Genomic DNA, 72,089 nt, shown 5'->3' with positions numbered 1-72,089 from the left:
TTCCGATGGTCTTAGGCTCTACAGCAGCGGTTCTCAACCTGTGGATCCCGACCTCGAGACCCCGCTAGCAGAGCAGCATTCGATGAATGTTAATCCCCAACCTGCAGTCTGGATTTCCTATCCCATTCTTTTCCAAACCTTTTCTTCCTTTAGTTTCGCTCAGGTGACTGCGTCATTGCTTGAACTTATGGTCTGTGCCTTTGATTTTTATATATATAGTCACTGACTTGTGAATTGTCTTCTATCATTATACCAAGAGCTCTTGTAGAGAGAATACACAAAAAATTGAAAGATTTATTTAACTTATTTCCCAGCACAAATGGAAATGTCTTTTGGGACAGGAACCTAACGTTCTGCTTCTTTCTGTGTTCCAGCCTCAATTCTGCAGTGAGACTCACAGAGCTGATTAAGCACTTTTAAGATCACAACAAGGGCAATCATTCAGATGGGTGGTGATGCTCCTGGAACATTCTGCGTCCCTCCAAGCAACCTCTGTTCAAATGTAGCGCATCCATGCATGGCTGACACGATGGACCTATTTACATTCTGGCCAGGTACTATACTGATGGAATAATATCTTTATGTGCTTTACCTTTTAACAGAATTCAAAGTATTATGAAAAGAGATATTATGCCGGGGCTGACCAGCAGCCTCTGAGCGACTGATGAATGATTACTCTGACACAACGTTTGCTGTGAAAGAGAGGGCTAAGGGACTGCCTGGCTAAAGGAACCAGACAGCCTCAATTGCCTGCCTCATTAGGCTTTTATTGTAACAGCAGTTTGAGATAAAGTTTACCTGTTAGGTACAATCAGTAGAGTAAGTAATATTGGGAGGACACATGTGTCTGCAGTGTCCTTTAAGCAAGGACACACAAAGATTAAGTATAAGGATTCCAGTAAACACCCAGGGGTCTGCATGTGCACAGACTTGTTTGGAAAGGTCAAGGAATAGTTAAGGGCACTGCCTTCAGCACTCCACTAAGTTGGAATTCCTATAAACAGGGCAGGCAGCCTTCCGCACACTTCCCTTTTCTCAGAATGTCCTCCTTACAAACTTTCCAACCAAGTCTTGTGTGCTCCCCAACAATATTATGCCTTTAAATTGTCATGCTATTGTTTGTGTTAAGTCAGTGGCCGAGAATAGAAATTTCCTCCTCCAGTCTAATCTCCCCAGTTTCTTTAAGTAACAGATCCCCAATTTTTGGTTGGTGCCTTGCAGTCCAGTTAACAGAGGACATTCCCTAGTTTCATGTGCAGATGACGTGGTCAGATGACTAAGTGCTTGCCATAGAGATGTGAGTGAGAGCATCGTGTGGCACTTCTGCAGGAGTGTCCTTATGAAGAAAGTGTTCTGTGCTAATTCTTCCTCTGGGCCTGAAACATGGCCGAGAAGGCTGGAGCACCAGTTGTCTTGTTAGGTGAGGAGTACAAGGGCTGTTAGAGATCGCAGAGTTGACAGCCAGTAGGAGATTGAGCCCTTAATGAATTTTGGGCTCCTTGCCACAACAACCCCCAAACTGCCTATTTATAAAACCCATTTGCAAGAGAAAGTAGTCAACAGTTATATGCAACCGACCTAATTTGGACTGGTACAAGGTATAGTCAAATTATGCTCCTTTCGTATTCAATTCATATGAATGAGGTTTAGTCACAGATAATTAATACACCGATTCCATGATGATAAAATAGTGTAAAGTCTACTAATTGTACTGAACTGCTGGCTTAATGTAGCATTTTTATTTATAGTACAAAATGAAAAATGTTAAGATGCTTCAGAGAGTGTAGTTGATCCAAAAGCCAATTTTAGACAGCAATAAATAGCTCTAAGCTCCTCGGGCCACCAAAGATTTCCCCTTAATGAAAAAAAAAAAAAAAAAAAGCACCACAATCTAGTTAAAATAGAAACATTGCTATTGGTTTTGTCGATTTACTAGCCACTTTTGTTTTAAGTTTTAAGTAGATTTTAAACACATTTATTGTGCTGAAGAATTTTCTTCTTCAGAGAGAAAGAAAGTCTCTGTTCTAGAAACACATACATGAAAAAATTTTAAATAACCAGAGTGGGAGCGAGACAGAGACTAAGGTAAAGGCAATACAATGGAAGATCATGATACTGGTCAGTAGGAAAACTGGGAAAAGCAGAACTTGGAGGAAAATGATGATGGTGGGTGTCCTATGTGCTGGCTGGGACATAGGGTAGTGATAATACCCACTGTAGTCATTTGCCGCATAACGACATTTCGGTCAACAACAGGCCGCGTATACAAGGGTGGTCCCACATAATTATAATGAAGCTGGAAATTCCCACTGTCTAGTGACATCATAACATCTTGGCTCAGCGCATTACTCACATGTTTGTGTTTGTGGTGATGCTGGTTTAAACAAACCTAATGCCCCACCGGTGGTATAAATGTATAGCGCATACAATTACAGTAGTCGGCTATGCCATCCATGCTTGAGTAAGTGCACTTTATGTCTGTACACGATGTAATAGCCTGATGCTGCATTTCTCGGAATGGCTCATGACTAAATTTGAATAATGGATTTCTATTTACAAAGCCCATGAATTAACTCACTCAGAGATAGGAACACTGGGAGGGTTGTGAGGGCTTATGGGTGAGGGAAGGGAAGACCATAAAGAAGACCTGCTTAGGAGACAGTTCTTCTGGATGACGGAAGAGTATAAAGTCTTTGCATTCCAGCCGTCCAAGATAGCCAAGGTTGGTCATAATGTTTGGTCGTGTCTATACATAGCAGGGAATGGTTCAGGTTTTGCATCTCTTATGCCGTTTTGGAGAACCTCTTTAAGAAAAATACAAAATTAAGTTCAGGGTCTTGAAAGAGACCTACGCAAGTGAGTTTCTAAGACTTGGTTAGTGCCACAGTGAATTCAATTCTGGTCATTCTTTATACCTTAAAAACAAACAAAACTGGCACCACAGTATACATACCCTTCTGTAAACTCTTCCCCTCAACTACATATCTTGGGCACCCTCCTCTGTCAACACATGATTTAGCTCATCTTTTAAAATAATTCTGTGGTCGTCCCTCATTGAATGGTATTTAAGATTTATCCCCACACTTTGATCTTCTCACTGGGGGTCGGGGAGTGCTTTACATAACAACTCAGCCTGGAATACGGTGAGTCCTAAATAAACATTTGTGAAGTTGGTATGCTGTTCTGAGCTGTACAGTCTCCAGGTCTGCCGGTTTCAAAGATGGTGATCCGTACTCTGACGCTGCCTTTGGCTGGAGTGGTGAGAGAGAGAACAAAACACCACTCTTCTGCCCTGGGAGCCTGTCCTTCCTCGGTATCTCCTTCCCCCCTCCCACTTCCTTAGGCTGTCAACACCCAGCCTGGATCATAGTGAGAGGAGGGAAACCTCACTGAACAGGTTTGGCCAGAACACAAGGCGGTGTTTCAGGAATATGCTCTAGATTTCAATGCACTTAAAAACAGACAAACAAACAAACCAAAAACCCACAACTTTTTATTGATTGATTTTAGAAAGAGAGAAACGTTGATTTGTGCAATTCCACTTATTTCTGCATGCATTAGTTGCTTCTTGTATGTGCCCTGATTGGGGATCAAACGCACAACCTTGGCATATCAGGACAATACTCTAACCAACTGAGCTACACAGCCAGAGCGATTTCAATGTACTTTTAACTTTAGAGGGAACGTTTTATGAACATTCTTTCCCCAGATCAATGACAGCCACGTTTAAAAATTAAAACTTGAAAAATAGTGCCAATCTGAACGTCTTGAGCAGTGCATTTAGCTGTTGTGAACCTGAAAAACAAAGTACATTAGAAATGAACAAAAATTTCATACAGAGTGCAGGGCTCTAGGAATTAATTTCGCCTTACATTTTATGTGATAAAGGGGACCAGGAATATGTCCACTTTAGCTGGGACAAAGGCATAAGTAATTCATTTGTGAGTAGAGACATTCTCTGGAAATAATAAGCAGACCAAAAATATCAGCAAAAGAAAGAAAAGCTTCTATCGTCCCAGAATAGTGGATAGAGTTTGATGTTTTTAATGAGAAAATTTACATGCCCATTTCCTAGAAGAAATCTCTACAGCAGTGGTTCTCAACCTTTCTAATGCCGCGACCCTTTAATACAGTTCCTCATGTTGTGGTGACCCCCAACCATAACATTATTCTCGTTGCTACTTCATAACTGTAATTTTGCTACTGTTAATGAATTGTAATGTAAATATCTGTGTTTTCCGATGGTCTTAGGCTCTATTTACATTACGATTCATTAACAGTAGCAAAATTACAGTTATGAAGTAGCAACGAAAATAATTTTATGGTTGGGGGTCACCACAACATGAGGAACTGTATTAAAGGGTCGCGGCATTAGAAAGGTTGAGAACCACTGCTCTACAGCTTGCTTAAGGCCACCTAGTCCTGAGGTGACTGTCCCCAGGTCTTGTCTGTCCCCTGATGACTAGACACAGGTTCTGAATCTACCAAGAACCTACCAGGTTCTGAACCATAAAGAAATACGCTTCCCAGTAGCTTCTGGGGGGTCATGCTACCCAGGCAGAAGAAAAGGTGACTCTCTCCTCTCTGCTGACTGCCAGAGGGGGATGGCAAGAAATAAACTCTTCAATCTCGGTTGGAATTCATATTGCCTTTTATAAAAATGCATCCTATTCCAGAGAGAAATCTTTCAGATTTGCTTGTTCATATTTTATTAACACTTATATAGACTTTGTAAATATATTACTGCTATTTGGCCCAGGTGACTGATGAAATATTGACAGTGCGTGATTTATATGCGCAGAATGGCACAGCAGGAAGGCTATTTGGCTGTAATTACTTAGGCTTTTATTACCTGCTCTGCTAAGACAAAGTGTGAAAGGCTGAAAGCACCAATTGTTCCCAATTACTTGAAGTATTTTCTGTAAATATCTAACCCCTTCCTGCATTTTTATTAGCCAAATTGAAAGGGAAATTATCAGATTATTTTATGGATTTTGTTATTGTACAAATACTGATAGTCGACATTAAAACATTTCCAATTCTGTATATATGACAGAAAAAATGTAGTTAAACACATAATAATGTATCTTCTGCCTCCTATACCACTGCTGTGCCTGCTGTTCTAATGCTTCCACCTCCCGCTCTGGGGCTCAGTGCCTGTCCTTAGCCTGGAGGAGCTCAGCCAGGGACACATCTACGCTGACGGCCTGGGCCTCCCTGAGATCTTGCTCTCAATCTGCAGTGTCCAGGAAAGCCTGGTCCTTATCAGAGGCCCCACTAAACCACAGCACTCCCCAGATGAAAAGAGCCCCCTGGTGATATGCCACCAGGGCATCAGGCTGAAGTGGGTCCCAGGCCAAAGGTAGGAAGTCCATTGAGAACTTGTACTGAGGTGGGCAGGGGTCCAGGGTGCTCTTGCTGTTGGCCAGTGCAGCCCTCTGTGGAGCGTGAAATCTAAGGTGGAGTCCAAGGGGGGAGATCTCTTCCCCAAATAATCTAATAACACAGTGGTTATTTGAGTAATCAAGGTGGCTTTCAAAAGAAAGAGGTCCTCCTAGAGGTTCAAAGAACCAATGTAAAAAGACGAATAGTTCATTCTATAAAAAATATTTTCAATTGAAAAAAAAAAAAAAGAAAAACAAAGATTTTAAATTGTAAATGATCACTGCAAAAGCCATGGTTTGTAAGGAGTGCTTTTTAAAAATATATATATTTTTATTGATTTCAGAGAGGAAGGGAGAAGGAGAGAGAGATAGAAACATCAACGATGAGAGAGAATCATTGATCAGCTACTTCCTGGAGCCCCCCTCTGGGGATGGAGCCTACAACCTGGGCATGTGCCCTTGACTGTAATCAAACCTGGGACGCTTCAGTCTGCAGGCCGACGCTTTATCCACAGAGCCAAACCAGCCAGGGCTGTAAGGAGTGCTTTTTGCGACTGGAACTTCTAGAAGGAAATGATAAACATTGGTTACCTTTTGAACCCCTACTATGGCTATTATTTCTCCTAATGGAGTTTAGGAACTTGTATTATTTCCTATTCCCGTTTTCCAAAAAAAATTGCAGATGTGCTTGGCAGGACATATATCTGAGGGAAGCGCCTAGGCCAGTGGTCGGCAAACCGCGGCTCATGAGCCACATTAGTCCACAGAGCCAAATATCAACAGTACAACAATTGAAATTTCTTTTGAGAGCCAAATTTTTTTAAATTTAAACTTCTTCTAACGCCACTTCTTCAAAATAGACTCGCCCAGGCCGTGGTATTTTGTGGAAGAGCCACACTCAAGGGGCCAAAGAGCCGCATGTGGCTCTCGAGCCGCAGTTTGCCGACCACGGGCCTAGGCTTTTCTAAAGTCTTTATGCTATTAGTACACAAACATATTAAAGGGTACCCCACTCCCCCAAAAAGAGTTTGTTCTGCTAGAGCTCTATGGGAAACCCTGGGTGGAACTTTGGTTACCAGGGAAAAGTCACTTCCTGGGGAAGAGGTGACATTACCAAGAATATAGTGAAAATGAGAGAATACAGGTAATGGCTGGTCTAAGAATTCACAGCTGGAGGTGAAATTAATTAAGCCCCCTCCAAACTCCCTACTGCTCAGGAGCGCTGCTCATCTAGTGTCGCTCCAGGGCCCGTGGAACTGGGTGACATTTGGGAGAAAAGTAACCAAAGGCTCTCTCGCATCAAAGAGGCCAAAAGGAGAATTTAAAGTAAGTGTTCCATTTGACTTTGTTTTCAAAAAGCACTTTCTTATAAACAAAAGCCAGACACCTTTTTTAAAATATATATATATATTTTTTATTGATTTTTTACAGAGAGGAAGGGAGAGGGAGAGAGAATTAGAAACATCGATGAGAGAGAAACATCGATCAGCTGCCTCCTGCACGCCCCCCACTGGGGATGTGCCCATAACCAGGGTACATGCCCTTGACCGGAATCGAACCTGGAACCCTTCAGTCCACAGGCCGATGCTCTATCCATTGAGCCAAACTGGTTAGGGCAAGCTGGACACCTTTTAAAATAAATTATTTACACACATATATTCCAGAATGTATACAGGTGGGGCAAAAGTAGGTTTACAGTTGTATGGAAAATAATGCAACCATTAATAAATAATACAAGGCCGAAACCGGTTTGGCTCAGTGGATAGAGCGTCGGCCTGCGGACTCAAGGATCCCAGGTTCGATTCCGGTCAAGGGCATGTACCTTGGTTGAGGGCACATCCCCAGTAAGGGGTGTGCAAGAGGCAGCTGATTGATGTTTCTCTCTCATCGATGTTTCTAACTCTCTATCCCTCTCTCTTCCTCTCTGTAAAAAATCAATAAAATATATTTTAAATAAATAAATAATACAAGAATAAACTGTTGCATGTACTCACAACTGTAAACCTACTTTTGCCCCACCTTGAAGTATAATTTTTTGGTACTAAAAGAAGATAATATTCGCATAGGCTCATTTATGAAGAGGAAGTAGCTAGTAGGATACATATAAAATGTCGAGTGGATACCTCTGGGGAGGGAATAGGGCTGGGGACTGGTGTGATTTTTACTTCTCATTTTATATGTTCCATATTTGAAGAAATGTTCACCTGAAGTGGGTATCATTTTTATAATAATTAAACTTGTGAAAACATTATGCCCTGTACCTGATCTGCATATGGAGAGAATGCGGAAGTGGGTAGACAATGTGGGAGTGACTGCAAAGTGCCCAGTGTGTTGGACGCAGAAAGTCTTAATAACCATGCTTGGTTAATAAACACTAGTATCAAGGTTATTTCTGATTTGTAATCTCTTATTTACAGATGCATCAAAAGGGCCAGTAACTAACTGCCAAAAATTGGAAGTAAGCAAGATACCCTTCCATAGGAGAATGGATAAACAAAGGATAGAACATCCATACAATATTTATTATTCAGTGATTAAAACAGAAAGACCTATCAAGCCATGAAAAGACATGGAGGAACCTTAAGTGTATAAGTGAAAGAAGCCAATCTGAAAAGACTACATAATGTGTGATTCCAACTTTATGGCATTCTGGAGAAGGCAAAACTGGTGTCAGTAAAAAGATCAGTGCTTGCCAGCGGTAAGGGGAGGAGTGAAGGAGGGAGGGATGAATTCCGGGAGTACAGGGGATATTTAGGGCAGTAAGATGCTCTAATGATCAATACATGACATGCATTTGTCAAAACCCACAGAACAGCCTGGCTGGTGTGGCTCAGTGGTTGAACATCAATCATGAACCAAGAGGTCACCAGTTGGATTTCCGGTCAGGGCACATGCAGGGGTTGCGGGCTCAATCCCAGTAGAGGGTTGGGGGTTGGGGGGTTGCAGGAGGCAGCTAATGGATATTTCTCTCTCATTGATGTTTCTCTCTATCCCACTCCTTTCCTCTCTCTCTAAAATCAATAATAATAAAAACATATTGGGGGTGGGGGGAGGATCTGTAGTTCAAATCTTCCTTCTGTGCCCTCTTTCATTAAAAAAAAAAAAAAGCCCAGAGTACAGTACAAAGAGTCAACCTTAAGGAAAACTATGGGCTCAGTTAATAATAACGTAGCTGTGCTGATTGATCAGTTGTAACAAATGCACTACACCAAAGCAAGATGTTAATAGGGAAACTGTGGAGAGGGGGGAAGGGGCACATGGGAATTCTCTGTACTTTCTACTTAATTTTTCATTAAAACTAAAGCTGCCCTTTAAAAAGTCTATTAACTTTTAATGACTTAATGCCGATTTAAAATATTTATATGTAATAATAAAAGGCTAGTAATGACATAATACGATTACAAACTAGCATTTCAAAACCAAGCAGGACTATGGTGCTCCTAGGCCATGTTTTTAAGGCGCAAGAAAGGTTCTCTTCGCTATCTGGTTTGCACAGCCGTCCTGGAACCCCTCCAGGCCTTCCCTCTCCCCGAGCTGGCGCGGACCTGGGGCGCCCTCGTCCGCCTGCGCGGCCTCGGCGAGCGCTCCCCTCGCGCGCCCTCCACCGACCGCCTGGATCCCTCTGCTTCCCACCTGGGCGCGGGGCCCCGCGGCAGTTCCAGCGTCCTAACGCGTGCATCTTCCACCAGATGGGCGATCACCGTGGACACCCCGCCCCACCCGCGCACGCCACAGTTCCGGCTCCGCATGCCTGCCCAGCCCCGCTTATTACCAGCACCCCGTGCGCTACGCCGGGGCCCCGGGATGGGGAAGACACTGGGCGAGCTGGTCGGCTATGAGCCCTTCTGTGCGAATGGCGACCTTGCCTACTGGGTGCGGGAGCCGGTGGCCCGGGCGCACCCGGAGCGCTCTCGATGGGGTTGATTTGCTTTTCACGCTGCCCGGGCCCAGCTCAGGCCCCTAAGCCAGCAGTGCAATGGACACACGTACACGCCGCTCAGGAGGTTCAGTATGTCACTCCGTAAGCCTGAGTGGTGGTGCTTACAGCCTAAAAATAAACACCCACTTCCCTCGGGAGTATTGGGATTTATTCTATTTAAATAGCACAGATTGTTTTCATTCCTTGGTGTCTGAAATATTGAAATCTGCTTCTCAGCTCTTCGCTTGTATTTGTTTTAGTGATGGAGCCACCCATGCCACAAGGGCTGCTCCTATGGCAACTGCAACAAAACAAGGTCAGGCTTCCACCAGGGTGGGGAGAGGAAGCCTCCCAAGAAAGCCAGACGCCAAGCCAGGGGTGGGGATCTCCCTTGGGGGGCCTGGGAGAGGAGGGAGGGCTGGTTAGCAGGCCTTGAAGGAAAGACAGTATGACAACGATGGCTTCATGATCAATTCTGCCTTGTGCTAACTCAGCTGAAATTTTTCAAAAGCATGCCCGACCCTTTGGGTTAAAAGGAAGTATTGAAATTCAGTGTTAATGTTTATTTCAGTTACATGAAGGGAAAGTATTCCACCTTAGTTCATATTCAGAAAATTGCATGCATTATCCTTTATATTATTGGTATATATTATATACTAGAGGCCCGATGCATGAAATTTATGCAAGAGTAGGCCTTCCTTCCCCCTGCTGCTGGCACTGGCTTCCCTCCGGTACCCGGGACCTGGGCTTCCCTCACATCCCCAGCTTTGACCGGAAGGTTGTCCAAAAGGATGCCTGGTCTAATTAGCACATTATGCTTTAATTATTATAGATACTACAACATATATCATATATCATATCCTATATAATAAAAGCCTAATATGCTAAGTGTCCTACCATTAGTTCGACCATTAGACCAGTCACTATGATGCGCACTGACCACCAGGGAGTGACCAGTAGGTTAGCTTGCTCCTGGGGTCCACCGATCAGGACTGGGGGAGACTGGCCAGACATGCCCCAGAACCCTCCTGCAGTCCCTCCCCAGCCCAATAGTGCACCGGTGGGGTCCCTCGGCCTGGCCTGTGCCCTCTCCCAATCCAGGACCCCTTAGGGGATGTTGGAGAGCTGGTTTCTGCCCAATCCCCCAGGCCAGGCCAAGGGACCCCCACTTGTGTATGAATCCATGCACTGGGCCTCTAATAATATCCTACCTAATAAAATAGTAATATGCAAATTGACCCCACCTTCACTACGCCCAAGCCATGCCCACCAGCCAAAGCCATGCCCACCAGCCAATCAGGGCGAGTATGCAAATTACCCAACAAAGATGGCGGTTAATTTGCATACGCTGAGGGAGGGAGGAGTGAAGACTGAAGACAACTTAGAAGGAAGAGGGAGGAAAAGCAGAAAGCATGGTGGCTGCCAGAGGGAAAGCCCGGGCGGGGTGGAGCGGGGCGGGCAGCAGTGGCCCTCGGGTGCAGGCGCGGCAGCCGCAATGGCGGTGGCAGCGGCAGTGCACGCGGCTGCAGTGGCCGCTTGCAGGATTCTTCCTGCAAATGGCCTACTAGTATAATATATAATACAGAATATATAGTATATAGTATATAGTATGTAGTATGTAGTATGTAGTGTGTAGTATATAGTATAACATATAATATAATATGTATTCAAAAGTTCAGAAATAATAGAAGTAAAACCAATGAATCACCGAAATAGTAGCTAGTAAAAGTTTATTCTGCACACACCAAAAAGACAGTGCAAACCAAGAGCACTGAGCACTCAAACCAAATCATGGAATGAGACTCAGGGGTATATTCTTATAAAGCAGCTTATCTAGTGAGAAAGCTGTGACTGTTTATTCTTCACAGTGATTGGTTATGATACTAGAATTTTCAGATTGTTACCTCATATTAACCCTGGGAAACAGTTCAAGTTATGCATATATTTCCAGAGGCATAACAAGAAATTACCCACATCAAGTTAATCTTGCAAAATAAGCTAAATTAAGCTTTGTCTGTATGACTAAACTGGTTTGTCTACTCAGGGAACTGAGCTGAATGAAATGGTGGGACTTAGAAGCAATATTCTCAGCTTCTGCTTCTCCAAACAGCATCCTCTACAGAAACCATGTCAAACTGGCTTGAACACAGCATCCCTTCTGTAGAGCTAAGTGTCATTTGCTTGTCTGGAAATAACATAAATCACAGGCACATTCTATATGTCAGACGCCAAATAGTGAAGTGGTGATGTGCAGGGAAGTAAGACTGGATTAAAAGGAAAGAGATGAGGCAATAAATCTCAATCCTGTCCTCGAATTGGGATCTCTTGGGAAGCCTTTAAAAAATGGTGATGCCTGGGTCCATCTTTATGATACTCTTTTTCTAATTTTATTAGTTTTGTGTTCTTATTTTTGCAAACTATCTGTCTCCAGTGGGATTAAATTTGAGAATTATTATTTTGAAATATATCTCAGTATTTTTCTCCTGAATTTGGGGCTCAGGATTTTTCAAAAAATATGTATTTTTTTTATTTATTTCAGAGAGGAAGGGAGAGGGAGAGACAGAAACCTCAATGATGAAAGAGAATCATTGATCGGCTGCTCCTGCATGCCCCCTATTGGGGATCGAGCCCACAACCCTGGCATGTGCCCTGACTGGAAATCAAACAGTGACCTCCTGGTTCACTAGGCCAATGTTCAACCACTCAATGTTTGAGCCACACCAGCTGGGCTGGGCTCAGGGTTTTATAACCATCTTCTTAAGAAATAGAAAACCAGTGACCCTACATTTGTTTCATTATCCATTACTCCCTCCACTTAACCTCCCACTCATTGATGCTAAAAGCTGACTGTAGTACTATCTTCTTATCTCTTGTCTCTCTAATTCACATTCCCCCAGCCATGAATTTAACATGACATTTTCAATGCAATGATAGTTCCCCACCCACCCCCTGCTTTTTCCATCTCAATCCATTTGAATTTATTAGCTTAACTTGTTCTATAGTGATGTCAACTCATGGCATTCAGACCGCACTGGCTGGTGGTAGGACCTGAGCATCAATTTTACCAGCTCATTGGATTATTCTAACCTGCAGTCAGAGCAGAGAGCACTAATCTGGCAACTGGATATGAAAGAGAGAACAATTGTCTCTGTTGCCAGTCCAGAGCTTTCACAAAGTAGTTAAATACATGTGGATGCTTCCACACAGGAGATTTGGGGCACAATATTGTATTCATCCTGAAATATTAACTAGCATTATGACCTTGGGCTGGTTAATTTATCTAAGACTCAATGTCATCTGTCAAATGAGGTTACACAGCACCTGCATCACACAGGTGTGAGGCTTAAATGAGATAATATGTGTGAATCACTTAGCATATGCTTGATAGAAAGTGCTCACTAGATAACTGCTTTTTTAATAATGATCACTAGCAGTCCAGTGCATGACATTTGTGCACTTGGGGGGGGGGGGGGGGCGCGGGTCTCAGCCCAGCCTGCACCCTTTTGCAGTCCAGGAGCCCTCGGGGGATGTCCGACTGACGGCTTAGGCCTAAGCCGTCAGTTAGACATCCTTAGCACTGCCGCAGAGGCAGGCCACTGCGCTCGCCAGCCGTCAGCCTGGCTTGTGGCTGAGTGGCACTCCCCCTGTGGGAGTGGACTGACTACCAGGGGGCAGCTCCTGCGTTGAACATCTGCCCCCTGGTGGTCAGTGTGCATCATAGTGACTGGTGGTTCAGCTGTTCAGTTGATTTGCATATTACTCTTTTATTATATAGGATAGTATTATTATTAAATGGAATAAAAATTGGATTTAGGATTCAGAACACAGCAAATATGCCTCCATGAAGAAGTACACATTTTAAAATGCAAACAAAAAATATTTAAAAATCATTTTATATTCTTAGAGAGTTTTTCCTTTGAACATGGATGGGAGGCAATTTAATAGATTTTCAATATTCAGTTATGAATCTGACCCCCATCTTTTTTTGCCATTCCCAGCCTTGAACCTCTATCTTGTTGATCCTCCAAAAGCCCACATTAGGCTTTATTTTTTAGGCTTTATTTATTAGGCTAGATTTGTTTTCTCTCAGAAGATCCCATATCTAACATTTCTGTCCATTCATGCTCTATAAATACTAATTCCACATTTGTGTGGCCAGTACTTTTCTGGCCCTAAGGGCTCCACAGAATAGACTAGGACCTTCATATATAATGCATAGTCTACAGGGTTGGTGAGAGAAGATAAGATGAGCTGTGGTATTGAAATTAAAAAAAAAAAAAAAAACAGGCTGGGAAAATAATATTGAAAGTAAAAAAAAAATACATTAAAAAAAAAAAAAAGAATGGACTAGAGAGTCAGACTGATAATCACTTCAGTTCTTTCCCACTACCAGGGGAGAGGAGGACAAGGGGAGGGGAGGGGAGGGGAGGGGAAGACTGTGACAGATATGGACATTTAAGCAGTCAGTAAGTCCCTGGCTCATTGAGGAACAGATGCTCTATTGGTGGCCTAGTTCTGTATTGAGGCTTTTGGAGGTGTTCCCATAAACTCAGCTTAGGTTCTGTTTTGTTCACCTTCCCAATGAACCTGGCACAGTACTGCATATCTAGAATGATGTTCCTTGTGCTAGTCAGGTGGGGTTTGTTTTCTGAAAATGAGCCTCAACATAATTCATGTGCTATCATATTTATTTTGTTGGTTGGAAGGCAGTGGTGGAAGGAAGATAATTATTGTGTGCTCTTTTGTCCATTTTGTGTTTTGTACCAATGCATATATTACCTATCCTGATGATGATGATGATGATGATAAAATCCAAGTCCAAACATTTGTGAGTTTTGCAAATTTTTTTTAAAATCCTCACCTGAGGATATTTTTTCATTGCTTTTTAGAGAGAGTGGAAGAGAGAGGGAAAGACAGAGAGAAATATCGATGTGAGAGAAACATATCAATTGGTTGCCTCCTGAACACATCCCAGCCAGGGAACCTGCAACCTAGGTATGAGCCCTTGACCAGAATTGAAGCCGGGACCCTTTGGTCCAGACCCAACGCTCTATAGACTGAGCCAAAACCAGCTAGTGCTGTAAATTTCATTGCAGATTTTGTAGGGATATGGATTAGACTAGTGTGCATATCTAGTGGGGAAACAAACAAACAAAAATTCTTCGTAGAGACTTTCTTCTTCCAAAGTTCTTCTCAGTTGTCATTTCCCAAATTTCCCAATTCTTTCCCCCCAGGTCTCTCTTACCTTCTGAATCCCTCACTTGCTTTTCCTCTCCCCACGGCATTTTAGTAAATTTCTTGTAATAGTTAAGTACTTCAGAATGACCAACTCATAGATATTTTCTTGGAAAAGTTAAGAAAACCACACAGGTGCACACTGTTCTTGAGTAGTTGTTATTTTGCAATAAAAGGTTTAGAATTCTAAGCAGTAGTTGGATTGCGAACCACTTTTTTGCTTTGCTACTAGCTGGCTCTCTGGTATACTCTAGGAGCCTGGAGGTTGGAGGAGGGAGGACTTGCTTCTTGCTTGCCTTTAAAAAAAAAAAAAATATATATATATATATATATATATATATATATATATATATAATACTGATTTTTTACAGAGAGGAAGGGAGAGGGATAGAGAGTCAGAAACATCAATGAGAGAGAAACATTCATCAGCTGCCTCCTGCACACCTCCTTCTGGGGATGTGCCCGCAACCAAGGTACATGCCTTTGACCAGAATCGAACCTGGGACCTTTCAGTCTGCAGGCCAACACTCTATCCACTGAGCCAAACCGGTCAGGGCCCCCCCCTTTTTTAAAAATATATTTTTATTGATTTCAGAGAGGAAGGGAGAGATAGAAACATCAATGATGAGAGAAAATCATTGATTGGCTGTCTCCTGCACAACCCCTACTGGATATTGAGCATGCAACCTGGGCATGTGCCCTTGACCAGAATTGAACCCAGGACCTTTCAGTCTGCAGGCCTGAGCCAACCCAGCTATGGCTCTTGTCTGCCTTCTGATTCTGAGTGTCATCTCAGCAATGCTTCTTAACAGTAGTTCATTCCTTTAGTAGCAGCCCAGTCCACTTTGAAGCTTTTCTAACACGTGTAAAAACAGCTTCAATGCATGTCCCCTCATAGACACCAGCACCTCCTGGCTGATGTCCTCCCCCCACTCCAAAAGTATTGCTTGTCTGGTTCACTATTGTATTTCCAGAATCTAGAACAATGTTTGGCTATAGAAGATGTCTAATAAATATTTTATGAATGAATAAATTCAAACAGACCAGAAATATAGTGGATTTCAAATGTCAAAAGTAATTCTCTCCTTATTCCCATCCCCTAAATCCATTATCTCAGGGGCTTTGCATTAATCTTACCAAATTAGGCATTAACTGTTCCATTTTTAGATGAGAAAACTGAGGCTCAAAGGCTTTAGTAGATCACACAACTTAACCAACTACTGTCCTTATGCGTAACAGATTGGGGTTCAAACTCTGCTACATCTGAATCCTAAATCTGAGCTCTTTTCCTGCTGCCTAACAAACACTGTGATATTTAAGGACTAATGGGAGAGTCATTGACAAAGTATAAATATTCTGATGTTACACATGTACACAAGAGTGTGTAACTCAGGAGCAAACATTTATTAAATGTGGTATTATTATAATTTTCATATACCTAATGAAAACATGGACATTGGTATTAAAAGTTGCTTTATAAACTTTGTGAGAATGATCAGCAGCATACATTCTGCAGTCAGAACACGTAGATTCTATTTCTTGCTCTAAGGATAGCTAACTCTATGACTTGGGTGAGTCCCAGGACCTCCCTGTGTATCACTTCTCTCACCTGCAAGGTGGGGCAGCCAGTCTCTGAGACTTCTGATGCACATACCATTGAGCCTTGTAATTTGGCAATGCTATATCCTATATAATAAAAGCATAGTATGCAAATTGTCCCCTCAACCAGGAGTTCGTCTGGGAGTTCGACCGGGGGGCAGGGCCGGCTGGGGGAAGGGAGGGAGTACCTGGCCAAAAGCCGGCAGCCGCCAGCTGCTGGGGACCCTACCAGTGCATGAATTTCATGCACTGGGCCTCTAGTCCTATCTAATAAAAGAATAATATGCAAATTGACCATACCTCCGCTACACCCACAAGCCACACCCACCAGCCAATCAGGAGCAAGTATGCAAATTAACCCAACCAAGATGGCTGTGGTCATGGAGCAAACAGGAGGCTTGAGTTTCCCCGGCAATGGAGGAAGCCAAGCTTAGTGCCTGCTCTGGCCGGCCTAGGCCTCTGCTCAAGGCTACAAAGTTTCCATTATAGAAGATAAATAAATCCCAGATACCAAGGCCTCTGCTTGGGTCGCCAGGGGGCGTGGCCAGCCTGCAGACCACCACAGGCCCCTCGCCCAGGCCACCCCACACCCCAAGGGAACTGCCACCCTGATCCGGGACACCCTTCAGGGCAAACCAGCCAGCCCCCATCCATGCACCAGGCCTCTATCCTATCTAATAAAAGAGTAATATGCAAATTGACCATCACTCCAACACACAAGATGGCTGCCCCTATGTGGTCAAAGATCCTGCCCTCATGTGGACACAAGATGGCCAGCAGGGGAGGGCATTTGGGAGGGACCAGGCCTGTAAGGGAGGGCAGTTGGGAGGGACCAGGCCTGCAGGGGAGGGCAGTTAGGGGTGACCAGGCCTGCAGGGGAGGGCAGTTAGGGGCAATCAGGCTGGCAGGGGATCAGTTAGGCATCAACCAGGCTGTCAGAGGAGTGGTTAGGGGGTGATCAGGCTGGCAGGCAGAAGCGGTTAGGGGCAATCAGGAAGGCAGGCAGGCAGGCGAGCAGTTGGGAGCCAGCAGTCCTGGATTGTGAGAGGGCAGTCGGATATCCCTCGAGGGGTCCCAGATTGGAGAGGGTGCTGGCTGGGCTGAGGGACACATACCCCCATGCACAAATTTCGTGCACCGGGCCTCTAGTATGATATAAAAGTGAACTAGCTTATCCCATGCAGACAATGAGAACCATCCAAATATAATTCAGGTAATAAATAAATGAAAACAAAGACTTGCTATTCTTCCATTAAAATGTTTACATTGCCACACATGAAAATCTATTCTTACAATTTATGATTTTTGCTCTAAAAGGACTTTGCAAAAACATTAGTAATGTAACATTATTTTCTTTTTAAAGTTAGCTTGAGGCTACAATTATTTCTTAAGGTTTGTTTTGTTTAGAAACTGTTTTTCTTTGAATTGAAACTTAGAGGATTCTGCTTTCTGTTAGTGGCATAATGGTGGAATTTATTGAGAGGTTTATCCAATTAGGTGAATGAAGTAAGGCTTCCTATATTTATTTGTCCTTGAATTACTTCTAAAAGGAGGTACTAAAATATTTTGATTAAATTCTCTCCTTTTTGTGACTTTGTATTCAGTTATTATTTGGGGGGTACATCAGAGAGATTTGAAAGAAATGACTCAATCAGTTAAATAGAATAGTTGCATTACAAATTAAATTTGATGAGATCTCTGTCCCCTAGTTGAGCATGCCGAGGGCCTTTGACATTCTCATGGGTTTAGGGATCCCTGAAACCTGTGACTCTTGCAGTTTGCTGGTAATAAAGATGCTGCCTCCTTTCCCCCAGTGGTGCCACTTCTCTCCCACCTCCAAGGTTGACAGTGAAAGATGGAAGGGCAGAATGTTCATGGAAAGGACCTGGGCTGGGACTTGGCAGTCCCAAGTTCTAATTCTCCCTTGGCCAGTGCTTTGCTGTTACTCTGGGCAAGTGATCCTCTTTCTCTGGGCCTCACCTGTAAAAGGAAGATTGGAGTAAAATATCCTTGAGGCCCTTTCTGGATTTACTAGTCTATGACTTTAGAGCTGAATTTTGAAGGCATTCATGGTCCAGAGGAGACTGGTTATAGAAACTGTTTCAATAAAGGGCTGTTGTGAGTAAAGAATAATAGAAACTGGAAGATCGAGAGTGCCCCGTGAGGGAATCCTCCCAGTGGCTGGGTTCAGATTCCCTGGCAGACAGGCCCACTGCACAGTTATCTTTAGTTAGTGTCATGTTCCAGATAGTCAGAGCTGATGAGGGGATTCTAAGGAGGCCTAACTAGGTGTTTCCGGCTGTCTGACTAATAGGCTTTGTGCAGCTTGTCTTGGGAGTAGCCAAACAAGAACCAGTTCTCCCAGGAGAAGTACTATTTGCTCGAGCAGTTACATTAATAACCCAAGGCCTCCTGGGACAGAGACTGATACAAGAAAAAGTTATTTATTCTCCCTTCCCAATCCCAAATATCACATTCTTGTAGGTCGAAGCTGTATCTTTCTTTTCCACCTGACTTTAATGCAGGTAATTTCTATTTTAGTAACCTCCAAGAATCCTATCTACCAAGGAGAGAAAGAGATTAAAAAGGACTATATTAAAAAATTCCTTAGGTTACATGTTTTCAATTTACATTTTTATGTGGGTGTTGATGAAGTAAAACCAAGTGACTAGACAATGGTCCCATTCATTTCAGACTTTTAATCTATTTGCTGTAATAGAGTCACATTGAAGAGTCCTGGGCCTACAGGGGCCTCAGAGACAATCTGGCTTGAGGTATGCTGGCACTGGCTCTCTGAAAACAAGGGTTCAAGTTTGTAGTTTTTGTTGGTTTCTGTGGGATAAACATTCTCTCACTGTGGTCATTTTCAAAGTATTAGTGTGATGTTACTGAATGTGAAGTAGGGAAGAGCTATAGCAAAATAGGGTCATAAGAGGCTGGCTAATGGGCTATTGGCATTGGATTGATGTCAAGCATCAACTACTTAGAGTACTCTTACTGTTTCAAAAAGATTCACCCTCCATTAGACCGTAGTATAAGCACAGTGCAGTGGCCATATAAATGAAATCACTGATTCGAGGCTCTCCTAATTAGTTGCACAAAACTTCTCTAACTTTGCATTACCTAGTTACTATTGTATTACGATTATATTAGTCTTGCTGTGACTGTCAATCAAGATGTCCTGCCTTAGCTAAGGAGTGGCCACGTGGCCCAGCCCAGGCCAATGAGACTCCCTCTCTATGAATATTGAACAGAATGACCGAAGCTGGAAAAGAGAGCACAGTAATATGGCTGCTGCCTTTCTCTCTGGAGCTCTGCCAACAGAGAATTTGAAAGATCTGAGAAGCTGATGTGAAACCTGTGAGATATCCCCGGTTACATCCTAAACCAGGAGAGAGAGATAGGTAGCCAGCACCACGGGCAGAAGATGGCTGGGTGCACGAATGGGGAATATTTATGTATGCTTCCTTCCATCCCTCACCTGCCCTGGGTGTGTCACTGCCCCCGCTGCCACTGTTTCTGGAGAGAAAAAAAACAGCTAACCCAGGACTGGCTGCAGACAACAGAGAGACTTTGGGCACTACAGGGACCCTACGAAGATTCCAGAAATTCATAAAAAATGACAATAGGAAAAGACAGATCCTCCAGTCCTTGTGTGTCCTTCTTTCGACCCCTCCTATCACATCTCAAGCCCTATTAGGTGGTTACAACCAAGGGAAACAGAGACGGTTCTTAGAAACTAGACCTCCCAGGCAGGAGTATAAGAAGGATAAACCTAAATTAACATCCGAAGTATTCTCTCTCTCTCCACCCCATCCCTACCACCACCCCCTCAAGTCACCAACACACACATTTTATCTAGCTTTCTCTTCCTAAACTCAACACAGTCTAGGGCCTGAGCTAAAGACCTTCCACTGAGGTTTACATTACCAGCCAAGGCACGCAATATTCAGAGCGATTATGACTCAAAGAGAAAAATAACAAGAAGCGTAACTGTGATAAAAGAAACAGATGAAACAGTAGATGCCAAATGAATTGGCAATTGTGAACTAGGGAGAAAATAAAACATGAAAACAACATCATGCTCTCCTTCAAGCACATAAAGGAGAACTTGATAATGTAAAGCAAATAGTCATAAATGATAACTGATTGGAGACATGATGCTGGGTATTAAAAACACAGAATCAGTAGGTGGGGTGAAGAGCCAAATGGACCAGTCTTTCTGGAGAAGAGTGAAATGATGAATTTCTACCTTTGGCCCAGCAGGCCCATTCCAGGCTGTGTTGTTGATCAGTTTTCCCCAAATACACCTGACAATTCACCCAGGGCACCTATGAAACATAATGATTCCAGGGCCCCCTTCAGAGTTGCTGAGTCAAAATCTCCAGGGGAAGGGCCTGAGAATCTGCATGTTAATAAGTAACATTTTCCCACAAAGTGATTCTTGCAACCAGGCAAAACTTCTGTCCTAGAAAATTTCTCATACTCCCTTGGTGTGGATGGGAAAGGAACTGGAGAGTACCTCTCTCCAAATTCATTTTCTTCAAAACTTTTTCTCTCAACTTCAGCTCTTTTATATCTTTGACTTGGCTCAAGTAGTCAAGGATTATATAAACAATTTTTCATGCTACTTTGTAAGCCTTCTGGGGTGGTCTGTCTTACAACTCACTTTAGTATTTAATATCTACTATCTTCATGCCTTAGCCAAAACTTGGAAAGAGACCCATTTTTTATATCTTGTATATGTGAAGAGCATTTTATAACACTCTTTAATAAGTGTTAGCTAGTATTACTATTCTTGACGTAAAACAAGACATGTGGGTAGTTTAAGATTCAGAAGTGGAACAAAACCAAAAAAATCACTCATGTTGTCCTTCTCCAACAAATAGCCTTGGGTAATAAATTTTATGTTTTCCATGTAAAAGAGATTTTGTTTTATTTGGGATAAATTAACTACAGTTAACCTTAAGCAGAGCAATGGACTCATAACCTCTTATTACCAGTCGTGTGGCAGCAACTGTGGCTGACATGTTCACAAGAGAGCTCATAAGCAATGACATCCCCATAGAAATGTTGTCCAAATATTATTCTTCATTTAAAGGAACCAGGACTTCTTAGATAAAGCACTGGTTCCAAGGCCAGGGCCATAAATATCTGATGAGCTTGAAACATTTTATTGCACAAGAAAGTAGGGAAATGCTTAAAATATGACGGAAATGTGTCAAAAGGACACAGGAACTGGATTGAAGGGACTCCCATGGGCAAATCTGTGTCAATCTGAGCATTAAAAAAAATTGATAGTAATGGAATACAATCCCTGAATAAAAGAGGAAGCCAAAGAAAATGAAATCACTATCTCAAGGAAATGTCTGAGAATGTCCTTTCTTGGGTGAGTTACACATTTAGGTATGTAGACGCGATGGAGAACCTTGTTTGAAGCTTGCACTCAATGGTTCAAAATAGACTAAAGATTAAAAACTAAAGAAGAGGGGGGAGGGAAGGAGAAGGGAAGGGTGAGGTCAATAGGGAAGGAAACAAGTGCAAAAAAGTTAAAATTGGGTGAAGTGGATGTGGGAATTATTTAAACTGTTTTTGAAACTTTTCTATATGCTTGGAATTATTTAAAAATAATAAAACTATTTCACCATCTAGCTAATCTCTTAACAGTATTCTAGAGCCACAGTGATCCTTTGATTATAGAGATTAAATATTATTTAAGTTTCTATTTCTTATCTTAATACTAGAGGCCTGGTGTGAGAATTTGTGCACCAGTGTGGTCTGGCCAGCTGCCCCATTCGGGGGCTGGGCCAGCCCGGGGGGGAAAGGGCTGTGGAAGATTGGCTGGCTGGCCCCTCCCCCAATCAGGGTTGGGGGCGCCAATTGGGGGCCGGGCCGGCCAGGGAGAGGGGCCATGGGAGATTGACCGGCTGGCCCTGCCCCCATCAGGCCTGTTGGCCGGCCACAGTGTGCGTCATAGCAATTGGTTGATCTGGTCGTTCAGGTCTCTTGGCTTTTATATATATAGATCATTTGTTTTGTGACCAAGTTTGAAACTTAGTAGTCCATTCTTGTCCTATTTCCACTACAACATATGGGCAGTGTTAATACCTACTCAGAATCTCTGAAATGTTATGTAAAAATGAAGAGTCTGAGGCTCTCCAGATCTATGAAGTAAAAAACTGGAACAAGGACCATGAATCTACATCATTACCAAGCTTCCTCAAGTGATTCTTATTCACACTAAAATTTAAGAGAAATGCCTTTAAGACACACAAAATTATATCATGAAATCCTGATTTTAATCTAATTATTTTTCAATGGTCTGGAGAACATATTCAAATATATTTTTGGGTCCTTGCATACCTGAGAATTTCTGTTTACATTACACATGACAGAAAACTTGGTTAAGAAAGTTGTAGATATTGTCAATTTACTTCTGGAATTTAATATCTCAGAGAAATCTGAGGAAGGCCTAAGTTTTGTTCTGTTTTTAGAGTTCTAGTATTAATTTTCTGCCTGGATGCTTCTATAATCTTTTATCATTTAAATTTTAAAAAAATATATTTTATTGATTTTTTACAGAGAGGAAGGGAGAGGGAGAGTTAGAAACATCAATGAGAGAGAAACATCAATCAGCTGCCTCCTGCGCACCCTCTACTGGGGATGTGCCCGCATCCAAGGTACATGCCCTTTGACCGGAATCGAACCTGGGACCTTTCAGTCCGCAGGCCGACGCTCTATCCACTGAGCCAAACCGGTTTTGGCTATCATTTAAATTTTTAAAAATTGCCAACATGTGCCATTGATCTGGCCTGTTGTACTACTAAGAATGTGTAACACAAATATACTATAATACTGTTTTCAGCATAGGATAATTTCCTTCCATTGCATCTTTGACTATGCCAGATCCCATCAAGCCTCCTCACCTGTATTCCTACTGTCCTGAATGTCCCCTGAAATGTATTCTTGCCTACTTTGCCTGCAAAATCCCTTCTCGTTATTATTTCCATCATGGCTTAATAAAACATACAAATTTATAATTATATTGTTTAAAAGAAAAGTAGATGTTTATAATTTTTGCAAATGATGTTTTCCTCTTCTGTGCTTTTTAAATTGTGAAACATATACACACAAAAGACTTAAAAATAATAATAATAATACAAACACTTTTGTTGCTGTTGTTTTCTCTCCTATTCTCCTAATCTTGTGGGTGTAGGTTTTGAAACAAAACACTTCCCATCTTTATGCTTGTTCAAGAGGGAAGAAAATTAAATTTATATGTTCAATCTACCACTTTAACTTGGAAGTTCAAAAGTGTCTACTCATTCTGTAAGATCCAGTTCTTCTGTGAAGCATTTTTCTGAAACATTTTCTTTTAGCAGAATTTACCCTGTTCTTTACTGCATTGAAAGGTTTTTAATGTGGTCACAAGAAATTGGATCCTAATTTATTTGTTTTCATATGTCTCTTTCCCCAGAAAGAATATTAATCCTAAAATGCCAGGACCAAGTTTTATCAACAGCATCTATCACAATTAACAGTAAGCCCTCAATAAATGTTTGTTATATTCAGGAATATATTATTAGGTTCCAAAAAGAGTAGTGATAAAACTTTTCAAAAATTTACCATTTATTTAGATACAATTTTTTACCAATTAAAAAAAATTTTTAATTCCTCCCCCCGCCGCACCCCCCCATCCCTTCCCCGCTGCCTTCCCAAACTAAAACTGAAAACCTGTTAGCACCTCCACAGCATAGAAGCCTACTTATACATCAGCTAGAGCAGTTTATGGATTTATCACCCTCTGGTGGCATTCAAGAAACTAGCCCGTCAGTCATCATAAAGAGAGGCTACCTGCTGTTACTGCTATTAAAATCTCAATGGAATGCATCTATCTAAAAAATGTTTTCAATTGAATATGCACGATTTTTGTAATCAGAGAAAAGACCATCAGAAAACACAGATATTTACATTTTGATTCATAACAGTAGCAAAATTACAGTTATGAAGTAGTAACGAAAATAATTTTATGGTTGGGGGTCACTACAACATGAGGAACTGTATTAAAGGGTTGTGGCATTAGAAAGGTTGAGAACCACTGTCCTGAGGGGTCCCAGACTGCGAGAGGGTAGAGGCCAGGCTGAGGGACCCTCCCACCTCCAGTGCATGAATCTCATGCACTGGGCCTCTAGTTTATAAATAAATATCTGAAGTTCTTTATAATTAAAAAATCCACTGTGTTTTATATACCAAAAATCCAAATTGTTTCTTCTGCTCAATTTCAAAATAAATCTGAAATCTTTCATATGCATATTTAAGCATGCTTATTTAAACAAGCACATATAAAAATGTGCAAAATACATGTTCTTGGATGATCTATTTAACAAAAAGGCTCAAAATTCGTACACCCTCCCTTGTCACTGGATAGTCATGCAGGTCTGTGCTTGTCAGCAAGGCTACACATTCTCATGTTGTGGGTAGAGAAGAGGACCCTGTTTGTTTTGTGTTCTAGATGAGAAAGGGCATAATTTGTATATCAGATCTTGCAAATGTTTCTAAGCAATTGCATAATATTAGACGAGAAAAGAACCTATTAGAATAAGGAATTATTTAAATGACACATTTTATATATATATTAGTAGCCCATTTGCAGGAAGAACCCTGCAAGCGGCCGCTGCGGCTGCGTTCGCTACAGCTGCTGTTGCGGCTGCTGCGCCTGCACCCTCGGGCCGCTGCCGCCCGCCCTGCTCCGCCCCACTCTGCCCCGCTCTGCCCTGCCCCGCCCGGGCTTTCCCTCTGGCAGCCACCTTCCTTTCCGCTTTTCCTCCCTCTTCCTTCTAAGTTGTCTTCAGTCTTCACTCCTCCCTCCCTCAGCATATGCAAATTAACCGCCATCTTTGTTGGGTAATTTGCATACTCGCCCTGATTGACTGGTGGGCATGGCTTTGGCTGGTGGGCATGGCTTGGGCGTAGCGAAGGTGCGGTCAATTTGCATATTACTGTTTTATTAGGTAGGATTAGTATATCTCATATGCATATATATATTTGTATCTAAACTGAATTAAATTCTTTTTTTTACTTTCAAATATTTTACATAGCAAAGGAGTTCCTGCTAAGCAAATATAAGAGAAATGTATATTGCCAAATGGGAGCCACGGAAGTTAGAGATGGGAAAGATAACTCCCTCTCCTATCAGTCTCACTGAGAGCAAAAATAGTGCTTAATCAATCTGGGTCTAGAGTCTTTTCAGTTCCTGCTCATTTCTATGGCCCAGTAACTATGTTTTCCATTCTTATTTTCCCCCTAATAAGCATTCTTATTCCAGCTATCCTGCTGCTGCTCCTACTATTTTATATTGGGTATGGGCAGAGAGGATAACTTGTCTTTTTGGTTTATAAGTGGCTGGACCAAGACGAGCCCATTTGGGCCTGATGGAGAGGCCCAACATCATCACCAAGAGGTAATAGGTATTGAGCTGGGTGCACTAGCTGAAAAGGATCTGGGGGCTGTCTCCACTGGGGAAGGGATGAGCGTGCATTATGTGCTGGAATAAGGGTGTGCATGAACATGTATGTTCACCAGGATTGTGGCAGAGACTGCTAGTTATCAGAATATTTGATCTTCCCTTTTTCAACAATAGACTTCCAACTGTTAACAGTTAACTGTTTATAGAACCATGGCAACATTTCCCCCAGACTCTTTTGCAACTAGTGTGTGGTTATGTGACCAAGTTCCAAGAGATGGAATAGAAGCATAAATAATGTGCATAATTCTGGGTGTGACCGTAAAAGGAAATGCACATTTTCCCTTTCAGTTTCTTCCTCTCTCCACTGGTTGGACTGAACACAGAATGCCGAACTGTCTGGAGCATGCGGATGAGACCAACACACTAGAAATCGTGCAGCAAGATAGGAGAACCGAGGGCCATGGGGCATCTTTGCCTTATAGAGCCAAGCTTTAACTTCCAAGAGAAATAAACTTCTATGTCATTTAAACCACTGACATTTTTCTTACACAGTTCAATCTTTATTCTAAAAACAAAAAATGTGCCAACGAAAAAGGCAGATCTCATAAAGGGCAGAACCCAGTAAAATCTGGAGATGTGGGGGAAACATTCTGGAAAAGTAAAGTTTAATCTCTAATCTAGAGAATCACAGAAATTAGCCTGGAAAAGCTCCAACATGAGAACTAGCATAGGATATTGAGGTACTGATAGTAGTTAATATGGAAGGAGATAGAAGGTATCTCACGCTGAACCTGGAGAGATAAGCACAACCCAGATCATTTTGAGCATTACAGGCATCTTGGCTAAGGAAGGTGAAGAAGATGAAATGTCAAAAGTGAATTCCATATTTCTGGCCCGATCAACTGTACAGATTGTAGAATCATTTGCTGAGAAAAGAAACAACAGAGAAATTGTAGGTTTTGGTGGAAAGATGAGTTTACTTTTGGATATGTTGAGTTTGAGGTGTTTGTAAGTAGGCAATGAGATATGTGGAGCTGGTGGTCAGAATTAAGATCTTGGGTGGAAATACAAGTTTTGGAGCCATTGGCAAATGAATGGTAAATAAAGCCACAAGAATGGATAAGAACACCTAGGGTGAAAGTTTATACTGAGAAAAGAATATAATAACAAGTATCACATGACCTTACTCATATATGGAATCTAATGAACAAAATAAACTGTTGAACAAAACAGATACAGAGACACAGAAGCATGGAACAGATTGTTGAATCTCAAAGGGAAGGTGGGAGTAGGTGGGTGGGAAGAGATCAACCAAAGAACTTGTATGCCTACATACATAACCCATGGACACAGACAATAGGGTGGTGAAGGCCTGGGGCAGAGGGTGGAGTGGGCTAGAGGGGTCAATGGGGGAAAAAAGGGAATATATGTAATACTTTCAACAATAAAGATGAAAAAAAAAACTACCAAAAAAAGAATATAATGGAAAAGAAGAGGGTCTAATATCCAACTCTGAAAGAATTCCTACACCATACAATTGAATATAAGAGGGGGAACTGACCAGGGAGATTAAGAAGAAATGGCCAGAGAGAAATAAAGGAAGCCAGGCAAGTGTGTTGTCATGGACACCAAAGTAAGACAGTGTTTCAGTAAGTAAAGAAGGGCCAACAATGTTGGATACTCATCCAGGATGAGCTCTGATAAGAGCCAACAGGGTTTAACCACATGGAGATACACTGGTGACTTCAATGGAACAGTAAAGGGCCTAGACAGTGGGGATGGAATCCAAATTAGGGTAGGTTATATAATGAATGATGATGTGAGAAAAGAGACCTTTTTTTCAAGAGGTTCATCTCCAAAGGGGGGGGGGGGGGAGAGAGAGAGAGAGAGAGAGAGAGAGAGAGAGAGAGAGAGAGAGAGAGAGAAGAAGAAGAAGAAGAAGAAGAAGAAGAAGAAGAAGAAGAAGAAAGAGCGCCTAGTAGCTGTAGGGTTTCTGAGGTTGAGGAAGTGCTTGGTTTGGTTTGTCTTTTTAAGTTGGAAATTGTTGAGTTAAGCCTGTTTAAATACAGAAGGAAAAGGTCCTTTTGCAAGGAAATGATTTAATATACAGATGAAATAGTGGATAATACAAAATTCAACTGCATTTAAAGAGAATAACCAATTGTAAATATTCTCTTTTAGGTTTGTGCCATGCCTGAAACATTTAGGGAGGCTTTCCCCTTTAGCTGTTTAACTGGGCACATATTTTCTTAGGCAAAAGGCACTAACATCATTGGGATTTCTCCCTTGTTGGGGTAAACAGCCGACATATGATAGCATGATATTAAATGCATACTGACTTACAATATTTTCAACTTAATAAGTTTATCAGAACCTAATCCCATCTTCAGTCAAGGAGCATCTGTATGGGACACTGTTACTTCTTGAACATTCCAGGCATGTTCTCAGCTTAGGGATGGATGTTTTCACTTGGTGCTTGCTCTGCCTGAAATTCTCTTTCCCCGGATATCCTCACAATTTGCTCTTTTTAGCTCTTTGTTCAAACAGCACATCATTAGGGAGACCTCCCATAATCACTCTATTTAAAATTGCAAACCCCCCCTTACCTGCTTAATATTTCTCCATATTGTAAACACTTTACTTATTTCTTTTGTTTATGGTCTGTAATCCGCTTCTTGAATGTGAAATCCACCAGGGCAAAGTTTTTGTCATTTTGTTCAATGATCATTCCTGGCACATAAAAGGTGCTCAATAAATATTTGTTGAATGAATGAATGGTTATTGTATCTTAGCATCCCCATAGATACAGGCAGAAGTACTAGGTATGAGCCCATCATTTGCAGTATAGATACCTTATCAATCCTTGATAGTGAATCTTCTTGACAGTTGAGTCACATGTATCAAAAAAGTTCAAGTGAAACAGTTTATACCTAGTGCTTATTAATGTTCATGTAATGTGGGTCCTGATAATGTTCATTGGGTCATTGTTTTTCTTCTCCAAGAGTAAAGATATCTTTAGAGAAAAGAGAAATGAGAGGAACAATTCTCATTAATTCCTCTGCAGCTGTGTGTTAAGACTGAAAGTCATTATCTGAGGAGAAAATGAATAAATCCTAGTAAAAAGAGAATATTAGTTCAGGAGTTGTACCTTAGAAGTCTTTATAATTTCTGAGTCTATAAACCTTAGTTTATAAACAGAAAGGTAAGTCTGTAGTTTTAAGGGGAAAAATACAGTCCACTTAGGAAGACACAGGTGATATCAGAAGTAAAATAACTGTGGTAGATTTTCAATTGTATCCCATTCTCTATTAGGGAATTATATGTCCTCACCCATTACCATGTGGCTTGAAGTGATCCTGTATTCGTTATTTTTATAATAATGCTGAATACAAACAATCCCAGTGGCTATAATAAGCATCTATTTTTCTTCCTCAGAGGCATGCAAGTCTGCTGAGATGGCTCTACTTCAGGAGGTGGCTTTCCTGGGCTTGTTGGAAAAAGTCTGTTTCACCTTGCTGAGTATAGAATTCTAAGTTGACAGTTTTATTTTGTTTTGAACTTTAGAGTTGTCATTTCATTTTCTTTTGACTTGCATAGTTTCTAATGAGAAGTTATAAAATTTCTTATTATCAGTTCTCTGTATATAATGTACCTCTTTTAGATATTCTCTTTATCAGTTTTTCACCAGTGTGATTATGATTTATCCTATTGTTTCCTTTATAGTTATTCTACTTGGGTTTCTTTGACCTTCTTGGATCTGTAGTTTATATGCTTTATTAAATCTGCAACACTTTTTCCCATTACTTCTTCAAATATTTTTTTCTTCACCCTCATCCCCTTTCTGAGGCTGCAATTAGCCTCTTGTATATTGTCTCATATGTCACTGAGGCTCTGTCTTTTTTTTTTTTTTTCAGTCTATTTTGTCTCTGTGCTATATTTTGGATTGTATCTATTGCTGTGTCTGCAAATTCATTATTTTTTCTGCAGTGCCTGATGTGCTAATGCTCCCACCCAGAGAGTCATGAAATTTCAGGTATTTTTCATCTCCAGAAATTCAACTTGCTTCGCCTTTAAAACACACACACACACACACACACACACACAAATTTCTGTTTCTCTCCTGCCATCTTTTCCTTTAAATACTTGAGCATATTGAGTGCATTTATAATAGGTGTTTAAAGTCCTTGCCTATTAATGTCATTTTTGTCCTTTTTGGATGGTTCTATCGCCTATGTGATATATTTTCTTATTCCTTGGCATGTCTATTAATTTTTTGACTGGATGCCTGGTATATTGAATTTAATGTTCTTGAGTCCTAGATTTTGTCCCAGCCTTTTGGAGGGAATTAAGACATATTCAACTCTGGCTGCAGGGAACTCATGATTCCTAGTCCTGTGTGAGCTCTGAGAAGTGTTTGGCTTACTGCTCCCCCAACATTGTTCTTTCCCGGCCTTGTGGAGTTTCCCATGACGCAGTCACTGATTTTTATTCTAATAAAGATTCAAGGGTATTTCTACGTAGATTTCTGAAACTCTTTCTCCGTGAACTCCAAATTATAAATTCCAACCACTTGGCCTACAAACCCCTCAAACTCATCCCATTCTTCTCAATTCAATAAGGCCTCTGTCTTCTCAGTTTCCTCTGAGTTCCTCTTCCCTGCCCCTCAGACTGGAAACTACCTCTAGGTGGAAAGCCAGGGTGATAGAGGGGTCACCTTGTTTCTTTTCCGTCAGGTCCAACAGTCCAGACTGCTTGTTGCCCATTGTCTGAAGACAGTTGTTTCATCCATTATGTTCAGGTTTTGTTTTGTTTTTGTAGTTGTCCCGAAGAAGACGTCTTATTTTATTTGCTATGGTTAAATTTCACCTCTCCTTCTCAGAAAACGTTGATGGGATCATTTACTCTGTGGTATCCTCTAATGACTGGGGTCTAGACCCCTGAGTACCTTCCATAGGAGCCCGCCTCCGCGTAGGGGCGGGAAAGCCCGTTTTTCACTCGCGAGCGCCTCCTTCCGCCTTCCTCCCGCCCGCGTCGGCCCGGACGCTCGCGTTCCTTCCGTGCGCGCCGGCTCACTGCGCCTGCGCGGCGTGTAGACGCCGCACGCTCCCGGAAGTAGGAGGTGTCTGCTCCAGTTTGTGTGGCCGCCGCCGCGGGAACACCAGCCGGTAGTTTTTCCGCGTCGAGAGAGGCGAGGTCTTCGAGTTTGGCGGCGTGAGCGTGAGCGAGTGTCGGTCTCCACAGTCCTCTCCTTACGTGACACCCGGCATGGAGGTTGATCAGAGCCTACAGCCTGGCGGCACGGCCGTGGCTCCCGCGCGGCAGGAGTCGCCGCGGTCCGAGTCCGGGGAGGAGCCGCAGCCCCGGCATCCCGAGGTGAGCAGCCCGCCCGCGCCCGCCGCCCCGGACGCCCGCGCGCCCCTTCCTTCCTGGGTGTTCCGCGGGGTCCGCGGCCCGGACGCTTTTTTCTGCCCCAGCTCCGGGAGCCTTTCCTCGGGGTGGTTGTCCTGGAGCTCTCGCCGGTCCGAATTGCCTCCTGGGTGAGAGTCCACAGGCGAGGAGAGAAGCCCGGGAGCTGGGGTTTGAGAAGTTGGGTGGGAACTGTGATCTGAACGTGCTGGGCACACTGTTGCTGTGGTCATTCTGCCCAGCCCGTATCGGTGATTGGCAGGCTGTGCGTTTTCCTAAAAATCACACTGTGTGTATGTCACTGGAGACCTTTGGGCCCATCTCCTTCCGGCCTTTTGTGTCTGTTAGGGCTTCGTCCTTCATTTTTGTCCATTTATTACTGTCTCATATAGACCTACGTGTGACTCATTTTCTTAATGGGTACAACTTTCTTTTTTTTTTTTTAAAAATATATATATTTTATTGATTTTTTTTACAGAGAGGAAGAGAGAGGGATAGAGAGTTAGAAACATCGATGAGAGAGAAACATCGATCAGCTGCCTCCTGCACACCCCCTACTGGGGATGTGCCCGCAACCAAGGTACATGCTCTTGACCGGAATCGAACCTGGGACCCTTGAGTCCGCAGGCCGACGCTCTATCCACTGAGCCAAACCGGTTTCGGCCGGGTACAACTTTCTTAATGATTTCGACGGTTCACTGGTAAGTGACAGTGGCACAATTGTAAAAACGGACTTAAGAGCTTAGTTATTCATCTTCTTTTGAGTGAATATAGTTATTTTGACCAGCGCTGCGGAGTGTAAAAACAATCTAATACTAGAATTCGTCATTTCCTGTTAATAACAAATTAACGTTGAGTACCTCATAGAGTGAATGCTTACTTGCAAGAGGCTTCCTAGCTGGTGCTGCTTCCATCCTACAGCTAATTCTCCAAGCAGCAGCTGGAGTGATCTTTTTGAATTTACCCATCTGACTGGGTCGCTCCCCTCCTTCGGCTCCAGTTTGCTGCCCCGCGGGGCTTGGTTCCTGTGTCCGGAGTCACTGCTTCAGCACCCAGTTCTTCCTCTTGCTCCCAGGGCGCCTGGCTGCCTTGCCTTCTCGAAGGGTCTTGGTGTGCGTGCTGCCTTTGCCCCGCATGCTCTTCCTGGGGGTTTTCGCACAGTTTATCTCATTCTCCTTTCCATGTTACTTGGAAGGTCTTCCAGGTGCCTTCTCTCTAGAGAACATTTCTTCTTGCACCTCATATCCCTCTTCCGTCTGTGGCACTGCCAACAACAGCATCATGTAAGTCAGTTTAAGAATAATTTTTAAAGTTTATTTTAGTAAGGGAAGTATAGTTGAATATACTTCATGATATTTCAGTCTTAAAGCTTTGAGATATGGTGACGTAGTAAGGCCTGGGTCTGTGTTCCAGACTGGTTTTAGTGACTGCCATATTTGTTGAAGATCTATTGTTGGATACTGTTAATAAATGATCATGTGGGTTGTTGTGTTGTTGTTGTTTTTTTCATTCTCAAGCAGAGTTTTTTTTGTTGTTGTGTTGGAAGTTAGCTAAGTAAATTTCCATTATTCCTAATATCAATTGTATTTGTAAATGAGTGTTGCATTTTTATATTTTTAACAAATAGGTTTAAATTCCATCAGAACTCTTCCCTGGGAAGAGTATTGGTTCAGTTAAATTCTGCTATTTTAAGGTGTGTTTTTTTAGTGTCTGGATGCAGTTTTATTTTTAACGTTTTTATTGATTTCAGAAGGAAGGGAGAGGGAGAGAGAGATAGAAACATCAATGAAGAGAGAGAATAATTGGTCGGCTGCCTCCTGCATGTCCCACACTGGGGATCAAGCTGGCAACCTGGCATGTACCCTGACCGGAAATCAAACAGCAACCTCCTGATTCATAGGTCCGACACTCAACCACTGAGCCATGCTGGCCAGGCAAAAAAAACACAAACCCCCCAATTTTTTTATTTAAGAAAAGAAGAAAGGTTTATAACATAATAATATAGTTATCCTGAATAACTGTTATATGTGACTTTTGGAAATTGTCTGCTTGAAACTGAATACATTTTCTTTTTTACCTTGGGTACTAGGAAATTTTGAATTAGATTTCTAGTCTATGTTGTTTTTATATTGGGCAATTTCTGTTAGCATTGTGAAATGAAGTCAGGTGAAAAAAATCCTCAGGAAGTCATTGCTTTATACATGCATAATGTTGTAATGAGTAATTTAAAAATTAGTTCGTAAATTTTAGAATATTGTTAGTGAAAAGGTCTGTTCTATAATCTGTGGTAGTAATAAGTAAAATGACCACTTATTAATAACCAAGGTGGTATGGTATTAGGAGCCTGATACACACAATCTCATTTAATCCTTATGATAATCTTGCCTAAATACTATTTACCATTACCAATACCAAATACCATTTGAGACAATTATTATTATACTTTGTTTTATAGATAAGGAAATGGATAACCAGAGGTTAATTAGTAACTACCTAAGGTCATGCTGCTGGTAAATGGTCAGCTGTGGCCCTGTACTCGCAACATCAGTGCTCTTTTTACTTAGTTTCATTGTTTGTAAGGAACTTCTTGACTCAGGAGAGAACACTCTCAATTGTATTGGAAACACATCTCTTCCTATCCTGCCTTCCTTCCAGTGATAGCAACAGGCATGTTTCACTGAACATGGAGCACAAAGAGACCCCATCCTCAGAAGTTTGAATCTTTAAGATGCTTGTACTAATTTTAAACTGTATTTTTTTTCTTTTTTTTTGTAGAAAAAGCAACGATGTAGATATGATGGCCAAGAAACAAAAGGATCTAAGTTCATTACCTCCAATTCAAGTGACTTCAGTGACCCAGTTTACAAAGAGATTGCTATTACAAATGGTTGCATTAATAGAATGAGTAAGGATGAACTCAGAGCTAAACTTTCAGAATTCAAGCTTGAAACCAGGTAAATAAAATTATAAACATAGTACATGCTCATCCTAGAAAATCTTGAAAACACTGAAAAAGTTAAAAATAATCTTACCATAAAGAAATAACCATTATTAAAAATTCAAATAACAACTGTAATTTATACTCTTGTCTGTACTTGAATCTGTGTGTGCAACTCTTTTTTTTTCTGTCAGTCTTTTAGGTAATTGACTAGGACTGGGGAGTTGAAGTCTCTGAATATTTTGACAGCCTACCAGTAGTGTATAGGAATATCTATCTTATTATGCCAAATGTTTTAAGTTCTTTCAGTTGCTCATTTGGTTGCTGGATAAATTTTATAATGAGATTGAATAATTTCTTTTGTCCATATGTATTACTAGAGGCCCAGTGCACGAAATTCGTGCACGGGTAGGGTCCCTAGGCCTGGCCTGCGATCAGGGCTGATCAGGGCCTTCTGGCTGCCCGCCAGGGGCCTTCCTTTGTTCTGCTCGCCCCCTGGTGGTCAGTGCACATCATAGTGAGCAATCGAACTCCTGAGGGGACACTGCATATTAGCCTTTTATATATATAGATTTTGTAAGGAGTGTTCTTTGAAACCAGGTTATTTTAAAAAATACTTCCTGGTAGGTGAATGATATTTACATTACGATTCCTAACAGTAGCAAAATTACAGTTATGAAGTAGCAACGAAAATAATTTTATGGTTGGGGGTCACCACAACATGAGGAACTGTATTAAAGGCTTATGGCATTAGAAAGGTTGAGAACCACTGCCCTAGGGTATCTTTGTGTTTTTTTTAATGTATTGATTTTTAGAGAGAGAGAGAAACATTGATTTGTTGTTTCACTTATTTATGCATTCATTGGTTAAGTCTTGTATGTGGTCTGACTGGAGATTGTGGTCTGACGCTGCTCCCGACTGAACTACCCTGCCTGGGCCTAATGTGCCTTCTGAATTAGTTTTCCTAGTTAAATAACTAACAGACATTCAGGTTTATATACTAGGCTCATATGTTTTCATATTCATATGGACTTTTTTAGTTATCTAACCTACAAAAACCAAAAGAAAGAGATAGCACAATATGTTCAATTTACTTGAATTTTTATACTCTGAAATTTGTATTTGGCCAGTAGAATAAGTCAGTATTATTTTCAGCTTTTGTGTCATGTATGTCATCTTAATTTTAAAGTAATATGGCTACGTAGGTGGTGTATGCTGACAAGGCTTATGGTTTGAAGTACCAGAATATATTGAAGAAAATGCTCTTATATACTACAAAATGAAAAGGTACTTGCGAAAGTAAAAATTGATGTTGTATTAAACATAATATTTTAATTTGTTCTTGGCTAAATGAGGTTTGAGTCTTGTTTTCTTTACATTTATTTTAGTTAACATTTACTAAATTATGCTGTCACTGTAGGTGTTCAGTCCAGTGACAGCAGGGAAGAGTTCAGATTCTTGACTATGAAATTCACCTAAGAGTTAATTTTATTATTTTCCTTAGAGGAGTAAAGGATGTACTAAAGAAGAGGCTGAAAAACTATTATAAGAAGCAGAAGCTGATGTTGAAAGAGGATAATTGTGCTGACAGTTACTACGACTACATTTGTATTATTGACTTTGAAGCCACTTGTGAAGAGGGTAACCCACCTGACTTCATACATGAAATAATTGAATTTCCTGTTGTTTTACTGAATACTGGTACCTTAGAAATAGTAAGTGAATTGTTATATTTTAATTTTACTTTTAGCAGTAATTATTCTGGGATTGGTTAGTAAGGCAAAGAATCTCAGTTGCTGTTTCAGCTAGATTTAGAATTCTAAGTGGGCCTTTTGCTCTTGCTGTGTGCTTTGTATCAGCTTGATTAATAGAAAAGCTATAATAAAGTAATTTTAGAGTCTGCTTTCTCCTTTTCCAGTAGCTAAAATTATAGTGTTTTTTCTGTTTGCTTAGAACACATATCTAGCTAGACTTCAGAATCTCCTGGGTTGTGAAAAAAAGTGCTGATGCCTGGCCCTTATCCCAGAGATTCTGGGTTAGCTGTTCTATGCTGGGGTCCCTGATGTCAATAATTTTTAAAGCTTCTCAGTTAATATGCAGTCAGGGTTGAGAACCACTGCTATAAGCTAACGTATCCTCTGATCTCTGAAAATGATAATTTACAGAAATCACCTTTCAACTTAGAACTGGCCATCTTTCTGGTGAAAAGTTTATGGGGGAAAACAACTCTCATAACCTAGGCTTCTAAGCCATGTAAATATATATGCTTTAGATCAGGCGTCCTCAAACTACGGCCCGCGGGCCACATGCGGGTGTTTTTGCCATTTTGGTTTTTTACTTCAAAATAAGATAGGTGCAGTGTTCATAGGAATTTGTTCATAGTTTTTTTTTAAACTATAGTCTGGCCCTCCAACGGTCTGAGGGACAGTGAACTGGCCCCCTGTTTAAAAAGTTTGAGGACCCCCTGCTTAGATACTAGTTATCCATGTTACTAGTTCAGGAAGTCACCAGGAATTCTCCATAATAATACTGTTCGCCTTGTAAAATCTGAGAATATATCATAACATTTCATCTATCCAAAAGTTACTCCAAATACTATGAGATATCATAGAGTCAAATTTTGACTTTAGAGTTCAGTTTAATTGAATCTTAGTATAATAGTAAGGACTATTGAGGAGTAAATGAGAGAGTAGTAATCTGGAGGTAATTTAACCCTTTGCACTCGCTTGCTTTTTTCTCGATTCCTTTATTCTACTTGGGATTTAATGCTAACCGTGTCGAGTCACACTCGACATCCGAGTGCAAAAGGTTAAGTGAAGACTGGTATTTAAAGGAATTATAATTTGAAAAGCTTTTAGTATCCTGAAGTAGAGGTTGCATTTAATAGTCTGACAGTTTCAAAATATTACAAACAAAATTATCTACATCATGTTTCTCTGGAAAATGTTTATTTAAACTTCAGTTTGCTGGCTTGCTTGCAGATACTTGCTTTACTGTAAAAATTTTAAAACTGAAACATAATTTTTAAAATAAAAAATCAGTTTTTCTTGAGACTTTATCAGCTCTGCCTTAATTAAAATGGATTATGAGGGGGAAAATCAGAGTGCTTTGGGAATAGGAAGTACCCTTAAATTGTTAAAACTAGAAGTTCTATACTGTAAGCACCTATAGAACTTATAATCTTGTGTGGTTGCATTTGTCATGTATCATGTGTCACATACCTTAAGTCATAAAAAGACATTAATTTGCTGTCCTTTTCTTATAGGAAGATACGTTTCAGCAGTATGTGAGACCAGAGGTTAACACCCAGCTTTCTGATTTCTGCATGAATTTAACTGGAATTACTCAGGTTATAATTCTGTGTTCCTTTTTCAAGAGTTTGAAAGTTGTTTTGAAATTAGTGATTTATTTCATAGCTTAAGTTAATAGGTACTTTGCTTGCTTGGTAAAGATTTTTCATATTGTAATGTTTAAGAAATAGAAAAGCAAATTTTATATCTAAAATTTTTCTCAACTTTTCCTTTGAAGGAGTTGTAATGATGAATCGAAAGGTTCATTTGTTTGCAGTGCTAGTAAAATAATTATTACTGTGCTGAACTTGGATATAAATATTCTGTTTTGAACCTGACTTTATATACAGTACTAGAGGTCCCTGCAGGAGAAGGGGCGGTCTCTCAGCCCGGCCTGCACCCTCTCGCAATCTGGGGGCACTGGCTCCTAACTGCTCACCTGCCTGCCTCATCACACCTAATCACTCGCCTGCTTGCCTGATCTCCCCTAACCACTCTGCCTGCCTCCCTGATCACCTCTAACCCCTCTGCCTGCCTGATCGCCCCTAACCATTCTGCCTGCCTGCCTCATCTCCCCTAACCCCCTCTGCCTGCCTGCCTCATCTCCCCTAACCCCCTCTGCCTGCCTGCCTGATCACCCCTAACCACTCTGCCTGCCTGCCTGATTGCCCCTAATGGCTTGCCTGCATGCCTGATCGCTCCTAACTGCCTCTGCCTTGCCCCCCGCTGCCGCAGCTTTGTCCAGAAGGACGTCTGGAATGATGTCTGGAAGGTCGTTTGGCTATTCAGTCTAATTAGCATATTACGCTTTTATTATTGTAGATAAGAAATATTACTAATGATTACCTTTATTCTAAGAAAATTCAAATGGGAGCAGATCACCTAGAGATGGAAATAATGACTGATGAGGCCTTGTGCCTCTCTTTTGGGGAAGTGACAGCATCTTCAATTATTTAAGGGGTATTTGTGTGACCCTGCTATTGTTCCTGGAAGTTTAATATAGGGTAAAGGGTGAGAATAAATGCCAAATAGGCAAAGGATAGGTTTTGTCTGTTGGCTCAGAGCTCCATCTATGCCCTTCTGTGCTTTCCTATAGTTCAGGGGAAACTGCGTTTCCTAGGTGCCCCTGGAGCTAACTTCTCACTGCGGAGCATGGGCGCAGTGGAGAAGCTCCGCTCTCTGCTCCTCACTGGGCTCAGCAGGGGTGGGGGCGGGGGCAGGGGCAGAGGCAGGGGTGGGGGCAGCTGCAGAGGCAGGGGCAGGGGCAGTGCAGTCCGCAGGCTGCTGTCTTCCTTGGCAGCACCGTTCCAATGGCAGCAGCAAGTTCTCAGCAGCCTCAGCAGGGCATGGTCTGGCTCCTTCATCCATGAGAGTGAGAATGGCTTCCTGTAGCTATTAATCTCTAACTTCACTTTTTTTTTATTCCTCTTCTAGTCTTTCCAACTCTTTGGTAACCACTTCCCAATATTAAATTTTATCTGTTTGAAATACCTAGTGGGGGCTCTAATTCTCCACTGATGCAGGTGAACCCACAGCCCAGCCTATGCAAAGAATAATATGAATGGGGAGGAGGAGGAGGAGAGAAGGAGGAGAAGGAGGAGGAGGAGGAGATCATTGATAAGCCAGAAGAAAAAAAAAAAAAGAAGAAATCATATAATAGGACGTCAGGGACAACATGCTATGATTTGTTTTTATTTGTTAATCCTTCCTAGAAAATATTTTTTCCATTGATTTTGAGAGAGAGAGAGAGAGACATTGATGTGAGAGAGACACATAAATTGGTTGTCTCCTGCATCTGTCCCAAACAGGACTGAGGATCTAACCTGCAACTCAGGTTTGTGCCCTTGAACCTGAGATCCTTCAGTGGGCAGGTGGACGCTCTTAACCACTGAGCAACTCTGGCCAGGGCCATGCTATGATTTCTGATGTTAGCAGTTGCAGGTGGTGATAAGGCTCAGAGTACAGCCTTGAAAATAGTGGCTGAGATGAAGTGAAAGTGTAGTTTCCCTGTAATTGATGATCTTTTAACTGGGATGTGATGGTATTACTTGGTTCATTCAAGTGACTGTCAAAATAAGGAACAATAATTCCAAGATATGAGATAGGGAGAAGGATGAGGGCATGTCAGACTGTGCTGCAGAGGCTCGGAGCAAGCGCTGTGTGTGTGTGTGTGTCTATGTGTCTATGTGTCTGTGTCTGTGTCTACATGTGTCTGCTGGGGGCCTACCCCCAGCCGTGCCACAGAGGCTTGGAGCAGGTGCCCCTGTGTGTTCTTCTCTCAGGCTCTGGGCTGCGCCTGCGTGTTATTCTCTCGGCCTGAGCTGGTCGTGACCGTTATGGCATCCTGACCTAATGTGCATATTTCTCTATTATCCTACCTAACTAGAGGTCCGGTGCACGAAATTCGTGCATGGGGTGTGTGTCCCTCAGCCCAGCCTGTACCCTCTCCAATCTGGGACCCCTTCCCTGCAGGCCTGGATCCCCCCAAACTGCCCTTCCCTGCAGGTCTGGCCCCCCCCCCCACTTGCCCTCCCCTGCAGATTTGATTGTCCCCAACTGCCCTCCCTTGCAGGTCTGGTCCCTCCCAACTGCCCTCCCCTGCTGGCCATTTTGTGGCGGCCATCTTGTGTCTACATGGGAGCAGCCATCTTTGACCACATAGGGGCTTCCATCTTGTGTGTTGGTGTGACAGTCAATTTTCATATTACTCTTTTATTAGATAGGATAAATTATTAATATGCAAATTGACTCTCACGCCAACACACAAGATGGCCACCACAAGATGTCCATCAGGGGAGGGCAGTTGGGAGGGACCAGGCCTGCAAGGGAGGGCAGTTGGGGGGGCCAGGCCTGCAGGAGAGGAAAGTTGGGGGTGACCAGGCGTACATTGGAGGGAAGTTGGGGGAAACCAGGCCTGCAGGGAAGGGCAGTTGGGGGGGGGTGGACCCAGGCCTGCAGGGGAGAGTAGTTGGGGGGTACCAGGCCTGCAGGGGAGGGCAGTTAGGGGTGACCAGGCCTGCAGGGGAGGGCAGTTAGGGGTGACCAGGCCTGCAGGGGAGGACAGTTAGGGGCAAACAGGCTGGCAGGGAGTGGTTAGGGGGTGATCAGGCTGGCAGGCAGAAGTGGTTAGGGGCAATCAGGAAGGCAGGCAGGCGAGCAGTTGGGAGCCAGCAGTCCTGGATTGTGAGAGGGATGTCCGACTGCCCGTTTAGGCCCGATCCCACTGGGATCGGGCCTAAACGGGCAGTCGGACATCCCTCAAGGGGTCCCAGATTGGAGAGGGTGCAGGCTGGGCTGAGGGCCACCTCACACACCCCCCCTCCTCGCCCCCTGTGCACAAATTTTGTGCACTAGGTTTCTAGTATATGTGTGTGTGTGTATATATCCATATATATATATGGATATATATATATATATATATATATATATATATGTGTGTATATATATATATATGTATGTATGTATATGGATAGATAGTTAATTTTTTTAGTCTCTGATTTTTGGTTGTATTCTAATGTGGCAGGCCCTTTGTTCATTTATTTAGCTCCTTTGTTAATTTATTCATTCATTCACTCACTCAACAAATATTTGAGTGCCTACTATACTATTTGCCAAGGTACTTGGTCTACAAAGATGGTCAAGTCAGTCTCTGTCTCAGTTCAGTTAGCAATCTATATTCAGGAAGACACAAAGAAGAAACCAGTGGTCACAATATGGTTATGAAGGCTGACAAGTCAGGGTATCATAGGCATCTAAAAAAAGAGGGTTGTCCTGGGAGAAACGTGCTCACGTTGGTGAACTTGGGCCGAGTCACGATAGGTCAATAGGTGGAAAAGAATGACTGGGCATTTTAGGTGTAACAGCAGGATTGTAAGTAGTTCATGATGGTTCACAGGCATATGCTCCCATATAAACCTAAAGGGTAGCTGAGGCCTGCCATGTCATGAAGAGCCTTGTGTGTCTTTTTATCCTGAAAGCCTTGGGGAGTGTTTGGAGGATTTTAAGTATGAAAGTGATGTGATGGGTAAGATTTACATTTTAGGAAGATCAGTTTGGCGGTGGTATGTAGTACGTGATAGAAAGATGTGAGCTTCGAGATAGATTAGTGTAGAGGGCTCTGGCTTTCAGCGGGAAGAGATTTCCTTTTCTCTACTCCAGAGAATTGGTAAGCTACTAGGTTGAGGCCTACAAAAAGAGAACCATTGGGGATGATCTTAAATCTTAATTTTGGGAGGATTATGTGCTTCACTTGAAAGTAGTCCCCTAGTAGCACAATACTTGGCTATAAACACTTTTTAATTATCTTAAAAATGAAATGTTAGGTGTATCTCAGCCAAGGAAATCATGAAGAATTTAAAACATTATAGATAAGACTCACTCTGTTCCTTTCCCTCTAGTGTTTGTGTCTGGGTATTTTGTATGACTACATGTAGCTACTCTGATTTTTGTATATTTTACTTTTATATCCTCAGGATCAGGTAGACAGAGCTGATACCTTCCCTCAGGTACTGAAAAAAGTAATTGACTGGATGAAATTGAAGGAATTAGGAACAAAGTATAAGTATTGCATATTAACAGATGGGTAAGTAGGAAAATTTATAGTATTTTTATCTACTTCTTAAGATTAAGAATGTACTTATTTAACTTTTAGAATAACCTTAAGAATATTATTTACTAAAGGAGACAATATTTTTCCTTTTGTTATCATTGAAAGCAATGAAAAACTGTCTAATCCAGGACTGGAAGGCTAGAAAAAGATACATATTAATATGTAAAACTAAAACTGTTTTCATAAGGACACTTTCTTGCTCAGAAAAGTCCAACTCTTCAGTCTTGTGTTCAAGGACCTCTCATCTGATGTTACCCTACCTGTGTAGCCTAAGGCACCTACCTGCCTTTCTTTTTTACTTTAGTCAGGCTGGCCCATGAATCACATGGTTTATCCTTTTCCTATGTACTTACGCTTTTCTTTGTACTGGAAGGCTCTCTTTCTTTACCTCTTCTTTGTTGTTATTCAAAGCCTACCACATGTTTACTCTGGACACTACAATTCACATTGATTTTTTTTCCTTGAAGTCATATAAAAACCTCTCTGCTGTGTACCATTCATATTAGCATCTGACTAAATATTCTGATATCTAAACTTTATGTACATAAGACTTAGATTTGCAAAGAGATTAAAAATCCTCTCAGAGCAGGGACCTTGGCTACTTGGTGGTCTTTCATATAGCGCTTACTGTAGTGTTGAGTTAAAAATGTATGCTCCAAAGGCATTTGTGAAATGAAAGACTAACTGGGAAATGAGGAACATCAAAAGAAGCTGTGCCAAGGCAGCTCCTCCCATAATGCTATTCAGGTTCAAGAAGGAAGTTCTAAACAACTTCTGTTTCAAACTGTGGACACTACATTTTCAGATTGTACACTACAGCTATGATGTCACCTCCTTAAAGGGTTTAGAGACCCTCACAAACAACAAGGAAAGAGCATTGCATTTAATCACATTGTAATGATGTTTTAACAATGCACGTTTGGGAAAATGTTGATGGATCTCTTTAGAAATCTCATTGATTTCAAACACGAATGGTCAACATTCCTGCTCAGGTATACAGATGATTTTGTTGTAACACAGTGTGTGCGATTCTGTAAAAACCGCACATTCTGGGACAGACCATTCAAAACCTGTGCAATTAGCCAGAGCACTAATAAAGGCAGTAATTGGTAACTGCAGACGTAATTTGGACAGCCAGGCAAGCATCTCTGTAGGTGGGGACTTTACTAAAGTTGCATGAGAGGATATTACACACGTGTGGAAGCAATGGGATCCTGGGGACAGGCACTTATTTTTAATTTTCTTAAAATACATTTGAAAGTACTCCTGTTGCCAGTACAGTAGCTGAGTTGAGAGTTGTGTTTTGTTTTTTTTTCCCTGCTGAAGGTTATAAGTTTGACTGCTATTATTCTGACTCCCTCTGGCTAGTAAAACCCACGTATGGAACCAACACAATTTAATTACACAGGTTGATTAGTATTATAGAAACGTACTGTAGCAGACCAAATTGTATTCTAACTACCTGATACCAGCTCCTTTGATCTCGTTCAAGTATTTTTGTTCATTTGTTTTTATTGTATTTCAAAATATACCCTCACAAAACTTCCAGTATGATAAACCTGACACTAAAAGTAAGCTTAGCAGAATTATTTTAGAATTATGAAAAAATATTCAACAAGATAGAGGTTTGCCTAGATAATCAGAACCATAAAAATAATCATGATAACCCTAATAGATTAGTTTGTGAAAAAATTTTGATATACCCCACTTTTTATATTTTGTTAAAGTTTATTTTTGAGGTAGTATTTTAGAAGAGATTTTAGTTTTCTAAGCTCTATGTTATGTGTAAGTATAAGAAAGAAAGGTGTCATGTAAGTAAACATAGAATGAGTTAAAAATATTCATTTGTAAAGATAGTATAGCATTTATTTTATCCATTTATTTCCTATTTTTGATTTACAAGTTCGTGGGATATGAGTAAGTTCCTGAACATTCAGTGCCGGCTCAGCAGGCTCAAATATCCTCCTTTTGCTAAAAAGTGGATCAATATTCGAAAGTCATATGGAAACTTTTACAAGGTACAATTTCTATACTTTGATTATATTTTTAAGCTGTTGATAAGTTTATTATTTTTTGCATGCACGTTAAGTTATGATTTACTAGGTGCTTTTCACAGGAAAAGGCCATATAATTAGTTGTTACTTTTCAGATTCCAAATTAGCTATGTTCATATGAGTTTAGAAAGAGAAGCTGTTTTTTCTTTTAATCTGTTATGTAAGTAGGTTAATATGATCGTCAATAAAAGGTTTGAAACTGTTGGGGTATTAATATGTGGATTGTTTGTGGAACAGTTAATCACCACTGAATTTTAATTTTATCAAATTTAATACATGTAAAACATTTATTAAATGAAAAAATTTAAAATATAATATTGCAAAGCTGTTAACAGTTGGCAGTTTTCCAACATGGCCCTTATCAGTACTGGTTTCTGTTCTCCTGAGACAAACACTTGCAACTTTTTAAAGCCATTTCTTCTAATACTGACCTTAATATTTCTAAATTATGTGTTTATACTATTTCCTGAATTTCAGTTTGAGGTATCTATTAACCCTACCAGACCTGAAGCCCTGAACCTAACTGTCCCCTATACCTGGGCTCCTGAGCATTAAAGAGAAAAAAATCAACATGATATAGAAAAATGTTAGTTACATGCAAACAAGTGGTTAGAATAAGATGGAACTTGGAGACATTGTAGAAAATAGGTACTAGGCAAAGTACAGAAAATTAGGTAAAGCAGTATAGCGGCAGATTCGGAAATTACCGAAAAATCGGTACAGCGGTCTGGTAGCCTTAAGCTCCTGCAATGGAAGATGAAGATTTAGCTCTCTTGGAAAGCCACCGTTTTGCATGTCCTTCTCCCTGCATCTTTCTGATATAGTTACATTACCTCTTCAACTGAATCATTATTCAGTGCTTATCTTCCTACTGGAGGCACGATGCACAATTTGTGCAAGAGTAGTCCTTCCTTCCCCCATCTGCCGGCACCGGCTTCCCTCTGGCACCTGAGACCCAGGCTTCCCTCACAGCTATGGCTTCGTCTGGAAGGTCGTCCAGAAGGACATCTGGAAGGATGTCCAGTCTAATTAGCATATTACATTTTCATTATTATAGATGATGATGGATTGTGTTCATAGCTTTTCCTCAGATTTAATAATTAACTTCTTTAGTTTTCTTATCCTGTTCCTTTCCATTGAAACTGCAAATCACTTCTCAGCATCTGTATTCAGAACATCGGGGAGTTTGTCAGTTTTTTTTTTTTTTTTGTTTTTTTTTTCCCCTTTGGGGAATAACTTCCTGGAGCTTTTAATCCTGTTCTGATCTGAACTATTTGTTGTTCAGGCTTCTAAAATCATCTAGGAGATTTCCTTTTCTTCTCTATCATCTCTCATCTCTCTTCCTTTACTACTTCATTTTGGTGAAGCACATCCTAACGTAGGTTCATGAGAAAAGTTGTTTGTTTTAAAATGTTTTGTGTGTGTGGTTTTAACATTTCTTAAAACGGAGAACTATGAATATAGAAAAGTGGAGTTTGACAGGTTGTTTAAAGTGAAATCCCTTGTATTTCCACTTACTCATCCCCCTTTCTACCCAGAGCTCCCCTAATCCATACTTTTAATAGGAATCATTTTCTTGCTTTTCTGTACAGCCTTAATATGTATATGTTTATCTTTATATCATAAAGGTAGGTTTTGCCTATTTTTGAACATGATATAATTAACACCATACTGACTGTTTTGTTTATTTGCTTTTCCCTCTCAACCTTATGGTTGAGATTTTCCATGTTGTGTATATGGCTGTAGTTCATTTATTTATTGAGAATCCCATTGTGTGACTATACCAGAGTGTATCTGATGCACTTTGGCTGGCCATTTGGGTTTCGGTTTGAGGCTCTTATGAAGAGTAGTGCTAGGAACATTCTTGTGTATGCCTTCTGGTGTCTTTGTGCACTCATTTTTCTAGGCTATAAACCTAGGAGTGGAATTGCTGGGGTATAGGATATGTATATCATTGGCATTACTAGATAATGCAAACAGAGTTTCCCAAAGGAGTTACATCAATTTGCACGTTTCACCTGAAGAATATATGAATTGATAATTGTTACATGTTTTTGCCAGCATCTGGTATTACCATACATTTAAAATGTAAGTCTACCCTAGCCGGTTTGGCTCAGTGGATAGAGTGTCATCCTGTGGACCAAGGGCCCTGGATTCAATTCTGGTCAAGGGCATGTACATCGGTTGCAGGCTCCTCCCTGGCCTGTGCAGGAGGCAACCAACTGATGTGTTTCTCTCACATTAATGTTCATTTTTTCTCTCTGTCTTTCCCTCTCTCTTCCACTCTCCCAAAAATCAATGGGAAAATATTCTCGGGTGAGGATTAAAAATAAATACATTGTCTGTTGGATGTGTGATGCCATCTTGTTGAGGTTCTAAATTGCATTTGCCTAATTACTCATGAAGTTGAGCTCCTTTTCCTATGATCATTAGGCATTTGGATTTCTTCTTTTATGGAGTCCCTGTTTAAATCTACCCATTTAAAAAACATTGGTTAGTCTTTCCTTGTGTAGTGAGTAAACAGTACAACTGAAATTGTGAAGATGAGCAGTTGAGGCTTTTAGATGTGTAGGTGATATAAACCATTTATATAAAATGTAAAACCTAACCAATCTTTCTGAGAAGGATATACTAAAGATAGAATAGTGATTCTCAAAAGTGAAATTTAAGGAGTGTGTGAGATTTTTATATATATCTAAATGGAGTGGGTATTTAAATGGGCTGAAAAATATGTGGCATTGTCTTTCATTCTTTTTAAAAAAAATTCTCACCAAGGATATGTTTTCTATTGACTGTAGAGAGACAGGAAAGGAGAGGGAGAGAGAGAAACAAACATTAATGTGAGAGGGAAACATTGATCAGTTGCCTCCCATACATACCCCAACCCGGGATTTAACCCACAGCCTGGGTATGTGCCCTGACTGGGAATCGAACCTGAGACCCTTTAGTGCACAGGACGATGTTCCAACCAACTGATCCATACTGGCCAGGGCGTCTTTTATTCTTGATCTTCATTATTTTCATCATCCAGAAATGCCAGATATGTTTCGTGTATCTGTCTAGGAGTCATTCAAGTAAAAGAATACATTACAGAAAAATACCATGTGAAAAAGAATTAGTTTGGGTTAAAATGGTAGAGCTTCAGTTTAGAAGAACAACACATTTCCTTTTATAAATGATTTGTTAAATTATAAAACTGTAAACTTTTTAGATGTCTTGAGGATTCCACCTGTCTATATATATTTTCATCCAAAACTCTAGAGCCCTGGAGGTTTGTATTATTAATTTACTTTAATTAACCAGGAGTATTTGCCCTTTGCTTAACTTTATTTAGCTATTACTATTAATTTCCTATTATTTTTTTACTTCATAGTCGCTGTTAGAATAATAAAGAATTATTTATTGCTTGTTTATTTTTCAGGTTCCTAGAGGCCAAACCAAACTGACAATAATGCTTGAAAAACTAGGAATGGATTATGATGGGCGGCCTCACAGTGGCCTTGATGACTCCAAGAATATTGCCCGAATAGCAGTTCGAATGCTTCAGGATGGATGTGAACTCCGAATTAATGAAAAAATGCATGCAGGACAGTTAATGAGTGTGTCTTCCTCATTACCAATAGAGGGCGCTCCACCTCCACAAATGCCACATTCTAGAAAATAACAGCATTTTTGCCTTTTGCCCATGGATCATTCACTATAACTGGAGTTGCTATAAAGGGGTAGCAGATGAATACTTATTGAACTAGTCTTGCAGTGCAAAATTTAAGCACCTTAGATATAAAATCTTATTTACAGTTATAGATACATATATGTGAACAGATTCTGTGGAGAGGGCATATTGAATTATTTGTCACCAGCACTTTTATATGAGCAGTAATTATTACACGGTAACAGTTCCTTTAGAACTGAATTTTATATTTTAAGGTGTCTAAGATGTGTTTCTTTTGGTTTTAAATGCAAAGTTTATTGAGTTTCCCTTTAATTGTCATCTCATTGAGTTAAAATATATAATGTATTTCTACATTAACATCATTAGATCAAATTATTAAATTGCAGAAAAGATTGGAAGGTGGACCTTATATAGCTTTTGGTTTCTAAACATATTATAATCCTACTGATTTTTGAAGTTTATATGTGAAGTTCAACTGTTTGTGGTGAATTTCATAAAATCCTTGGTACACATACTTGTCTGTGTTTGTTTTCAATTTATAATTGTAAGACTTGTGATAGATTATAGGATCTGGTTAAAAATTCAGTACTGATGACAATGCAAAGTCAGAAGAAAATACCATTTAAAGGAATATCAGAGCTATACCTCAGATTTTATAATACACAGATAAATCAGTGGGATTTGGGGACTGGGCTTTTTGATTCCCCTCCTTCTCATAACATATATCTGCCCTAATTCTTAAATCTAAGAGACCATGCTTTGAAGTAGACTTAAAACTAAGGATCATTACTGAATTTTTCATTTGTATTCAACATTGTGAGTGAGGTTAATAAAGTCAAGTAATGCTTTCTACCATGTTTTATATTTTATTATTAAAAACTGATTTTACATAGTGACTATTAAATGTTGAACAGTTAATTCTTAACTAGTTGTAAAAACAAAAATGTGTTCACAGAGTTGAGAAAGGAAAACTCTTTTTATTTAGAAGCTAAAAATAGGTATTTTCAGACTTGCATTTTTCCCTATAGCTTTCTTGAACAATTTTATTGGCATTTTTGTTTTTTTCCATGGAGCATTTTCATTGACATTGCTTTTTTCTTTTTTAATAATTGTGATGCTACTTTATTTTAATGATTTATGTGTTATAATCAAATGAATTTTATAGAGGTTTTTCAACCCTGATGGATAGGATAAAAGTAGGTATTTTTCTTGGTATGAAAATATACACAGTGCTCATGTAAAAGTAGAATCAGCATAATTAGAGAATAACATGTGGACAGTAGAAGACACAGGGGTATATGATGCCCTTAGACAAACTGATGTGGATTATAGTAAAACATCTAGAAGTTTTAGGTTTTTACAGTAAACTTTGGAGCTGAAGTGAATATATGCTGAGATTTTTGAACAACAAAAATCACCATATAATATACCATATAATATTGCTGAAAGTTTTAAAGAATTCCCTTCCAATCCTTGCTGAGCTACTGTGCCATGGCAGAGGAGTAGAGAATAGCAAATCACTATTGCCATGGCAGAGGAGTAGAGAATAGCAAATCACTAAATAGTACATTAACCACATTACCATAGAATTCAAATCCATGCCATGGCAAAACTGGAATTACCTCTCACCAGCTTCCAGAGTGGCTCATCAATAGCTGAAGCTGCGAGTGGGAAATCTGAGAATGGCAAAGAAATATTACATTGCCCTCTTGTTTGTTTTTAAGTCAAGCTACTAATTTCTTTGCCGATTTTTCTTTTTGCTAAGTACCGAAGTACCAAGAAGCTCATTTTGTATTTATTGTTAAGACCTCAACATTATAAGCTCTCAATATCCTTTGGCTCAAACAAATATTTTATCTTGTGATGCTTTATAGTCCTAATTCATTTTTTTAGACTTTATGCAGAAATAATGGACAAATATAATTGTGTATATTTAAAGTGTAAGTGTGATCATTTGATATCCATTGTAAAAGGATTACCAAGATCAAAATAGTTAACACAGGTATCACCTCATATTAATTTTTTTTTCTTTTTTTGGTAAGAATGCCTAAGGTCTCAGCAACTTTCAAGGATATAATAGTGTTTAATTAATCATCGTCACCATGTTGTACATTAGATCCTCAGAATTTATTCTTTTTATAACTGAAAGTTTGTACCCTTTGTCCTACATCATCCCATTTTTCCCATCCCCAGCCCTTGTTGGTTTGTAATTGTTTATTGTTTTTGTGGGAAGATGAGCATTGGAACTGCCTAGCCCTTCATCTTGCTGACTTCACCTTCCTCTGAACTCATTTTTAATTGCTTTGTTGAGTCTCTGTCCTTCCCTCCAATTGGATATATCTTGTGTCAAGTGGACTTTTGTTTTTAATATATTTTTATTGATTTCAGAGAGGAAGGGACAGAGAGATAGAAACATTAATGATGGAAGAGAATCATCGATTGGCCGCCTCCTGCATGCCCCGCATGGACGGGATCGAGCCCACAACCCGGGCTGGGAATTGAACTGTGATCTCCTGGTTCATAGGTCGACATTCAACCATTGAGCCACACAGGTTGGGCCAAGTGGACTTTTCATTGGATTTTGCTGAAACTTAATCATGCCTGTTCTGATGAGATGAAATTAAACATAGGGAATACTGCTTTCTACTTTTTGAGTTTTGCAAGGGAAATGCTTAAGAGATGAATGTCATCTAGTATTTCAGAAAATCAATAATAATAATTTATTCGTCAGGTTTTATTTTCTTTAGTATTGTAATATATACTATGTACTATAATGATATTAATATTCATTATTTATTCTTTACAAAAAACCTTTTGTTTTTTTCTTTAACAATTAGCTATGTTAAGTTTTTGCTCTCTACTTTTCACTTGTTCTGATCTATTGAGATACTAAGTTTCTGTTGTATTATTTCAGATTCACAATCTTTAGAACCAACTGAGGTATATACCTGAGCACTGTATTTTGTCTGGTTTGTTTTGTGTTCTTTTGGATAAAATACTTGAAAACATTTGCTGTGAAAAAATCTTTTTTGAGGTCTTTTTTTTTTTTTTTTTTTTTTTGCCCCCAAATAAACCTGTTTAACCTGTTTCTTAGGGACAAGTTCCTACCTGGATTGAAACGAAAAACCATAGCCATCACTAACATATTATCTATTAAAAGGGATATGGTATCATTGAAGACTAGTTTATGGTCATTTTTAAAAGATGGGGCCAGTTGTCTTGCTCTCTTTAGGGCAACATGATGAATATTATCCCCAATGATCATGCAAAACAGAGTAATTTGGGGGAGAGGAAAAGAACTGGTAGTAAAACTGAAGACAGGAGGAAGCAGGGTGGTCAGAATAACTATGTTTGGCGTAGGCTGTAGGTGGGGTCACCAGAGCAACTACTGCCCCTGGTGTGAATATGCCTGTATGTGCCGCTAGATTGGATAGATTGTGTTTTGGAGGAAGACTAGGTATCTAAGCTGTGAAGAAGCGTGCATTCCTTGAGAGCAGGGACTAGGACTTCTCCATCTTTGATTCCCACGGAGTGTGATTCCAAAAGTGCCTTGCCCATAGTGAAGTTTAGTGCTAGTAAATGAATGACAGCTTTAAATGTCCTTGTTAAAAATTATACTTAGAAGTTTCCTCTTCTGCACCATGAACCTGTATTTCAATTTCCCTGCCTCCAGCAAGCTTCCAAAGCCCATAAACTGGTTAATCTGGAGCAGGGGCTGGCAAACTTCCTCCCATAGGCCAAATCTGGCCCCCTGACTGTTTTCCTGTGGCCTGTAAACTAAGTATGGCTTTAACATTTTTAAGTGGCTGAAAAAGTTAAGAGATAATATCGGTATCCTTTACTTTCTGAAAGTCCACATTATGCCTTTTCACTTTTATAGAAGACCTACATTAGTCTTCTATAGTTTTTTTTTTTTTTTTTTTGCTTTTATGAAAAAAGCTGTTACCATATTAAAGCAGGTCTTTGGTAAAAGCAAAGGGGCATAATGTGAATTTTTGGGAAGTGGGTATACTCTTCGCTTTATACCATTTCAGTTCATGTTGGTGTCACAGGAATGCTGTACTTTAGCATATGAAACTATATGAAATTAAATTTCAGTTTTTACAAATAAAGTCGTCTTGGAACACAGCTACCATGCTCATTTGTTTGCATGCTGTCTGGTTGCTTTGTGCCACAATAGAGTTGAGTAGTTGCAACAGAGACCATCTGGCCAGCAGGGCCGAAAATATCACTGTCTCTCCTTTTGCAGAAAAGGTTGGCCTATTCCTCCCTCTGACCGAGCAATATAAGGTTCCATCAAACAAGAATTCAACTGTAGTAAGGATGCTAAGGTACAATAAGAATTTCTCCTAATGTGGAATCCTGCAGGATTATCTCCTTTTTACAGGTGGAAAAATTGAGGTTCAGAGAGGTTAGCTTGCCAAAGTTGAAGTAGTGGGAGTTTCAAACTTAAGGCAGTCTTAGTTGAGCCTTGCACTTTTACCCTTTGCTGTGCCATCTTCCCTGATAGACTTCAGCTCATTTGATATTCTATGAACAGATATGTTGTCCTACATAGTCTGGACATCTTCCTGCTGCATTTTAAGCTAGACACTTGCATCGTCTGATTGTACTAAATGTATATCAGGAAATAACTTGATGTTCATTCTTTGAATGGAACAAACATACAAATACTGTTAACTTCAAAGGTAACAAGCCTGCAAGGCTTGTTGGAGACAGGGGTCAGTGGGAAAAGAAAAAGACTTATGTTCTAAATTTTTTCCAGCATGCTGAAAGTGAGGACTATAATGAGTCTGTAATGAGACAGAGGTCAAAGGACTTAAGCTTGGCTGATGAGGGGCTGAGGGGTGGAGGTAATTGTTTTTATGAATCGTGCAGCAAGACAAGTAAGAGGCTGATGAGTCTGAGGCGTTAGCTAGATCTGTTTTTGAATATTCTCAAGGAAAATTTCTTTAGGGTGAATACTGATAAATCATTGTGGGTACAGTATGATCAATGACCAGGTTAGAATACTAATTCTTTTTCCCCTGTATTGAGCAAGAGAACAAAATAGGAGAAAATGTATGATTTTCTGTATAGTTGGTGCTGGCCGATGAGTTGGAGATTGAGCCTTCCCCTTCATGTGTTCATTCTTGCCTGCTGGCCCTGCTCCTTCAAACATAAACCTGCTTTCCCTTTGGATTTATTGTCAGTGGGACAGTGATTATCATAGGGAATGAAACCTGGGAATTACCTGCCCCTTTTAGTACAATGACCTTTATTTTTTATTCACAGTATCCTTGCAACAAGCTGCTTCCATCCTAGCTACCCAGGCTATTGCTAAAATGGAACTGACTCATCTATCTCTTGCTGTCTCTTCCTATATGACTGTGATTTTTAAAAAGATTCCTAAAATGTTGCATATTTATCTCAGAAACCTTCACATTTCTCATAGGATAACACACAGCGCTCCTTTGGCATTTAAGACCTTCCGCAGTCTGGTTTCTATCTCCCTTCCAAGTTTCTTAGCAGCCATCTGCTCTGGACTCATCACTATTCCTTTCACCATCATACCTGCATCACACCTACACCATCCTACTTCTGTCCCCAGCAAATTAGCCCATCAATCTTGTTGTCTTGGTCCTGGTTTTTTAAAGACCTACTTGGATTCCAGTCTTCTCCTTTCCAGACTATCCTGACCTTTGGCAATAACTCCATTTGTTCATCACATTTATATATATATATATTTCAGAGAGGAAGGGAGAGGGGGGAGAGAGAGAAACATCAATGATGAGAAACATTGATTGGCTGCCTCCTGCACACCCCTCACTGAGGATCGAGCCTGCAACTCGGGTATGTGCCCTGACCTGGAATTGAACTGTGACCTGGTTCACAGGTCGATGCTCAATCACAGAGCCACACTAGGTGGGCTGTTCATTACATTTTTTTGTTATACTCATTGGCCCCTTAATTTGTACTACACAGATTTGTATTGATCTCATTGTCTTTTCTGTTTCTCCAATGAGATTATAAATTCCTCAAGTGTGGGTTTTTACATGTTGTATCCCTAGAACCTAACATATAAGGGGTGCTTGGTTAAAAATGGTTAGTGGTGATAAAATATATCCCATGAGGTCAGCACCTTTTCCTGAAATTGCAGAGGGTAGAGAGCTTAGGTCTTGATTACTCTGATAAAGAAGGAATTGCTGCTGGGGTAGGATTAGAGATATGGGCTGTTCCCTTCCCTGTAACTGGTTCATGAATGCATTATTAGAGACCCCAAATCAATAGAAGAAATGCTTAATCCTGTCTATGCTTGGCTTTGCCTCTAGGGGCCAGAAAAAGCAAACAAATGTTAAGCTCTCCTTCCTAGTTGTTCAGTCTATGTACTGCTGATAATAAAGAATTTGCTCCTAGTATTTTTGGCCTTGAAAAGGGTCATTGCTTAAGATTCCTCTTTCTAAAGCAGTGATTTTTAAACTTTTTGTTTTTCACGAGCACTCCCTGTGCAAATCATTAAAAAAAAATAGTTTTAAAAAAGATATTCTGTTCCTTTGCACATTAAAAGCTGTTCTTAAACACTGGCAAAAGATATAATTTCCAGCATAGAATAAATATTGACATTTTTAAAAAGTGTTCATCGCTCTTTCAAATATATCCAATGGAGTCCTAATACCATCAACCATACAGAAAATACATAAAGATGTTTAAAGTTTTACATCTTTTTTTCTCTTTGATCTTATGTTTTCATTGCAACTTTCCCCACAAGATTTTATTCTATTATGATATAATACCTAGATGGGGCCCAAAAATTGAATTGTGAAAATATAGGGTCATATTATACCAATAATAATAATATTTTAAAAATATATTTTTATTCATTTCAGAGAAGAAGGGAGAGGGGAGAGATAGAAACATCAATGAGGGAGAATCATTGATTGACTGCCTCTTGCACTCCCTCTACTGAGGATCGAACCTGCAACCCAGGCATGTGCCCTTGACTGGAATCGAACCTGGGACCCTTCAGTCTGCAGGCTAACACTTTATCCACTGAGCCAAACCAGTAGGGCTAATAATAATTTTTTAAAAGTATCTTTTAGTCTGTACTATCACAGAAAGGACAAAAGTAAAGGTAGTAAAACTTTTTTTTAAGCTTCTAAAACTTATTGTACAAACTGCTCACTAAATTGAGAAAGTCCCCACTGATCACAAGGCCATCACTTTCTAACCACCACCACTAATACCACATGCCTTCTCCAGAGAAACTTTAAGTGTTGGGAATGGGGGGCTGGGTTGGAGGATGTGGGCCAGTTCCACTAGACCAGATTTTCATATTGTGGAGTTTGTTGCCATAGGATTTACTATATATTTTTATACCTGAAGGTCATATTGATTACTATCGTACTTTTTTGCAACTAAAATGACAAAATATTTTTTAAAGGAAGAGGGTGTGGGGGGATAAATGGTGATGAACTTGACTTGGGGTGGTGAACATACAATACAGTGCACATATGATATGTTGTAGAATTGTGCACCTGAAACCTGTATAATTTTGTTAACCAGTGTCGCCCCAATAAATTCAATAAAAAGGGGGAAACAGGTCCTCTTTTAATGAGATTAATTTTTCTGATTAGTTTATGTGCACTTGGATGATTATGGCATTGCTGGAATGAAAGAGGGTTCAGTGTCAATTTTATTTATGTCTTTTATTTCTATCTATGTGATGCTGAAAAAAGCTCCTAAATAAAGAGATGGGAATGGAAGTAGCTTCATTAAAATAGTTTTATTCAATTCCTTAAGTTCAGTACTAAAAGTCACATTGTTTTTAGTCAGCTTTCAGCTGACACGATTAGCTTATTGTTCGTTTTTGTTGAAAACAGAATTGGAAGCTGCCTGACTTTTAGAAGACTTTGTTATTTAGAATTGTTCATTCTCAAATTTGGGCATTTAAACGCAATAGGTTTTACCAAGACTCAAATAATTATTAATTGTAACTGTTAGTTTTTCACTTAGGAAAACTATTTGATCCAGTAAATTAATCCAGTTGGAAAATCCAACCTGCTACCTTCAAAACACCTTTTCAGATATATTTGGATAGGATTAATGTTCTAAATATATTTTTATCATAATATATATTTCATTAAATATATAATTCATCAAAACCAGAATTAATCCACTGTCTCAAATAACCAACCATCTCAAATAACCAACTTAGACTTCCTTTCTGTCAGAAAAAGTCTGACTTGAAAATTCAAATGCTGTGTTAATAAATTTTGAAGAATATTATAAAAATCATTAAGACTATCACAGAACACCCCTGGTAAAAGATTACTCAAAGCAGTAAAAAATCACAGAGAATACATGTTTTTTTTAAAACACAAGATAATACAATATGTTATTTTTCATTAACTGGTGTGGCAACTAAAAATCTTAATTTACTTTCTGTTGATAGGTGATATTAATAAGTTCATGAGACTAAATAAGTGGAGCTTCATTGTATTTAGAATAAATATGTCATGATAACATCATGAAAAGTTTTTTTCCGTATATTTCATTTAGTGCATCATAAAAATTCTGGTAGTCCTGAAAAGTATTCCAAGTTACGTTTAAAAATTATTGACATCACTAAACTATTCTTGTTTTGACCGTTCAAAAGTACTTTTCAGTCAGTGAGTATTGTAAGCATGAATATTTTAAATTCTGGGAAAATTACGCATGAGAAAAACTATTTGTAGCATTCTATATTTCTTGGTTGCTTTGCTGGCGGGGCTTCCATCAGGAGTGATATATTTCTTCCCTGGCAGGAATCTGGAGATGGAAGTGGCCCACTTGTTAAATAAAAATGTTTACTTCCACGGTACCCCCTTTTACCACATATCCCACTTTGAACATCCTAACAATTCTCAAATGCCCCATCTCTAAATCTCTCTTAATAGAAATACAGAACAGGGAAGGCTAGGAAGCCCCAAGGAAGCAACTTGAGCCCCGTGTAAACTTGAGTGCCTCTGGTTTGTAGAAGGGAAGACATATTGTGGATGTGGTGTTCTGTTGTTTTTCACATTGTTCAGTTTCAGGGAAGGGTATGTGTAAAAGGTGAGGATGTTACCTTGCTCAAGGGCCCCCTTGAAGGTTTTGAGGTTTCATTGATAGGGTTAGACATACTCCATATGAAGACCTTCATAAGTATTTTTTTATTCTGTATGTTGGTAAAATGTTTCCATCAGTGATTTGTGGTTTTGTTGTTTTTGTGTTGTTTTTTTTTTTTTAAGTTCACATTTGATAAAAGCTTTTATTCAGGACTTCCTTCATGGGCACTGGGAAAACTGGGTTAATCTTTTGTAGGGGGAGTGTAAAACAAACTAACCTGCATTAATGTCAGAAAGCTTATCTGTCAACCAGCCAACACCAAGCCTCTTGAGTTCCCTTTATCTGATAATGTCAAGAAACCTGGGTTAGCATTCTTCCCACCTCAGTCTAGTGCTTATTCAGTCCTGAGCCGTGTTGAAACTGCCCACATGCTAGGTATATATTATGTTAGGAAACAGTTCCCAGTGCAGACAGCTGAAACCCAATCGCTCGCTCTGCTGAGTGTCCCAGTGATTACACGGCCCTTCTGCGAGCTTGCGCCAAATGTATAAAGAACACAGTGACCACGGCTTCTCATTCATTCTGTGTGTCTAGGGAGAAGAATGTGGGAACTTCAAACAATAACTTAATGATGGTTCAGGAAATTCAGGAAAGACAGGTAAAATATAATAAATAGGCCTTAAGTCATAAAACTTGCTGTAAGTCCTACATTCCTTATAAAGGCAACTTCCTTCTGTTCTACCAGTGAGTGTGTGGGGAGGAGAGAAGGAAGAGGAAGCTTTTGAAAATTAGATGTGATAAAGTACCAATGTAACAATTTAAACCATTTTCATAAGTATTTTTTCCCCCCCTCAACTATACAGATTAATGGGACGCAATAAGAATCTTACGCTGTTTTAGACACCACAGTTCTTTATTCTGGAGAAAGGTTATTAATCCACTCAAAGATCACTCGACTACAACATTTTTTATGGCCTTTTACAAACCAGAGTGAAGTCATTTATTCCAAGGCTCTATCTGACTGTCAGGTTTGGAGAGAAAATTTACTACTTCTGTTCAAGGTAGAAGGGAACAGAATAAGGCCAGCATTAGGGATTTCTCGGGGCTGAGAGGAATCTCTGTAGAAAGAAGAGGAGGAACTTGGGGACTGCGTAACCTGAAGGCCTCATCCAGTGCATGTTCCCTTAAGCTTATGTCCTGGGTCCTCACCTTGATTTCTTGTCTTCTGTGACACATAGGATACTCTCACCTCCCTGCAAATGGTTCCTAAAATCTATTGCCCAGACCTCTATTTTGAGTTCCAGAACTTCTTTCTACCAGCTTACTGGATATGTTATGAGTGTGTCCAGCACTTAGAGGTGATATATTAAGAAACAAACACGTGGCTATCCCCTCCCTTCTCCCTCCTCCCAACCTATACTTCTGTCACCTGCTCATCACTCACATTCAGAATCGGGGGTAAAACTGCCAGTTACCTGTTCTTTATGCTTATGGGGATGCCTCACTTGCCCACTGCAGGCCGCTGTAGCTTTCTGCCCTGGGAGGAAGCCTCGATGTATTGTTCTTTGCGTCTGGAATGAAAGTTTGCTCATGAAGCTGGAGGAAAACCTTAATGCTTTCAGAAGGTGACACCTGAGCCTGCTTGAATCAGCCCGTCCCCCTTTTGCTCCCAAAGGTAGGGTCCTGTATCTGCCTGGTGCATGTCATCTCTGCAAGGCTCTGGACTAGAGCAGCCTCTGGAGAGAGAGGCCTGGCCCTGCCCCCTGGCAGTCTGTGTTTCATGTCCTTTGTCGGTATAGGTGGGGTTGATTCTGCTCTTAGGTCCAAGTTCATCTCTTTAGGTTTCTAGCCTTTGAACCACGGTTCAGTGAGGAGAGGCTGCATAATTATGGTTTATTTAAAATTGAGTTTTCGACTTCCCGACTTGTCCTTGATGCAAACCATTTCTGATATCCTCTGGAGCTCTTGTGTCTCCTTAAGAACTGCTCCTTTAAGACCAGAGAAGAAGGCTTTCTTGTGTGGGCTGTCAGATATGTAGATGGTATGTTGGAAAATTTGTATACTGTGCCCTCCCCTAACTGCCCAATTTCAGACCCAGCTTGTGTGGTTCTTTTGTGACTCAGTTATGACTATTCTGAGAGCTGTGGCTGGCTCCGTCACCTCTCTTTATTAGTATTTTCAGACCCTACTGTGTAGGGCCACTTCTAAAGCAGCACAGTGGACTTCCTTGAAGTTCAGGAATGTCTTGTGGAAAATGGGGACAACTAGGAGAAATCTGTTCCTCAGCCACGGCAAGTGGATGAGATGCAAATAGGCCTAGGCTTACATTCTGTTAGAAACTTTCAAATAGCGATGTCTAGGAAATCATTCTGTACTTGATAACCAGTAAGAGAAGGTTAGGCACTATTTTTTTTTTTTTAGTTCAGATCAATATAATTATATTGCTTATATTCAGCCAACAAATGCTATTTCATTCTAATTGAGAAAATGAGGCAGACACTCAGTTATGAGGCATACACAGGGAACGATAACTAGCTATATAAAGTACCTAGTTAACTAAGCAACTGACTCAGTAAAGTGAGTTTAAAAAGGGACTCAAGTGCAGCCTGGTGTTTCAAAGCATAAGGTTTTGGGTCAGATCTGGGTTTTGATCTTGGTTCTGACACTTACTGGTGGTGTGGCTTAGGTCGGTTACTTAACCTTTCTGACTCCCAGTTTTTCCCCATGAAGCAGTCTTTGTAGGCTTATTGTGGGAATTAAATGAGGTAATATCTGAATCGTGCCCCTCTAGTGAAGTACGGCTGATTGAGCTAGAGTATCGTAGAGTAAATCATCTTCCAAATTCATCAGGGTGGCATACTAGCATGGCACACTGGATGCAGGGCTCCCTAAATTTTCCATGATTAAGGGATGAGTGCCCCCAGAACCTGGAATGGTATTGAGATTGTTGGCAAAAGCAAAACGGCTTTGACTGTGGGAATAAGGGGATGTGAGGGAGAGAAGGGCTGCCAGGGGCCGGATTAGCAGGCACGTCCTACAATGTTCAGGAGGACAGTTCACACCAACCCTCGTGTAGGTTTAGGTACCGAAGTGCCAACTCCCCATCAAGTGGAGGCGATGGAGAAGTAAAATGAGTACAATCCACTATGTGGTCAAGGTACGCAGAGGGTATTACAGGGGCAGAAGTGAAGATCAGGGGACTGAGGAGTCAGAGAAGCTTTCTCTCAGTGGAGATACAAGTCCAGTCTTAAAGAACAAGCCAGTTGATGTTACAAGGGGTGACGGTTTAGCAGGCAGCAGAAACAGCCTGTGTGAGAAATAAAAACGTGGGAACGTAAAACACAACTTGATTCTATACGATTGCGTTTTCCCAGCGGAGTTCTATTTTTCCTCCTTCTGAAGCCCTAGGTTCTAACCTGTTCTTGACTCACACTGACCCACACTGCTGTATCATCTGCTTGGCTAACACTCAGCCAGATTTTACCTGGTGAGCACGGTTCTTGAAATCTTGACTAAAAGTGCTGACCACGAAGCCTTTAAGAGCAGTGATGTTAGATCCAGCCCTGAGCCGGCTTCTCAGATTTCCACTAGACTGGTTCTTCTGCAAGTGCCCGGTGGGGTGGGGAGTTCCCCGTCCCACTCACGTATATTTGCACTGAAATGAATTGCGCATTCCAGCCCTATAGTAATAGCCTCCACAAACAGACAGCTTAAAAGGCAGTCTCTCATGAGTCCTTAGGAGAAAGATTAATGGGTGCCTAAGACGTGGGTTTCATTGGCTCTCACATCTCATTTATCATCAGAATCTCTGGAGGAATTTTTAGTGCAGAGTCCCAGCTCCTGCTGCTATAGATCCTGAGGTGGAACCCGGGTCTGTATGTAAAAATAAAAAACAAAAATCTCCCACGGGGGACTCTAATCGTCGGCCAGATCTGGAAACCTTGGATGAGAAGACGGCCACTGTGCCGTCTGTCCACAGACCAGCGCTGGGGGAATCTGACCCACCAGGTTCTTTTTCCCATGAGTTGTTACTGAAAGCCACTAGTCATTCTGGGCAGCGGGGAAGAGCGGACCCCCTGAGTGACAGCAGCGTTTCTCCCTGCGGACAGAGGCAGTGAAAGCCGGTGAGCGAGAGAGACAAAGAGAGCACACATGGGAAGCGCCGGAGATGAAACACGCGGAGGTGTCCTGGCAGCTCTCCAGCCCTCGGTTCCTTCCTGAGGCCCGGCCACACTCCTGTCGTCGCTTCCATGAGATGCTCCTTTATCCTTACAATAAATTCCCCTCGGTGGCTACGGCCGGCACAAGTTGGCTTCTGTCACCTGCAATTAAAGGGCCCAACGACTGCGCGTCTCACTAAAATAGCTTCTCTGAAGAACAATCGAGGCATACACTCTCCACTCCGGCTGGGGTGCAATGTCAACTTTCTTCCCCGAACAGGTCTGGAAATGGGCTCGGGGAGGAAAAAACAAAACACTCTTACTATCGGGTAGTGTATTCGGCGGTTAGCTCGGTACAAGGAGTGCAAAAAAGAGAAAGACACTCGGTTGGTGGGGAGAAAGGAAGCCCTGGGAGTGACACATGGGCCAGCACAGTGGTCGGCAAACCAGGGCTCGCGAGCCACATGCGGCTCTTTGGCCCCTTGAGTTTTTAGCAAAGGCCAGCTTAGGAGTACCCTAATTAAGTTAATAACAATGTACCTACCTATATAGTTTTTAAGTTTAAAAAATTTGGCTCTCGAAAGAAATTTCAATCGTTGTCCTGTTGATATTTGATTCTGTTGACTAATGAGTTTGCCGACCACTGGGCCAGCAGGACCCAGATGGGCCTCCCTCAGGGAAGAGGAACCACAGATGATTTTGAGGCCGAGCCAACCTGCCACACTGGCCCCCGTCTATCCCTTCTGCCTCCCCTTCTGAGTCAGCCCGAGGCTGGCCAGGGTCTCTGAACTGGGCCGAGGCTTTGGACTGGTCGGGGTGAGACAATCAACACTGCCCACGGAATGAATAGCGAGCACAGCCCCTCTCAGGTGGGAACAAAGGCAGCCGTCTTTCACGCCCCTGGGATCCCCCCCCACGTGGCACTTCAATACCCTTCTGCTTTCCCACAGGAAACAGGTTCAGGTCTCCAGCCGCCACCACACACCTCAAAGCCAAACGGCCATTCACCAGCCAGGGGACGGGGCATTTAGAGCGGCGTCCTTCGGTGGGTCTGTGAACTCGGCGGCTTACTCCACGAATAAGCCTGAGGCCACGGAGGCCACTGGGGCCAAGCAGCCCCGCTCTACTGGGTCCTGTGGCCGCAGAGTGGCCCCGAACCTGGCCAGCCGATGCCTGCCACCAGAAGAGAGACCAGAAATGGGCGACAGGAGTGCTGAGGCGGAAACAGCCACTCCAGACTGTACAATTGGGTCCGTAATGTCCTTCTGCCCTGTCCCAGTGACCTTCACATTACTTCCCAGAGCCCCTCGGGGTGCTGCAGAGCACCCTGGGAGGGAGAGTGGGGTCTGAGTGTCGCCCCGCCACTGGCTCCCCAGAGCAGCTCCACCTTGATCTGTTTATTCGCTGGCTCCTTGCCATTTAGTTGGCAGGATGGTTTCATAACTCATCACGCTAACAGCTCCCAGGGAGCGTGCATGCAGGCACACGCACCCAGCCGGGCTCGGTGGCTCCGACGCCTCGGCTGGATTCCTTCAAACAACTCCACGGGGTAAATTCTGTTTCTATCCCCAGAGTCCAGCTGAGGAAACAAAAATCAAGTATCTTGTGAAGATGACAAAGCTAGTAGGTGGGAAAGCCAGGGGTTGAAGGCAGCTCCCTCCGCCCCTGGAGCCCTGGGTGATGTCCTTCCCGGAGGGACCACCGGGAGGACCCTCCGGCAGAGGAAAAGGAAAAGTCAGCCGTGCACTGGAGCAAGCATTCCCAACCTTGCCTGCACACCGACTCAGCAGGAGGCTTTAGAGATTGCGGACACCAGGCTCTTGCCTCGGGAGACACTGATTTAATGGATCTTGGAAGGATCCTGGGCACGGGGATTAGTGCTTTAAAGACCGAGAACCCCTGCCTTAGAGAAACAGTGATAGGAATTCAATAATTAAAATTACATGTCAACGCTGACTGGAGGGTGTCAAAGATAGGAATTTCCCTCGCGGCAAAGTGCTTAGCTAATGGAATAAGAAGTGTCCTGTGAGAAAGAAAGAAACACGGCCAAACCCTTCCTCGGCTCTGCCGCACCGTGGAGAGACTCTCTCTCCTCCTTCCTCACGGCTCCGCTAGGCACTTGAGTGCATGTGATGGTCACTTATTTGGTGCACTTATTTGGTGCGGCGACACGGCAAACAACTAACATAAAGAGAAGGCAGGGAAGGACCTGGGAAAACTGGGAATCGGGGCCTGCTGTCTGCAATTCTGTCTTTTGTGTACTCAGTCCTGGACTGGGGGGTAGGGTGAGGCGAGGGAGGCGTCGGGTACAAAATTTAAGGGGTACAAAATCAAAACCCCTCTGTCTCAAGATACATAATGTTTTAGTGCCATATTAAAAATATATCAATGCAAAAAAAAAATCCACAGTGAACAGAATGTCAATAATTTAAACATACCCAGGATCCGAGAGGGCTGAGGCTAGGTAAGGGGGTGGGGTGAGTGGTGCAGGTGTGGGGACGATCTCCCGTCTTTATTTAAAATAAATATTTTTACATTAACTTTGATTTTTTTCAAAATATTATATTAAAGCATTCTTTATATTTTTCTTTTAAAAATATTTTTATTGATTTCAGAGAGGAAAGGAGAGGGCTAGAGAGATAAAAACATCAATGACGAGAGAGAACTATTGATTGGTTGCCTCCTGCACACTCCACAATGGGGATCTAGATCACAACCTGGGCATGTGCCCTGACTTGGAATTGAACCGTGACCTCCTGGTTCATAGGTCAACACTGAACCACTGAGCCATGCCGGTCGGGCAAGCATTGTTTTTCTTAAATTGTGTGCCCCACTGTGAGTTCCAGTAAACATTCCCACACGGGGAATAAACGTGGGATTATTCAGGTCCTGAATTGAGAGAGTGGGATGTCACAAAAGCATCAGAACACTGGCCTCCCAGAGGACTGGAGGGATTGCCTGCATCAAAGTGAACACTTGCACAAACAAATAGCCTCATAGTTCAGGGCCGGCAGGTTAGAGGAGAGGGAGAGTGGACAGCCATGCAAGAGAGGTACGCTGAGCACAGGTTGTCAGCCCACGTCACTGAGAGTTCCCATCTCTGTGGAAGCGTTAGGCTGGGCTGAGCTTGGACCTGAGCACACAGCTCCCGTTACATAGGATTCAGACTATTACCTTGGTAAGTTAACCTGTTTAACCTTCACTTCCCCTGTCTGTAAAATAGAGCTAATAATATATCCCTACAGGGATGGTTTAAGGATAGATGAGTAGCTATACATATATATATACTAGAGGCCTGGTGCATGAAATTTGTGCAGGGGGGGTAGTATGTGTCCCTCAGCCCAGCCTGCACCCTCTCCAATTTGGGACCCCTTGAGGGATGTCCGACTGCCTGTTTAGGCCTGATCCCACCTAAACGGGCAGTCAGACATCCCTCTCACAATCAAGGACTGCTGGCTCCCAACTGCTTGCCTGCCTGCCTTGCTGATTGCCCCTAACCTCTTCTGCCTGCCAGCCTGATCACCCCTTAATCACTCCCCTGCCAGCCTGATTGATGTCTAACTGCTCTCCTGCCAGCCTGATTGCCCCTAACTACTCTCCCCTGCAGGCCTGGTCACCCCTAACTGCCCTCCCCTGCATGCCTGGGTCCCCCACAACTGCCCTTCCCTGCAGGCCAGGTTGCCCCCCACTTCTCTCCTCTGCCGGCCTTGTCACCCCTAACTGCTCTTCCCTGCTGGCCTGATCACCCACAAGTGCCCTCCCTTGCAGGCCTGGTCCCTCCCAACTGCCCTCCCCTGCTGGCCATCTTGTGGCGGCCATCTTGTGTCCAAATGGGGGCAGCCATCTTGTGTGTTGGAGTGACAGTCAATTTGCATATTACTCTTTTATTAGATAGGATATGCACACAATTTGTGTAAGGGCCTTGGCTCCGGTCCCACCTGCTGTGGTCCTGGCCAGGGGCCTCTGCTGCAGCCCCCACCTGTCACCACCATGGCCAGGGGCCTCTGCTGCCTCTGCCGTGGCCCCCACCTCCTGTGGCTTTGTCCAGAAGGAAGGACGTCTGGAAGGATGTCTGGTATAATTAGCATATTACACTTTTATTATTATAAATATATATGTATATACAGTAGGTCCTCAGGTTATGTCGGAGATCCATTCCTACAGTGCAACATAAAGCGATTTTTGCCGTAACTCAGAAGCAACCTACATAAGCACCTACGTCACTCACATAGAGCACATACACAGCGGTAATGAAGTGAAACAGTAAAAAAAAATTTAAAAAGAAAGATAACAATTCCTGACCATTACCTGTGGTAAATAAATAATAAAAAACATAAAGCACATATGTATATATCTCGAAATAACCAGACTTTTTAAAAAATAAATAAATGGGAGATGGCGATGTAACTACAAAATGATGTATGTTGATTCTGACGTAACCTGAGGACTGCCTGAATATGTGTATGTATATATATATACTAGGTGTACTGGTTAATAATGCGGATTTTTTTCAGTCGATGGAGTGACACATATGTTGATATATATGCAATTTGATATGTATGCTATTTTGTTGTATTGACCACAAGCTTCAAAACTTCATATGTCAAATTTTCTGAAGGTGTTAACATTATAGATATTTTTACACTTAAAAATGTCGAATATCATGCCAAAAAAAAAGAGCATTTGTGGGAAGTTATAATTCATTACTTTATTTTGAAGAAAAGTGCTGCTGAATACTTCAGGAAACTTATGGGGAACATGCTCCATCTCAAGATACTTGTGAACACTGGTTTAAATGCTTTAAAAGTGATGATTTCAATGTGAAAGACAAAGATGTCCAGGTCAACTGAAAAAGTTTGAAGACGAACAATTACAAGCATTATTGGATGAAGATGAGTGTCAAACTCAAAAACAACTTGCAGAAAGATTAAACATTGCTCAGCAATTTCCAATCATTTACAAGCAATGGGAAAGATTTTAAAGGAAGGAAAGTGGGTGCCACCTCAACTGAACGAAAGACAAATGGAAAACCGAAAAGTCATCAGTAAAATGTTGCTTCAATGGCACGAAAAAAAGTCTTTTTTGCATCAAATTGTGACTGGCGATGAAAAATGGATTTATTTTGAGAATCCCGAATGCACAAAATCATGGGTTGATCCAGGTCAACCATCAATATCGACTGCAAGGCCAAATCGCTTCAGAAAGAAGACAATGCTCTGTGTTTGGTGGGATCAAGAAGGTGTGGTGTATTATGAGCTTCTAAAACCAGGTGAAAACGTTAATACTGATCACTACTGACAACAAATAATCAATTTGAACCACGCTTTGATCGTGAAAGGACCAGAATTTTCCAGAAGACACGGCAAAGTAATTTTGCTTCATGATAACTTACCATCACACACTTCAAAACCAGTTAAGACATGTTAAAAGATCTTGCCTGGGTACTAACCCACCCGCTGTATTCACCAGACCTTGCTCCTTCAGATTACCACTTGTTCTGATCGATGGCACACACACTTTCTGAGCAGCACTTCAAAACATAAGAAGTGGAAAATTGGGTGTCTGAATGGTTTGCCTCAAAACAAGAAAAGTGCTATTGGGACGGTATCCACAAATTACCAGAAAGATGGAGAAATGTGTAGCTAGTGATGGACATTACTTTGAATAAAGCACTTTTGATGTTTCTCTTGAAATTATTGTTTTCTTTGATTACAAAATCCACTATTATTAATGGTACACCTAGTATGTATAAATATGTTCCCCAAAAATATATACACATCTTAACAGCTGATAGCTTAATTTTGAAAATGAAATGCATTTTAATAAACACTGTCTTTATAATTATTCAAAGTGTGTGTACACATTTTTGGGGGACATCCTATATATATATCACTTTGCAAACTTTCTGGTATGTTCTAAGTGCTAAAATCATGGCATTTGTTGTTATATGACTATTTCATTTTCTAAGTTTATTCTAGAAGCTCTCCCTTCTTATCTCAGGCCACTTTCAGAACATTTCACCATTCACTGAAACCTCCCCAGCGGGTAGGCCAAATCGGCCAGTTTTTTGCTTTATTAATACATCTGGAAAGTTGTCACTAAAATGGGTCAGGATTAGAGAAGAAATGGAGAAGCTGATATTCTAGTCACAGGTTTCGGATTTGCTGGCTGGTGTTAGGTACATCCCTTCACATTTCTGGGCCATTTTATTTCTTCCTTATGAAATGCAGATAATAGTATCTGTCCTGTTGTTCTCCTGTTGTGGGGATCAAAGAGATATGGTGCAAAAGTGACTCACAGCTGCACACTCAGGTGGAAGTCAACTTTGTCAGGGTGTACTTCTTCAGGTGAGCTCAGTTCACCTGGTTCTGATACTGGACTCCAATAAGCCTTGGGGTTGATCCTTTATTTGGGACTTTAAAACGATGGCAGAAAGGATGAACTGAGAGTAACAAAACTTGGACTATGGAATGAACTACATATTATTTGCTAAATTTCTTAATTTAAGTAGAGAGAATAACAAGATTTCTTGTAGTAACTGCACTACTTTCCCACAGGGCATCGGGGTTACTTCTAAGACCGACTGCCTCTTCATCCTGCCTGCAGCTGCTTCTTTCGTTTCCTGAGTTTGCATATTTTGATCTTCTTGAGTATCCCAGGTAATTATGCATTCTCCACAGGGATGTGTTTGAATAACCACGTCTTTTTCACACACGGCTTCATGAGAATGTTGTCTTTTCTACTGTAATTGCCTACAATTCAAGCTTGAGATGCTGTCGTTTTCCAGCCATCATTAGAGAGTGAGCACGGTGTAATGATGGAGAGCATGGCTCTGAGACCATGCGGTGCTGCCAAGTAAGTGGCCTTCTGTTAAATGGGGCGCAATAGCCCTGATCTCGGAGGGTGGTAGTGAGAAATGAAAGAATTAATGTTTATAAAGTTACTTAATATAGTGCCTAGCAAGTAGTAACCACTCAATAAATGCAAACTATTATTGTATTGCTCCTATTTAAGTTCGCTATTACACCGATCTGTGCAATTCTGACATAGAGGTTTGTTCTATGGGGCAATTTCTGTGAATTCCAACTACTGCTCCCTATTAAACTTCCTGGCAATGTCTCTTATCTCTCTATTTCCTGCTTTCTTCCTCTCATCACAGCGGCAATGGGAATGGTTGCATAGACCAATTCTAGGAAGTCATTCCCTCTTGGTTCATAATATTAAACATACACCCACTGGTTGTAGCTACTGACAATTCTATCACGCGGCAGTCCTCTGTCCATTATGGATGGTCTGTAATAGCACTTTGTAAATGATGAACAATAAAGTTCTAGTGAAACAGTTGACATTTGATTGGTATCATTAACATTCAGTTATTTGTGCAGTTTATGGAAGCTAACTCGTTTTTGTAAAAGTGCAATTAGTATCCATATCTAAAAACAGTTCTCAGTTGCCCTGGCTGGGTAGCTCAGTTGGTTATAGTATTGTTCCCATACACCAAGGTTATGGGTTTAATCCCCGGTCAGGGCACATATAAGAATCAACGAATGAATGCATAAATAAGTGAAACAACAAATTTCTCTCTCTCTTTCTAAAATCAATATATATATATATATATATAAATTAAAAATAAAACAGTTCTAAGTGGTAGAGAGACAGAGGCTGTAAAATCCTGCTACCAGAACAGGGACCTTTTGGGCTAGCTGACGACAGGATGGTCAAGTTAGAAGTGTGACATCATAATTGATATGATTTGCACAAGTACATATTTGAGGATTACGATTATTCATTGAAACAGAATATTAAAACAAAAATCTAATAAAGAAAGGGTTGTGATATAAAATAGTTGACTAACATTCCTGTGCTAATTTATTTTAAAATTATTTTTCTAATTTAAAAGGAATATATGGTAATATACAAATTTGAGATAGATAAATATATATGTATGTATTTTAAAAAGTCACTTATTATACCATTACCCAAAGGTGGTCAGCATCCAGTTTTTGTTTTGAGTTGGAAACAACAGTATTCCATTTGAAAAATGACATACCGTTTTAGCATATGCTCTCTGGTTGTCACAGCAGCTCTGAGGTGGGCAGTCTATATTCTCAATGGAAACAGCCTCTGAAAGCCTGGCACTTTGTCAAGTTCACAGAGTTGGTAAGTGGAAGAACCAGGATTTGTAGTGGAGTCTTTAACTTCAAAGTGAGCATTCTCATCAGACACAGGAAAGTAGATATTGTGTGTTTCTTTTATTTGAAGTTCTAAAAGAGAGAAAACTAATCTGTGGGAATAGAAATCAGATCAGTGGCTGCCTGGGTGGTGGAGGCAGGGAGGTGTTGGGGAATGACTAGGAAGGGACATGAGGAATTTCGGGAGGAGTGGAAATATTCTATATCTTGAGTTGGGTGTTGTTTACACAGATGTCGGCATCTGTCAAAACTCTTCGAACTATGCACTTAAGATCTGTACATATCACTGTATGTAAATTATACCTCAATTTTAGAAATCATTTTTTACTTTAAATGAAGGGATATTAAATTTGGAAAATGGACAATGCTGTAATATATTAATAATGCAAATATATCTTTACATTTAAAAAATATAAGCTATTTTAAGTATCTAAGCAGACTTCTTCCCTTTCCTTGTGTATTAATTTCCTGTTGCTATTCTAACAAATTACCACACACTTAGTAGCTTAAAACAACATAAATTTATTATCTTTAAAATTGGTCTCACTGGGCTAAAGTCAAGGTGTTGGCAGGGCTGTGTTCCTTCTGGAGGCTCTAGGGGGGAATCCATTTCCTTGGTTCAGAAAGATGAATTAAAAACAACGGTTCAGTTGAGAAGATTTCCAAATGACCCATAAACATGGGCGTACTTAGCCACCTTAGTAATTCAAGAAAATGAAATTAAAAAATAATGTCTATCAATAGCAAAATAAAGTTGTGATTTAGCCATGTAATGGCATACTATACAGATATGAAAAAAATTAACAGAAAATATAAACAATAAGGGATTGTATATATACTCAAATGTAATATTGTGTGGAATTAGCCAGTAACAAAAGAATACGTATTGAGTGATTCTAGTTATGTGAAGTTAAAAGAAAAAACTAAACTTACAGTGTTGAGGGATAGGAATATATAGAGAAGCAAAGCAGTCAGAATAATAAGGAAGGAATGGTGGAGAAAGGGGACGCATGGTTTTAGGATAGAAGACAAAAAGGGCTTTAGGGATGCTGGCAATTCTTGTTTATTGACCTGGGTAGTGTTTATATGGGTATTTATCTTGAGGTCATCATTGTGCTGTGTGTCTTTGTATGTGTACTCTACTTCCCAATTAAAAAGTTAGAAAAAACACCACAAAGTGGGTCAAGACAGAAAGGAAAACCAGAACTCATTAGAAGGCATCCAAGAACCTAGGATGCTATTGGAACAATGAAGCACTGAATTTAACTTCTGGTTTGCAGGGGCCAGTGCAAAAAGGGAAACACACCATATAGTTTATATTGTCTGATAAAAATCAGCACACGTTTGCCTGGAGAGACAGATATTTCTCTGGCTCTAAATTGTGGGCAGAATATTGTGCTCATTACATAAGAGGTAAGAACAATGTATTCTGTTTTGGATTTTCTGAAGACCACAAATGTTTCTTAAATGCCATTTCTTGTCTGAATTCTTGATAAAAGCTGAGAGCACGGCATTAAATCACAGCTCAGTCAAGGCATTTCTGAGGGAATCTTAAGTTAACACCATCCTGTGGCTTTCCCAGTAGGAGCTCTGAAGGAATTCCAGCTGTTCCTTGAATGCAACCTCTGTATGTATCCTCAGCTATGATCCCAGCAGTGTCCCAGGCTGACTCACTCTATGGAGGGTTTCCTTGGTTTTCTCCCATGGCACCATTGGCCCGCTTCCTTGACCTCTACTTGGCCTTGACCACAACTCATCTCCTATTGCTGAGCATGTCTGACTTCCCAGTTTAGGGTTGGGGCTACTAAGTATTCCTAAGAGTGGCTGGCTCTGCCTTATGTAATGAATGTAAATTGGTGCAATATTTTCTTTGGCCTCTCCTGCTTCTCAAAGAATATGAACATGAACCCAAGCCTTGGATATTTCTAACTGAAGTCTTAGGTGGGAAGACCCTTTTCTCTGTAGTCCCAAAGCTGTTGCTACAGTGTCAAGGAAGAAGCTGATTGGCTAAGAGAGAAGAAAGCTAACATGCAAAAAAAAGAAACAATATTTGGGAGAATAGGAGCTGAGAAAGAGATAAGGACAGACACTGAGAGACTAAGTGACAAAGACCTAATGGTATGGAATCACGGTTTCCATGTCTGGAGTCCCAGAGTTTCTTGTCTTTCTGATCATGGATGAACAAAGAGCTCTTCTTTTATTCCATGAGCTACACTTATGTAATATATTTATATACTAGAGGCCCAGTGCATGAAATTCATGCATGGGTAGGGTTCCTAGGCCTGGCCGGCAATCAAGGCTGATCGGGGCCTTCCGGCTGCCAGCTGGGGTCTTCCTTCCAGCTGCTGGCCAGGGCCTCCCTTCCCAAGCTTCCAGCTGCCAGCTGGGGCCTTCCTTTGTTCCATGCCGCCTCCTGGTTGTCAGTGCATGTCATAGTGAGCGATCGAACTCCCGGTCTCCCAGTCAAAATCCCGAGGGGACAATTTGCATATTAGGCTTTTATATATATATATACACTAGAGGCCCGATGCAGGAAAATTGTGCAAGAGTAGGCCTTCCTTCCCCCAGCTGCCAGCACAAGTTTCCTTCTGGCACCCAGGACCCAGGCTTCCCTTGCAGCCCCAGCTTCATCTGGAAGGACTTTGGGTCTAGTTAGCATATTACACTTTTATTATATATAATTTAAAAAAAATAAATCGACTTTAAACAAATCTCAGTCAGGTTTCTATCTCTTGATACTGGAAGAATCTGAATGAACACCACTAGTTTGAGAAAAGTCAACTCCTACGCTTAATCTAATTGATCTAACTCTCTCAGAGCCCTCCGTCTCCTGTTGCTATTTGGGGATCCTGGCCATGCTCTCCCACTAACACCAGCTGTGTTCTGGCCCAAGTAGCACATACCAGCATGATTGATTATTAATTGAGAAGCACACTAAGTGCACACACAAAGAACTGTGTTAAGCATGTATTAGCTTCAGAATTGTAAAAGCCTGGGTCATGGTTGTCAAGGAAGTTAAACTCAGTAACTTCAGGCTACATTTAAAAAAACTGAAGTAAAGGGATTTTACCCAGAAAACATTTCAGAACTGTGATATA

At 41.1% G+C, this 72,089-nt stretch overlaps 1 protein-coding gene across 1 annotated transcript; it reads left to right on the top strand.

The window, feature by feature from the left end:
• The first annotated feature begins 30,727 nt into the window (after nt 1-30,727).
• On the top strand, nt 30,728-48,083 carry ERI1 (exoribonuclease 1). The gene is made up of 7 exons (XM_008146215.3): nt 30,728-30,976; nt 33,785-33,963; nt 35,452-35,662; nt 37,213-37,296; nt 41,710-41,819; nt 43,750-43,864; nt 47,322-48,083. The coding sequence occupies exons 1-7, from the start codon at nt 30,869-30,871 to the stop codon at nt 47,562-47,564; spliced, it is 1,050 nt and encodes a 349-aa protein (XP_008144437.1). The 5' UTR covers nt 30,728-30,868; the 3' UTR covers nt 47,565-48,083.
• The last annotated feature ends 24,006 nt before the right edge of the window (nt 48,084-72,089 follow it).

This window comes from Eptesicus fuscus, chromosome 8, assembly GCF_027574615.1.
Source record: "Eptesicus fuscus isolate TK198812 chromosome 8, DD_ASM_mEF_20220401, whole genome shotgun sequence".
Lineage (NCBI taxonomy): Eukaryota > Metazoa > Chordata > Mammalia > Chiroptera > Vespertilionidae > Eptesicus > Eptesicus fuscus.
Note: the sequence above shows the minus strand (reverse complement) of the source record. Positions and strands in the feature narration are given on the sequence as shown.

What these genes read in the sequence shown, in the direction of transcription:
- ERI1 (XM_008146215.3), top strand. Translation starts at nt 30,869, where the DNA reads ATGGAGGTTGATCAGAGCCTACAGCCTGGCGGCACGGCCGTGGCTCCC. An exon ending in ATTTAACTGGAATTACTCAG is followed by an intron (nt 37,297 to 41,709) that starts GTTATAATTCTG and finishes TTATATCCTCAG; the next exon opens with GATCAGGTAGACAGAGCTGA. An exon ending in CATATGGAAACTTTTACAAG is followed by an intron (nt 43,865 to 47,321) that starts GTACAATTTCTA and finishes TTTATTTTTCAG; the next exon opens with GTTCCTAGAGGCCAAACCAA.